This window comes from Ptychodera flava, chromosome 2 (assembly GCF_041260155.1).
Source record: "Ptychodera flava strain L36383 chromosome 2, AS_Pfla_20210202, whole genome shotgun sequence".
Classification (NCBI taxonomy): domain Eukaryota; kingdom Metazoa; phylum Hemichordata; class Enteropneusta; family Ptychoderidae; genus Ptychodera; species Ptychodera flava.
Window position 1 is genome coordinate 6690734 of NC_091929.1, and position 72089 is coordinate 6762822.

The following is a 72089-nucleotide window of genomic DNA, read 5'->3' on the forward strand; positions in this document are numbered from 1 at the left end:
CTTAGAATTCAACGAGAGAGAAAATAAGACCAGATCTTCCGGAAAGTGAACGAACAACCAAAAGCTTTCGCTATTCCTGATGACCCCTCTCGCTGTTCCGTGTATGCGTATAAACAGTATGTGCTCCGTCGACCGCTAAGTCATCAAGCAAACAACGCGCCCTTAATTTTTGGCGATAAATTAGGGACTGGTCAGTTTCTTCGGCCTGGTGGGCGGTGGATTATTTTTTGCCGACGTCAAAAAGTGGCTGACCCCCCCATTCCAAATTTTGAAAACAGGGTACCCCCCTATTCCAAATTTCGAAAACAGGGTGACCCCCCCGGCGCGCGACATAGGTAAAACAAAAGGTGGACATAAATTATATATATATATATATATATATATATATATATATATATATATATATATATATATATATATATATATATATATATATATATATATATATATTACATTTTATATATATTTATATTTTAAATAGTCATTCTATGTTTTAATGAAATTGTTGACATGTCAGTTGTAAGATAGGAATTTCAAAGTGTCAATCTTAAAGTTTGAATACAGTATATTTTGAATGAGCTGTATTTTGAATGAGCTGTGAATGTATTTCACACTTTCTATGCTTAACCAGATGTCCTGAACTGTTGTACAGAAATGGATGTCAATCATTAATATCAAAGAGGAAAAAGCAGTGAATGAAAAATTTGATGGGTGTTAAGACTTGCCAACCATCCAATAAATCTCCTGAGGAGCCATAGAGAGCTTTTTAAACCAAACCTGATGTGTACAGTATCTGAGAGGACCTTTTCTTGTAACATTGAAACCATAAAAGCACAGCCAATAATGGCAAAACTGCCCTTTTTAACCGTTATTTTTTTTTAAAAAAAGCATCTTTCTACAGAAAACCAGTGACACAAAGGAAAATAATTGCATCAATGAAAAGGAATGATATCTTGTCATTTCTCTATCTCTAATATAAGTCACTGTAATATATATTTTGAAATATTTGTGCAAGTTGCTTTCTCATAGTGAATTCTCATAGAGAGAACAGAAAAGTATCAGGAATTTGTCATCCTTTGTCATCCGGTTGTTTGCTCTCCTCCGGCTGCTCCTGGGTCTGTAGTAGATTGGGTGGCAGTCGTAGTTTGGTGCGCTACACTGGCTGACTGAGCGACACGGGTTTGGGATTGTTGGCCAGTGGGTGGACGTTGGCCGGCATGCGCTGTGACGAAGGCTTGAGGAGCGGTGGTAGGAGCTTGAGTCGCCATACGTGCCACCGTTGGTCAATTGCAAAGGAGGGAGGAAATGCGGCTGTGTTGCTTCCTACTTATACCTACTATTTGCATGTTGTGCATTGATATCGCTGCGTGATGCGGCTTTGAATAACAACGGCTCCATGATTGGTAGCCTTCACACCCGACTCACATTATGAATGAAAGTAATCTGCATATCACCAGGAGTAACCGACCGTTCACACCTAGCTATGCGCAAACAGGAAAGAAGGTAATCCGGCCCACAAAAGTTATACTCCATGGAATACCTCTGCTATCCTACGAAATAAATTTGTCACATTTCATCTAACGTAGAGTTCGGAGACTGTTCATGTGATAAATATATAATCCCATGAAATTTTTCTTTGTTTGACGTCATAGTACACTCGTGTTTTTCGCGGAGCCGCACAACTTCTCTCCTTCGGTTCAATTTGTGCGGCTCCGCGAAAAACACGAGCGTACGATGACGTCAAACAAAGAAAAAAATCATGAGTTTATATATAATTGTAGTATGCGGGTCACGGCTAGGCCGCTCACGCGTTCCATGATGCAGTAAAGTAGTATATCGAAGTAAGAGAATTCTATACAAAGTTATTTTTCTGTATGCTCATAGTTTTATACAGCTGAGGCATTGCAGAGAACTCTTAGAATGACGTATTGTTTAGATCTTGAGGTCTCTTGATTATTTTGTTTTTTGGTTTTTTAACTACCATAAAACCCATGAAGTCATCTCTTATTTAACTTTTATTTATTATTAGTGAGGTAATTTATTGTTTCTACATGTACGATCAGAGGTGCGTGTATTATTCCTGTCAGTTGTCACATGCCCTTTTTAAAATATGTCTCGAATTAAGAAGACTTTATCTCGTTGATTGTACTTCGTATATCTATAATCTTTGGTAGGTTCTGCGTTTTCAGGCTAACAGGCTAAGACTAAAATACTTTTCAAATTATTTCATGGCATTTTATTTCATTGTGTTTATCTTGTAGTTGTCCAGGCAACTGGTTTTTCGATGAAAGCGAAGGTTTCTGTTATTGTTTTTCAAATGATGGAAATACTCAAGAAATGGCAAAACAGCAGTGTGCGTCTTTCAACGCGAGTCTTCTGATGATCAAAACACAAAGTAAGTTTCAAAGCTCACAGGCAATTTTATCGGATTTGCCCGCTAACGATAAATGGTGGATTGGACTAGAACGCGTAAGTACAAGAATATTGAAATTCAAAGCTAAGCTACATCAACTGCATTCCCCCCAGTTACAGTTTTTACTGGGTAACAAATACATAAATCGTTCATTTGATAATTTTTGTTGGCCATGAAATGAATTCAACAAAACATTACTGAAAGACCGGATATGTCACTTTCTCGAAGTCGTTCACGCCGAATGCTAAGATGAAGGCTTATTGATGTCACAGGATGTCGCCGTCTTTAAAGTAAGCTGAAGATTCACCCAATTCTCGAATCATGTCCTATTTGCATAAAGCCGATATTGCGTTCCATCCGGAACAAAATGTGTTGCCATCAGTAGGTTTGCTGCCCGACATACTTTGCCGCTATTAGCAGTTCAAGTAAAGTTCCTGTTGAAGTTAAGTGACCATGATGATCATCTGTGGGTAACTTCTATTTTATATTAATTCTAGGTCGGGAATTTCTCATCAAACAATACGTTTGCATGGATTGATGGTACTGTATTGGGGAACACAACATATTGGCACATCAATCAACCTGACAATAGTGACGGTGAAGAGAAATGTGTAAACATTGCGAAACAAACAAGGCGTTGGAATGATAACCCATGTAATAAGAAATTTGAAGCCATTTGTGAAATTGCAGCAGGTATGGATTTATTGATTGTCAACCATAGACATTTCTGTGCACGGTTCCCTGCAGTGTTTAAATCATGTTTGTATATAGAAATATAGAGCATGTCAAATTAGAAGGATGAGCCATCCGTAATTGAAAAGCATAATTTGTAATTATGCCATAATTTGAATATCTTTAGAAGGAGAATTGGGGAGATGAATTTAAACATAAATTTTTTTGCGAGGCCATGGCGTAAATGCTGATTCTCACTCATTTCACAAAAGAATAAAACTACATCACCTATTGAAGCGTTCGATGAAACTAGATGTTTTTGGTTTATGCTACAGTCGGTGTGAACATCAAATTCAGATGTTCGAAAGATGACGGTTTTTGTCCTTTAACCACGAAATGAAACAAGTGTTTAGGGTATTTAGGCATCATGAACAGGTGGATAATTTCCTGAAACTTTTGATATTATCTGACAATTTTTGTAAACATGATATTGTACATTTATACTTTTGTGACATATGGGTGATAATTTTTGATAGAATCACTTACGCTGAAATATCAGATTCATTGAAACAAATTTACCATACATCGACTTCTTTTTTGATTGACAAGTATGCATGTATGTGGCTGCTTGTAGAGAACCGTACAAACCAAGGCAATATTTCACCATCCATCCTTATTTTCTGTTTTCATTGTTTTTAAGGGGACAGACATTAATCTGAAGCCGTAATATTATCATTACCTCCCGTGGCAGTGTCCTGTATTTTCAATAGTAATTTTGCTTCATTATAGAGAGAAAGATCAGAGTCGAAGCTCGCATTGTTGCATACCCTGCGTAAGGTAGTTCTGAGTCGGTGAACAGTTAATATAGTTAGTCATGAACTGATTATTGGTTCAACGTAAACACTGAAATCTTATATTGTTCTTAATTCAATATTCAGCGCCTGGTGTGTGTCCGAAGACGTCTACTGCACAACCGCTATCTACTTCATTAGGTACAACAAGGCAGACATCAATGAAATCAACAACACAAAGTAAGTGTCTTATCAAAGGATCGATACACGATGTATGTTGAGAGTACTTAGACGCTTGAATCACAGAACAGAGCCGCCCAAGTGATCACTGACACATCAAATTTACTTACATTTCCAACTCAAAAGTAATGGTAATAACACTGGTATAGTGACATTTTCAGTTAAAATAATTTCACTCATTGTTGACATGATACTAGGTCTTTTGGCCAGAGGTCCATATATCTTTCTTTCATGGATTTGACTTTGTTTGTACCGTCTATTTACTGTCTGTTCTGTGCTGTTTTGTGTCTATGTTTACAACTATTGTCTTACAAATTTTGACCTAGTGTTATTGGATTATGGATTGGTATGATTGCGATTATGCACAAGGCATTGCTTGACGTACCTTTCTGGCGCAGACAAACAAACCCCTGTGTATGTATGTATGTGTGTATGTATGTATGTGTGTGTGTATGTATGTATGTATGTAATGTATGTATGTATGTATGTATGTGTGTATGTGTGTGTATGGGGTGTATATATGTATGTATGTAAACTATGTATTTTTGTATGTAAGATCTGTGTATGCAAAATGTGTATGTGTATATAAACTTACGTTTATTTGTGTATACAATTACGCACTGAGTAGTATGCAAGGAAAATTATTGAAAAAATGACATCTTTCTTCTCTGTGGGACACTTTCGTAACGTAATAGTGTAACGCCCCTCCCTGTAGAGATTATATCTTGAAGCGTCCCTCACGTGGCCAAGGCGTGTGAAGGTCATTGACTCAGATCGTACGAGAAGCAGATAAGAGATAGTGTGATAGTTTAATTAATTATTGGTTAAGATTTCATTGAGAACAATCGAGAATGGGGTATTCCACGGTGTGATCTTATTTAATCTTAAGAAACAATCAAAGACTGGCGGGAAAATTACCACGTGATAACTTTTGTAATTATGTAAGTTTGAAGATGTATTTAACTTTGTAGAGAGTTTAGACGGAGACTTGAGATCAGACCGCTGACGGTGAACGACACGGTCGCCATCTTGCAATAAAGTACAAGGTTGTGTTACATCTACATCGTTGTGTGTCAGCTTCAGTCGCTGAAAGCATTACGATCCAGACTGCTACCTCAACTCGTAATATCCCTAACTACGAGCGCAACAATAGCAGGCTCAACATATCTTCATTTTGAATATGAAGTCCTTTTTTTATATATCATAGGTGGAGCAAAAAAGCTATCCAATTGGTCTGGAAGTGGAAATAACAGTGCTATATTCACGATATGGCACGGTTTGATCATGCACGAGCTTTCAGCTAGAGAAACGCCATAATTTCAAAAAACTCTTACGATACAACAGCAATAAACTGCCCCATCGACGGATATGCCACTCGATGTAGACCAATTTACTCCAAATGTGAACTAACATCACCCATGTATATATGTCGTGAATTGGTCAAAATATCGTCCTATGCCCGTCGCAGGGTTTGGTTTATCGAAAGTATATCACAGAATGATCCGTTGTCATTACCCGTTATCAACTGTCCCTTTGTCATTTCCAGCATGTATTATTTTAGATGTATCAAACGTGATGTGTCCGACTCGGTTCAATTTCTAATCATGAAATTACTCAGTTTAGTAATAATGAGAGTACAAAACATAACAATGAAGAAGAAAGCTTACAAAGTTTACTTTTAAAATTCATGTAGTGACCACTTTATCACATTGTTGTAATAATCCGGAATAAGCGGTAAAAATCGATTAAAGTAGACTTCCCTTGGCTCACGACGAATCCAGACAAATGTTGGTTGCGCGACTGTGTCGCTTGATATCGTATGGAAGGCTTTCATTACGGACTTTTTACAATTTGGAGGGTTTAAGGACGTAAACAAGAGTAAAAGACAACATCAGTGTCGTCCTCAGAAGCCTGGTTTAGGGTAAATGACCCGCCTGTTTTCCATTTTGTCCTGACTACTTTTAACGTAGTTGGATTATTTTTATAGACCCATTAATTTCTGGATCGCACTGCCAGCTGTTAGACGGCACACGCACGATTATCAGTTTCGCGACCCCTTTCCCCACTTGGAACTGCACAAACATAAAACAGTTTCTGAACACCAACTTGTGGCTTTTATAAGTCCGAACGTTTACTTGTTAAATAGTTTGATTGGCTGATGGACGCGCCTATGGTGTTGCCTTTCTTATTGGTAGCGTGATCGGTTTGATTATTATGAAGGTCATCTTAGGTCGTTTTTAACGATAGCGTCAAAAAGAAATGTGGCGTCGGCCACTGGCACCTTGTCGAAGGAATATTAGTTCGCGAAGAGAACCCGTTCAAAATTATACTTAATTCCAACAATACATTTAGTTTATGTACAAAAATTTTTTTAATTTTGCTGAATTTGTGAGAGAAAGCACCGAAAAGATGTGATTTTGATCGGCGATTCGAAGTTCACGAGACTGGCAAGCTGGTTTTCCGCCGCCGCGCAGGCTGCCAACGTCACTACCTGTATGATAATCTTCTTAACAAATCAAGTTATTCTTAGAGCAATACCGACGCATTTTTGTATTTAATAAATGAGCTAGAACTGAATTTATTTTAGAACCAATTGTTTATTTGAATGGGTATTTTATTTTCATTGATTATTTTTACGTACTAGAATCCACGGTCATAGGCATGTGTGTTGCTGATCGTTATAATTGCACAGTCACAGGCAGTTGTTTTTCCAATCGTTTTACGCTGTTCTCTCTGACAGCCTCGTCTACCTACTGATACGCTATACGTGTCTGCCTTTATACGCACTGTTAAAATTAAGGATATGTCACGATATTGCATTTTATTGGGTGTCATTTTTAGATAATAATGTTCATCGATAGAGTATGTTACTAAATGACCACGTCAAAAGATCGATGTCGAATAAAAATCTAAATTCTTTAAAACGTTTTTCATCCGACAAAATCGATATTCTTAGACTAGTTTAATTTGGTTGAGGATTCTTAAAAAATGACGATGTAATTACATATTTTAGCTTCCAACATTGCCGTGATTGAAACTGGAAAACTTCTTTTTCTTCTAGTTGTCTGAAATAGACATTTTTAAATTGGTACATGTGTTAACACTACAGTGAATAATACAAACAAAACACAATCATGTTTGTTTGTGAGCCACGTCTTAGACACACAACAAAAGTACTGCTTCAGTTTGAGCTAAATGTTCAATGAATTAGTCGAATAACGTGATTGAAACTAAATTGGGATGATTGGATTGGCACAATGTCACACAAATTTTAGAAATTTGTCCAATGTTACACCATATTTGCCAACTTTAGAATTATATTCAGTATTTACAATGCTGTTGAAATGTTATGAGTAAGAATCAGTGCATGATAGTATCTAATACAATATTGTTCAAAATATATGAGCAATATTCACATTTGAATGAAAGTGTGTGAACTTGTCTGTAGTTTCTTCATTACTGAAATACTAGTACTTATCTCAGTTTGTCACTTTGCCTTGACCGAAATGAAGGTTTTCGAATAATTTTCAGCTAGGTCAGTCAGGGTCATTTAAATTGTGCCCTGACTCAATTTAGTGTTTATGAAGAACTAAATTCACGAAAAAAGTCAGGGATATTTTAAAAGTGACCTGACTTAAAAGTCGTCATACACTTTATCTCGTTTCTTATAGCATTTACACAAAAATAAACGTTTTGTTTTCATCAAAATGAATCCAATGAAAGAGGTATTCAATAATCCATGTGTTTTCGTTGTTTTGTTCGATAAGAACAATATTTCAAAATTTACACTTTTTTATTATTTTGTAAAATTTCAGCTATAAAATTTCGGTTTCGGTACACTTTCCTAATAATTATCCAATTTTCCCAAATTAGTTCCAATCGTGTTAAATGTCACTTTAGATTCCACCAGAGAACAGCATTTCCACTGCAAAATTTCATTTTTCGCCGTGCGAGAGGAGGGGGACACCCACTCTCGCCCCCCCCCCCCCCCCCGTTCGCTACACTCGCTCGCCGCTCGGTCGCTTCGCTCCCTCGCAGTCCACACGTCTACTTGCTTAAATTACCTGGCTACTTTTAGATATAAGGACAACATTGAACATAGGTTATGATGAGTGTCTTCCGGTCTAAAAACACTCGAGCGCTTCCATGGTTCACGCTGAATTAATCAAAGTACAAATAGATGATAGTGACAAACGCCCCCTCAACAATTTATCATTATAAATGGTTTGTTGATTGGTGGTAATGTTGAATTAAATGTTAAATGTTTCATTAGGGTAATTGCATGATGTACTTGCGGTTCTGCCAGTCTGTTGACGCATCGTCGACAGACCGCAGCCTACAAGCAGACGACCTGCTAATCGCCATGGAGATAAATGTTTTATCGTGAAATGTTTCAGTAATAATACTCACACATTTCCATTTTGTTATTCTTTTGTTTAGTTTTGCTATGCGTTTTATGCATTGGCAAATATGATGAATGCGGAGTTCACAAAGGTCAGACCGAATTCGACATTCGAAAACACAGCCTATTTTGTCCATACAATCATAGTCTATATGATAGGCTTACAAGACGACATAAAACCGATGAAACCGTCAATATTTATCGGAAACATATCTACCAGTTTCAGTATCTGTACAACATATTGGACCAACCGCAACTTTCCAATGTGTGTTATTAATTTGATCATAGCCCATACAAACAAATTTCGTGGCTATGCTTTACTCATTATTGAAATGCACACACATGGGGATATATTGGCAGTTTCTATACAAGTTAGTGTTGTGTCTAGGCCTCTCTTTTTGATCTAGCATATCTTTGATTTTAGCACGGCCACTGCATTCACTACAGAGTAACCAAGAGATAAGCACCTTAATTGACTATTGTAATTGCTGATATATCTTGGGTGTCCTCCTATGTGTTGTTGTACCATGTAGCTAACGATGTGCTGCGTTTCACACCTCTACTTTTCAAGTTTTACTATTACTAATGCTCAGTGTTTCAACCCTATGCTAGCCGACATTGCAAAACTGCACAATATAAAACTCATCCTTATGCTAAACGATATTGCGAGAGCGGATTAATGTTTATTTGATAAAGTCATATTGCTTGTAGATATCTTACAATTGTATCCTATTCATATCAAAGAAATATGGTATACATGCATCCGCAGGTGTTGCGTCTAATAGCACCGACCGTTGACGGTTTTCCACATCGTCCAGTCTACACAGATTTTAGGTCAGTCAACTCCATACGCTGTAGAAAAGGTGGATGACAAAGGCGTAAAATGTAGTCACCAGTGTATAAACTTGAACGGAAAGCGTTCACAATAATGTTAATATCAAAGCATCCATGATTAAAAACCAAAAAACCCAACCTACAGTCAAAACCCGCCTGTTAATACAAGAAAATTTCGTTTGTTGTTGACTGAACTATGTTATAGTTTATCTTTCCACTAGCGTCCCATACGCCATGCACACGTTTAAATGCAATGCAATTTACATCTACTGACAAATACTTCTAGCGTGTATTTGTTTAAACTATGAATTTCCTCCATGTAGAAGGGCACAATACTTTTTTTACACACGTCTATAAAATATCGATTTCAGATTAGAAAACACAAATTCAATTTTTAGCATGAGTGTGCAAAAAATGGTCTGTTTATCAACACATGGTGCTCTAGTTTTGAGTCATTTCTTATTCCTATCATGTATGGAAACGACAATGAAACCTCATATTCGAATTTCTGGATGCATTGTGCGGTCGCGTGTTCGTGCAGTAGGAAGGCTAGGCTTTGGTAAGGCAGTCAACGAACCCCTAAAACGTGACAGGATATAATATAGCAATATCAGGATACATGAAAAGATACTTGGTATGACATAACACTTGCCACTCTTTAAGCTCAATATCAATCTTTTATGACATGATTACTCATCAAAATATCCGACTGACGATAAAAAAGCTGCGACATCAAATCGAGTTGGCTACCTGATAAATTGTAATATGTGCTTTTTGTATTTTCAGAAACACTTGCAGATATTTGTGAAGTTTTGCTTTGAAAATGATTCTGTATTATATACAAAATAAAATGAATTAAATAAATTGCGTTGATGTGCAATTATTGCAGCTATTTACAATGGATTAACAATAATTCATCTATGACACTTCAAAACAATAAAAAAAATCTCAAGTTCTTGTAAAAATTATTTAGACAATTTTTTTTATAGGACAGAACGTGATGGATTTCCAGGTATTTGGAACAGGCAGTAAACCTGGTCCATTTTATATCACATAATACTGACTTTCTTATTTTCTCCCGAAACATGTTGATATGGTTAATATTCAGTTTATTAATATCACATATATAGAGACTGCATTCTGTATATTTCAATTGAAATTCAGCTAGGACTTTTTTGTTAAGTATAGCAATGCTTACTTTAACCATATCCAGGTTAATTTGGCAAACAATACATGGCATTCCAACATTTTCAATGGGGCTAAAGAGGAAATTGCTGCTGAAATGGGGTAATAGAAGAGGTCCAAATTACAAGCATTTGCCCTATGATATTTGAAGAGTATATTCCAGGTTCCTCTCTTTGTCTCAAAAATGTATTTCAAGAATTAAAAAGAAAGCCTGTTGTTTTTGAGACATTTTGTTGGGTGGGGAAATGAGTAGAAAATATTGAAGATCTATGTTGTCCAAATTTCTTTCACTTTCTATTTGCACTATCAATACACATTAGACAGAGAAAATCCAAATATTGGCTAAATATAAATTACAAGGCCAAAACCTACTCATGGTAAATATCAGTGCTGTAAGGGAAAGTCCATCACAAACACATAAACATTTTAGGACGTATTTCAAATTTAGTTATCTTTTTTCTGTCCCTTTAGTCTCAACTACCGCCGACTACAGCACAAGCAAAGAAACAACTGTGTCACAATCATCGTCTACAGCGATGGAAACTGCCTCAACTAGCACGGCCGAGGTGGAACATATAAATACATGTAAGGAGATAGGATTGAACTATGGGATACACAATCACATTTCAACATTTACAAACATGCGGATTTTAATTTTTTTTGTTCAAAGTATATAAGATCTATGTTTTCCATATTTCTTTCACGTTTTTTTGAGTTACCAAATGAATACAAATTCAATAGAAAGAGAAAAGTCAAAATCTTGGCTCACTTCAAATTACTTGGCCGACACCTATTAAGAGTATATATCAGTGCTTGTCTAAGAATGGCTTTTGTTGTAAATGAATTACCCAATCATACCCCTTAGACGATGTCATATTGTATAGGTAGATCTCTGGAAATTGTTTGAAGTAGATCAAGATGTAAAATGATGCAGGTTGCCTCTTCTGCTTTGCCATTGTATAATATACCACTTAGCATTTAAGCAGGGAAAAGTTGGACAATTGAATTTTTCAGCTTGCATATTTCCTTCTTGTCGATAACGCCTCAGATTACAGCATTTATAGTACATGAAGATCAGCAGAGCCGCCCTTACCCTTTAGATATATAGAAATATCGAGTGTTAAATATAGCAGGAACGGCTCTCTGACAGTCAATCCCCTAGTTAGTTAAACACTGATCAGTTACAATAGGCGCCATTACATTCTGTTAGAGCCTTTATTACAATTTTGATACAATGGTGCTGCCAGCGAAATATTATCATAAAAACTGAAACATTTTAAGTTTTATTTCAAAATTAATGACATTTCTGTCCCTTTAGTCTCGACTACCGGTGCCTTCAGCACAAGCAAAGAAACAACTGTGCCACAGTCATTGTCCACAGCGATGGAAATTGCCTCAAGTAGCACGGCCGACGTGGAACATTTAAACACATGTAAGGAGATAAGACAATGAACTATTGGATACACAATCACGTTTTGATGTTAACAGACTTACCGATTTGATAATCTTTTGTTCAAAGTATTAAAGGTCCATGTTTTCCATAGTTTTTACACAAGTCTTTCTATTTGCTTTATCAATACAAATTTCGTAGAAAAACAAAAATCAAAATTTAGGCTCAATTCAAATTACTGGGCCGAATCCCTAATAATAGTAGATATCAGTGCATGTCTAAAAATGGCTTTTATTGTTAATAAATTCAATCACCCCTAAGATGTCGTCATATTGTGCTACAATTAGAAATTGTTTCATGTAGAGAGACATCTAAAAAGTTTCAAGTTGCTTCTTCTACTTTGCTATCGTATAATAGACCACAATATATTTATAGAGGGAAAAGCAAGACAATTGACTTTTTCACGTTTCCATAATTCGGTCTTTAAAATAACATATCAAATTGCAGCGCTAATATTTCTACAACCCGAAAGTCTGTAGACGCGTCCTTACCCTTTAGATATATAGAAATATTGTGTGTTATAGTCAATCCCCTGGTTATTTAGCCACTGGTCACTTACAATATGTGCTATATAATTGCACTCTGTTATAGCCAGCAATCTATTATTAAAATTTGGATACAATGGTGCTATCGGGGAAAGTCCATCACAAACACATAACATGTTCAGGTGTATTTCAAAATTAATGACATTTCTGTCCCTTTAGTCTCGACTACCGGTGGCTACAGCACAAGCAAAGAAACAACTATGCCACAATCACTGTCTACAGCGATGGAAATTGCCTCAACTAGCACGGCCGAGGTGGAACATATAAATACATGTTAGGAGATAAGACAATGAACTATTGGATATACAATCACGTTTTGATGTTAACAGACATACCGACTTGATAATCTTTTATTAAAGTATTAAAGGTTCATGTTTTCCATAGTTTTTACACTAGTCTTTCTATATTTAAGTTATCAATACAAATTTTATAGAAAAACAAAAATCAAAATTTTGGTTCAATTCAAATTGCTGGGCTGAATCCCTTATAGTAGTAGATATCAGTGCATGTCTAAAATTGCTTTTATAGTTAATAAATTCAATCACCCCCTAAGATGACGTTACATTGTGCTAAAATTAGAAATTGTTTCATGTAGAGAGATATCTTAAAAGTTGCAAGTTGCTTCTTTCACTTTGCCATTGTTTAACAGACCATATGGAACCTTTAGAGGGAAAAGTAAGACGATTGACTTTTCACGTTTCTATATTTTGTTCTTGAAAAGAACATCTCACAATCCCAAGGTCTGTAGAGGCGTCCTTACCCTTCGAATATACAGAAATATTGAGTGTTATATATAAAATGAACTGTTCTGGTACGGCAGTCAATCCCCTGGTTATTTAGCCACTGATCACTTACAATATGTACCATTGCACCCTGTTACAGCCAGCAATCTATTATTAAAGTTTGGATACAATGGTGCTGTCGGGGAAAGTCCGTCACAAACACATAATATGTTCAGGTGTATTTAAAAAATTAATGACTTATTTCTGTCCCTTTAGTCTCGACTACCCGTGGTTACAGCACAAGCAAAGAGACAACTGTGCCACAGTCATTGTCTACAGCGATAGGAACTGCCTCAACTTCAACGACCGAAGTGGAACATATAAATACATGTAAGGAGATAAGGCAATGAACTATTGGAAACACAATCACATTTCAAAGTTTACAGATATACCGATTTGAAAATCTGTTCTTTAAAGAATTAGGGATCCATTTTATTCATATTCTTTCACTTTCTGGCGTTATCAATACAAATTTAATAGAAAGGAAATATCAATATCGAATATTATATAACACTACATTTGCTGCGAATAACTGCGTTGTTCTGTTACCGGCTACATGTTGTGATACCCTGTCCCGAGAGTGTCCCATTACAAATGATTTGTTTATCCCATTCCTTATTATAGCCTGCAAGAAACGAATCGGTACACGTAATATTATAATGAAACCAGGAAGCAAACTTTTAACAGTTGGCCGTGAAGGTCTAAGGTCAAGTTCCAGTAACCCAATGGTGACATGCAACGATAGTGGAGAGTGGTCTGCTCCCTTCCCGCGATTCATAAGTGAGTGAGGACATGGCTAACTTCACTAATTAGTGTTTCTTTAAAGAACAGTCCGATGTAATCGTTTCATCTATTAGAAACACCGTACGTGAATGTGTGCAAGCGTTTTACATTCAAGCCACGATATTATTACAGCAATAAAACAAGCTTTAGCTTAGTTGATCTTATCTATGTTCAAAGTGTTCATGTTCTTCGTTTACATGGTGAGAAAACCATCATTCCTCAAAAAATGCTGCTACAAATTATACTGTGCGTATGCCAAACTATCTGTAAGTCAACAGAGAAGTCAGAATCACTTGAGAAATTAGACATTTGGTTAGATGAGAAAGGAAGAGACACGACTTGTCCATGCAACTTGCACTGAGAACTGTATTTAGTAGCCTTGATTGAAAAATACATAAAAATATTCAAACATTCAAATTTCATTACTGTATAAGGTCACCTACTTGATTAATACCAGGTTATTAACTACAGCTGTATGCGATAGTCCTTCAGACTCTGTATAGCCCTCTACGTCATACAAAACAAGCAGTTTGTATTGACTACACTGAGGGTAGAAAGGAGCGTTCACTGTGGACTATTGACTGGAAATAACTTTCTTACGCTTTGCACAGCAAATTGGCTGTAGCCTAAAAATCTAAAGCCCCTTGCCATTGACTCTTTGTTGGAGACATCTCAAAAAAGCCTAATAGGCTCTGGTTTGAATCCGGTACATGAAGTGTGTTTGGACGTGGCTACATCGGAAATGATCAGCTTTGGTGGGTGTGGCCTGCATATTCGCAGAATGATAGCATCATATATATCTCCGGAATCTTGTTACAGTGTTAATAAAGGAGCTATTTGGAAAATTTAAAGACCAGGAAGAAATTTTACGACAATGCCACTGCCCATTTGCATATCTAATTATGAAATTTTCAAATATGGGATACTCATTTTGATTGACGAGACCGAAGTTGGTGAAACTTGCCGTGAATGATGAATATACTTTAATATAATGTATTTAACAAACTTTCTCAATCAGATGCATAAAAACAAGACAGAGTTTGATGAAATTTGCTGTGGATATTGATGATGTAACAGAAATGGAAAACATTTAGCATTTTCATGTCAGCTGATCAGTAATCTGCACCTTTAACAATCGTTGAACTTTCAACTGAAAAAGACTGTGCAAATTTGAGAGAAGTTACTATGTTAATTTGTGAGACAATGATATTCAAGTAGTGAAAGACATTTGCATTTTTACATCAGTTGTTTGGCAATTTTAATATTTAATGAATTTGCCAGATTATAGACAATAAACTGGAAGGTATTAAGGTTGGGTGTTTAAACTTGCCAAGTGTGTGATTTTACAATTGCATAAACTAGGAGACACTCTTTAAAATATTTTATAAACGACATTAAGTAATTTTGGCATATTTCCTGAACTTTCACTGATATTTAACCCGAAGGACTTGGCCAAAGTTTTAGAGAGTGCACGTTAATTGACGATAAAATTTATTTAAGGTTGTGGTGAAATACATTTTGCATTGTCGCGAAAACTAATCAGTAATTTATAATATAATATTTATTATATAATATTTAATGCAACTTAACTATTGTCATCTATTCCGATCACTTTAAAACGGACAGGAATTTGATATGATCAAACTGGGATGCTTCCCCTTAAATTAAAATAAACTTTGCATCACGTCACTGATAACAAATTAACGTAAATTGTGTCTTCAATGTGGCTAATTTACTAGAACAATAGAGGGGAGCAAAATGATATGAAAAGGACATTACATGTCATCGACACGCCACACGTCGCCGAAATTGCAATGACAAGTGTATTTCTTACTAAAATTAACTAGACCGATGTCATCTTTGGAGCCGTGACTAGCAGATCTCGTTTTCGTTCGTTCGCTGAAACTCCAATATCAGAAAGACATGTAAACGTACTTAACACAGTACAATGCAGCACATACAATGTTACCAAACAATAAACGATGAGACAAAAATAACAAAAATTTTTTAAAGGGACAAAGTCGGCTATTTTACATTGAGTTTTGTTAGGTACTAGATACTGCTGATATTGTTCGACATGTTGAAAGTTACTGAATGAATGGGTGACCATGCATATATTCGACCCCGGTGCTAGAGACGTTAAACGAAACCATTGCGAAAATGAATTAATGGTCATAACCATTAATTCATTTTCGCGATGGTTTCATTTAAGAGGCACTGTCTGTAAAAACCTGCAAAAGGTGGCCAAGGTCAAATTTTCAATTAGGACGAAACATATCACATATGATAGGGCATAATTTAACTAAGAAGGAATAAATTTTAATTTTTGTTTAAACGGACCCATTTTGATGTTGCAGGCCATGTCACGTGATATGGTGAGGACCTAATATTTCCTTACGATTTCCCCTTTAAAAAGTTGAAAATTCTGTAAAAATGCAACATATTCACTATATTGTAGATTATTAACTAACAAAAAGTGACGGTATCAGTATATATATTTGTCATGAGTAAGGTCCCCTCAGTACGTCCGTAACCTTATATTGACCTTTAACCCTTCTCTGCCGTAGAGGGCGCTCTAACGCCGGAGAAGTGAAATCTGAGCAAATTTCAGCATTGAAAACTTCTAATTTTGTAAATTAAAAATGGTAACCCTTGTGCGAGATCCCGTAGTGATATGTACATCGTGTTACGTAACATGACTAATGTTTTGTGAATCACGTTTAAAACTTGCGGGCAAACAGTTATTTATTATGTTATGCTGTCATGAAAAGTGATGAAATATTGCTACTTTCTTATTTTGGTTTTTGCTAAAGCCTGTCTTAATCATTTATCAACAGGTTCGTTTTTTATACCATTGACAAAAAATAAACCCAAAAAACATATTTTCAAATTTACAAACAACAACAATAACAACAACAACACAAGTAGCAACTTCGTGACACGTTTTATTTGTACCATACGAATACACATACTATGGATGTAAGGGTGACGAATTCATAAATTAATTTCTTTGTTATTATCTTCATCATCGGTTTATTGCTAACAGTTTACTTTCGAAAAAATGGAATATGACATTTAACACACACTAAAAACAAATAGTTTGAACAATTTCTTGACGTTTTTTAGTGAAGACATAAAAAGTAAATAATACAAAGGTTTCTGTCACTATGGGGTCAAAGGTTAATGACATTACGTAACCATAGCTGCAACATGCAGTCCAACGTAAACAATAGACCCACTTGCCGCAATCCGGAAGCAGCCGCCGGTGTACTCCGAGAAAATTGGTGAGTATTGGCATTTTTATCCATGATATTATCAACGAAAATAAATTCGACACACCAAACAGTTTTGTTTCTTTAGTTAAATTACAAACATCGGAAGTGAAATTCAGTGATAAAATCCAGGCAACCTGCATCGGTCGAAACAGCGGGAATTTCAAATTGGTGATACCATGGTGATAGTGATCCCGGTGTGTTGACTTGACGTTTATTTATCAAAATATGAGTCAATGTCAGTCAATGTCATATTTCAGCTTGGTGACTTGATGAATCCCAGCAATGTACTGCTATCTTGAATTGCTGTGACATTATCAGCGATCACTTTACCTGGAAACATAGAGGCAGTAGGGGAAACCCTGGCTAGCAATGCCCTGAGTGTCGAATGATTAGACCTACCGTCGCATCACATTATCAAATGCTGCGTATGAGAGCTTAGCCGTTCATGATTCTAAATAGGCGAGTATGTACAAGTGTCTGAGAGAGGTACAAACAAATAATCATTAGGAACGTAATTTTGTTTTATTCTCAATTCACAATAATTTCAGATCTACCTGTTGTCGTGAAATGGATATCTCTGTCACAGCTGTGGGTTGTGATGTCGGCATTGCTGCCGGAAAAGCAAGTGAATGCTATGGATCTCTAACAGCCCTTGAATTGTGTACTCGAGATATCACTGCGCATCTCAAATTTCCCAATGCGCTTTCAGAACGACTTTAAATATAATTGTTTTGGTTGTGCTGTCATATGCATGTTTTCAGGTCATTATAGAATGAACCCATCGTGAACGAATCACTTTTATCAAAGTCGATATTTTTTTTTGCATTATATCATCATTTTGTGTCTTTTCCAATGCTGAAAATTGGCACGTTTTAAACCGTTGACTATTTTTGCCATTTCCAGATTTAAACTTTTGTTGACACTTTCAGAATAAATTATAGGGGATATTTGAAATAAAATAAGGCTAAAAAATTAGGGGGTCACAACGTGAATTTTTAAGGTAGAAGAAGTCAAAGATAGACTATATGAATGTTTTTATATTTACTTATTTTTTATATATTCACATTAAAGGATAACCCATTTACAGACACCTTTTTGGTGAAAGTTCCCAACAGGGCCGTAATCTTCCATGGGGTCCTAAAAACACTAAATACAATAAAAAATACAAATAGTAGTACAGCAAAATAAACACAGGAGTAGTTAAAGTAATTAAGAAACAAACAAAGTGACCGTATTCAGAAAAAAATTATGAGTCAATGTTATCTTTTATAAAAAGTTTCAATTGTATTTTAAAGATACTGAAACTATAGGGCTACATCGAAGATTTTCTGGGAGGGAATTCCAAATTCTGGATGCATGCATTGCAAAAGTTCTCTGACCTGATTCCGTTCGAGGAAGAAGGAGGTTACGCGAGATTGCTGCGCGTGTGGGATAATCATGAACATTCATTAAAGGCACATAAACATGTCTGCAATGTACGTCGGAACAGAGTTCTCAAAATATTTAAAGAATACGATACAAGTGAAATAGAAAATACGTTGCTTAACGGAAAGAACATCAGCGGCTTTAAAAAGATCATTACTCGGCGTATCAAAATCTGCGTTGAGTAGAATCCTCAATGCTCTTTTCTGCATTTTATACACCCAGTCCATGTTTTTCTTACTGGTATTTCCCAAAACCACCCTACAATAGTCAAGAGTTGATTGAATTAAACCATAATATAGAATTTTTCTAAGGTGAAAAGGAATTAGTTTATGTAAGAGTCTTAGTAGACCTATTCTCTGACTCAGTGTGGTGCACATATTGTCAATATGCTTATTCCAAGAAATCACATCATCAATAGTCACACCAAGGATCCTCTCAAAATTAACACAGGAAATACTTATATCATTTATGACAACATCAATTTTGTCGTAACGACGGTCAACATTGTGTAGCTTATGCCGCGACCCAACTAACATAGCCTTGGTTTTGTTTGCATTAATTAACATACCGTTGCTAGTTATCCAATTGTAACAGCAATAGCGTCATTTTGAAGTAGATTGTTGACTTGGGAAATCGTAAAGCCAGATGACAGAAGAGTCTGGTCATCGGCGTACATGTCTAAATGAGAGTTAGAAGTTACAGATAATGGCAAATCATTGATAAAGATGGTAAAGAGCAAAGGGCCAATTATCGACCCTTGCGGTACTCCAACCGATACTTTCTGTCTTTCAGAAGTCTTACCCATATGACACACAATCTGTGAACGTTCAGAAAGGTACGATTTAAACCAATTTAGGTTTTTATCATTCAGTCCATTCAGATAAAGTTTCAACAGAGATCAAACGCCTTAGAAAGGTCGAGAAAAAAGAACTCCAGAAAGATGACCATTGTCAATATTTTGTAATAATTCGTCGCACATACGTAAAAGGGCCGTTTGACAGGAATGGTGCTTTCTGAAACCAGACTGTGTCGTATGCAGCAGACTCTTATCGGTCAGAAATTTATACAAATTACAATGAATGTGATTCTCTAAAATCTTAGATATTGCTGGGAAAATTGAAATTGGCCTACAATTTGACATTTCATTTACATTACCAGTGCCCTTATAAATCGGAACAATTCTTGCACACTTGAAAATTTCAGGAAAGGTTTCATTATCGATACTAAGATTTAACACTTTGGTGAGATAAAAAGAAATAACTGGAGCACCCATACGTAATAACTTAGCATTAACTTTATCGACACCTGTGGATTTCGCCTGTGATAGTGCCCTTGTAACAAACTCTGAGTCAGAAGACAAGTGCGGAATGTTAAAAACTGCATCATCAAGTTTTCCACGAAGATGATCTTCTAGCAGTGAGATATCGGTGTCTTTGTTGACGGTAACATTTAAAGTATTTGAAATATTAGAAAAGAAAGAATTGAAAGCGTTCACAATAACAGAAGGGTCAGAAACAAGAATACCATTAACTAAAATCGGAGTAGTATTTTCTTTTGAAGGTTTGACAATGCTGTTAAAAATATGCCAGAGAGATTTTGCATTCGAAACTTTCTGTCTAATCTCTAAAATACTCATGTTTTGACTTTTAAATCATATGGACAACTTTATTCCTTGATTGCCTATAAAGAGGTAGTTTGCTAGCATCCGATTTTGCTTGGTTAAGAAAAGCATCTTTCTCATGTATGGCATTCAAAATATCGTCGTTCATCCATGGCGGTTGTCTAACACGTCGAAAACGTTTTTCAATAAATGGAGCGTGAATGTCACAAATTTTGTTAAAAATGGTAACCCAAATCCTCATTACAATATTTACATCAGTCGCAGAATCAACTAAACACCACGGCGCATGATGAAGGTCACGGAGAAAAAGACTATAGTTAATGTTGGTAAACGAATGAAATTTGACCGTGAGATGAGAAGTTACATGTGGATAATGCGAGTTTCTTTTACGTACCATTACAACAGGATAATGATAAGAAATTCCAATTTCAGGCACAAAAACGCTAGCAACATTTTCTCGATTGGAAGTAAAGATATGATCAATACATGTCTTAGAAATTGGTCTTGTAGGAAGCGAAATAAGTTGAACTAAGGACAAGTTACTCAGCGAATTGTAAATATAGTTACTCTGGCCGCTCTCCGTGAATAAATCAATGTTGAAGTCACCCAATAAGTAAAGTTCTTTACCAGTATAGAAACCCTTTTCCAAATTCGATTCAATACAAATATCAATGCTATGAGAGGTACCAGGTGGTCTATAAACACAAGCAACTAAAAAATTATTACTGTTTTGGAGGCTTGATCTCAAGCCACGAGATTTCCAAGACATCAGATTCCAGGTCAGACCTTCTCGTGTAACAAACATTACAACGAATATAAGCCAAAAGACCACCGCCCTTTTTTCCGTTCTTATCTTTTCTTTCAATTTGAAAACCGGCAATTTTAAAATCATTGACAGAGTTCGTATTACTTAAAAAAGTTTCAGCAAGAAACAATACTTCCAATGAAAACGTTTTGTCAACAGAAAGATAATGAGTAATCTGATCAATTTTGTTTGTTAAGTATAGAACATTCCAATATCCAATCTCTAGACCATTCTAAAAGCTTGTCCGAGAAGCGTGTGTGTTCACAGAGTCCACGGCTTGAGCTTCCTCGCCGAGACTCTAACGTTGCCGAAAGTTCACACAGTGTTGTGCTTTGTGACCCGAAAGACCACAAGCCCAGCAGTTGATACGGATTGCAGACTGCAGACTCTCTCAATATGACCAGATTCGCCACACAGATAGCAGTATACCGCCCTTCTAGATTTCGCTTGATCGCTATATCGTTGAGAATTCGAGTGTCGACGGTTGTAGACATTGTTGTGCTTACTGCTACCAGATGTAAAGCGCCTTCCCGTAGACGGAGATTTCGTTGTGAAGCAGCAGCTGGAGAGATTTGCATTTGTGAGGAGCTTATCCACATCCAGAATACGTTAGGTGCACACCATCACGCAGTAACAGAGACGTGACATGTCAACTGAACCATCCCAAAATCGAAAATTAGCATCATTATCAATAAATGCAGCGGCAAGGTCTCCATTTTCAGACCAGAAAGTCAGGATTTGACTGGTCAATCCTCGGACAGATGCTGAGAATAGTAGTTTTCTCAAGCACAATCTTCTTTGTTTCATTTAAAAGTAGTTCATAGTCAGCAGTCAAGTTTTCAACAGTGAGGTCTTGTGAACTGCAGTCATTTCCACCTACTTCTAAAAATAACCTCCTTGAAAGGATCGTTGCCAGAGTATTTCGTGGCGATGAAGTGACGCATTCTATTTATGGTAGCACCTGGCAGACACTTGACAATAGTGGCAGTTGAATTCCTTTAAAAATTGCGTAATAACGAATCACCGATGAACAGTATTTATATTTTTCTGGCGGCCAGCTGCAGACTGGTCCTCATAGGCTGTTGAGGAATTTGTACGCGATCGAATTGATGGAGATTGGGCAGAGTGTCCGTTATCTGCGCTGTAATTAGAAATGGAGTCATTGTTCACATCGGTATTCGTATTGCATGGCGTATTGAGTTCCTGTCGCATGGACTCGCAGTTAGATTCAAGTTCATGATATTTATTTCGAAGTTGTTCATTTTCAGTCGTTTTCATAGAGAGCTGTGTTATTAAATCAGAGTTTACGGCCTGAAGTGAAGGAAGTTCAACTCTGAACTTGGCCTGTTCGTTCAACATTTCAGTTAGTTTCAATTCAGTGGACTCAACAATTTTGTGATAGTTCTACATTCAGGACACGGCCAGAAGTACCGCTGCGTTTCATCCTCAGTAGCATTCAAACAGCGAAGATGAAACCAAATAAAGCACAGACTACATCTTACCATTACACCCATACGACTGCGGTCGAATCTACAGAATTCCGTACACAATGGTGGATCGGTATCTTTCTCCTGAACACGATTGCTGCGTTTTTTCCCTTTGTTATTTTTCCATTGGTTTCATCATTTACGTTCACAGACGATGAAGATCGCAGCCGAAGTCTAGACGTAGTTTCGTGTTCATGGTTATCCAGTCTTTCTTTAGCGATAATAGCGTCTAGCCTTTCCTTAGCATTATTGTTCAAAGCATTTCCGATAGAGTGGCATTTGGATTTGATTTTGTCCATAGGAAGTTGGGGTAACAGAGATTGCATCTCACCTTCAAGTCTCTACACATAAGGCCATTTGCTGAACTTTTTAAGTTGATCTAAGTCAGCGTTTAATGATGCCCGCTAGTTCGGTTGCTATGGTAATAAATGATGATATGGTATGGGAATATCATGGGTGTACATAACAAACAATAATGTCTTATTATAAACCGCATCATAAACAACCGAGCGAAAGTAAAGGCTACTATTCAAATGCCAACTTACTCTTAAAAGTTCCACTGTTAGTGCGTTATTTCACACTATAGGGCGTATTCTGCTCCTATGCACTCACTGTCTGTATGATAAAACACTTCAAAATGCAGCCATAACTTCTTTATATGATTTAGTCTCCTGTAATTGGACTGGTTGAATCATATTTGCAAGTGATAGATGGTGGCGATAGAAATGTGTACACAAACATCGAAAGAAAGGGTTGTTTTGGCATACCGGGATTGAGCTGTGACATACTGCGCATGCGCAGAACTATGCGCAAAATTCAAAAATAACAGAAGCGCAGTATACTTTAAGACTTAATGCACATCGGATTCTACCAAAACGTGTTATAATTTTGTATGTGTTCGATAACATAAGGTTGTATATTTGTGAACAATAAAATACTCCTGTTCGCCAAATAATCGTTTCCCCGTAGATCCCCAATAAAATGAAGCATTAATCTGTTGGTTTAACAGTGACCTTTGACCTTTGCCCTTAACTGAAATTAAGTGCCATATAGAATAAATAACACAATATTTATATTATTTTTTGTGACGTGTGTAATATTTATTAATATTAACAACTATGCATGCAGCAGAATAATCGGTATAATAAAATTTAACTAATAATTGTTGCAAGAATTTACGAAAACAATAATTTCAATCATCTATACTACTCTGATCGATATCAATGGAAACAGAAATAAAGGCAGTACAAGGAAATTTAACAACTAAAATGTACGTATTTTAAGAATAATAACATATGAGCACTATCCATTCCGACAGGGACACAAGGGATTGTGCTAGAATCAGTGAAAATCATTGAAAAGGACGAGAAAACGCCATTTTTAGAAGTGTTGCCATGGCAACAAACTTTGCCAAATTAATTTCATTTTTAATATTTTTGATAGAACTAAAAATGATGTTTCATAGTATACAAGATATGTTTATTCAATTTAGTTTTTCTCCACTAAACAGTTTTTTAAAAAACGGGAAGGCTTAGCAAATATATCTAATTTTCCATAATTTTAAAATAAAATTAAAGCAAAAACACAATGAGTGCCCGCACGTTTTTAATTGGATTATTAGACATCGGTCATGGGTTAAAGTAAATATTATATCAACTTATTACGGTCCCGCTTCCTTTTTGAGTTAAACACGTTTGAATTTGAGAAGTTTTCTCTCCTTCCACAAATCCGAAAAACATTGCCACTTGAGGGCGCTATCACGAACTTAAGATGGGGTCAAAGGTCAAATAATAGCCATTGTTTTAATTGACTTGACCATTCGCGTAACTATTTTACTGTACTTGTACAATTGGCAAATTAGACAAGACAAGTAATGATTGGTGAAATATTGGTATATTTGTTATATAGAAATATTGTTTTTGACCGTTTGATGTAAAATTTGCGCCATTGACGTCTTATTTTTCAAATGCTGTTACTATGGTAACAGAAGGTAGCACAACAAAATTATTATACTGGTACTTTAGTTAGGTCACGGCCTCTCTTTTGGTATATAATTTATATGTTTTTGAAATTTACCCTTGGCCACCTCATATAGGCGCTCTGCAGGTTTTTACAGACAGTGCCTCTTAATTTGTCTACAACCGGGGTCGAATATATGCATGGTCACCCATTCATTCAGTAACTTTCAACATATCAAACAATATAAGCAGTATCTCGTATCAAACAAAATTTATGAAAAATGGCCGACTTTGTCCCTTTAAATATAGTGTCATACGTTTACTGTAACAAATTTGAACGTGGGGCACCTGTGGTAAACCGTAATTTAAGCACGATCGCTTAATAGTAATTTGTTACCTAGTTTCCGGAGATCTCATCAGTTTGTTTTTATTTGTGAATATATGCCGGGTGTTATTTCTTTGAATCCGATCGATATATTAAACAACATCCGTAATTTTTGATTCTGTTATAGAAATTTGGTTATAAAAAGGTATATATACTTCTAATCACATGCAAGTGTCAAATAATTATTATTTGCATTTTACAAATTCTTGCAGATATAAATGAATGCGATGAGGAAAAGGACGTATGTTCTCCCAGAACAACAAATCAAAAATGTATTGACACCATAGGAGGCTATAAATGTGTCTGTCAAGAAGGATTTGTTTTCTTGGAAAACAATTTGTGTGTACCTTTGTCTCTGATGGAGAAGAAATGTGATATTGATGGTAAGTACATTAAGGATGGATTTATCAATACAACGACGTCCTATAATTCGTAAGAGTGTACAATCGAATGTGGATCCCAAACGGAATATATTTTAAATATACTTATTATACTAGGTCCGTAATTGGCCTGATTAAAACTATTACTGTACTTTTAAGCAGGATGCATATTTCAGCTTTTGGCCATACAAGTTCTGACGTGGGCACTATACGGTCAAGGCCCCGAGAACCGTATAGTGCCCACGTCTATGAATATTCAGCGTGAACGAGGGCGATAGAACTACAAAGACTGCTTCGGATAAGGCTGGCAGGAACGCAAACAAATTATATCCACTGAGTCCCGAATTCTACACTTGGCTCTTCTAAGTATTTCTCTGCATTCCCACCTGGCCAGTCCACAACGACTGGATTTTCGGTAGTTGAGAACGGCGACACCAAACGATGTGAGCTGAAACAAATACTAACAAACTATTAAAAGTGCATTTTATGTTGTAAAATACCAAAGTCACCATATTTGGTCGAAAATGAAAGGAAATGCGCTGCGACACACGATAATTTTGAGTATTTAAGCCCCACAGTCCCTCAAACCACGGCCATACATGAACGCGCTCGCTTATGTCCGTAAGCTCCGAGTGCTACGCTTGCGATCGTGTCGATCGGTACGACGGTATGACATGTATCAATGGTCCAGTTCAAGTGACTTTAATGACTACAAAACTGATGTTTTCTCCGTTGTTATGGACAAGGGTCCGGCATTCACAGACACAGATTATTTCGGCTAATGGGACATAACAAAAAAACAAAAACTGACCAACTACGCCTGTTTGTAAGCACTAGCATTCCCGGGGACAAGGATTCGCTCAGCCCGTATCCGGGCTAGTACCTCGATCCCTGCATGCTTTGTACTAAGCTGGCAGTTAACAGTTTTTATCTTTTATCTAATGTAAGCCTAGTATATCCATGTGAGATATATATGTGGTCAAATATTGATATACTGTTGTTTAATTTTGATATGCTGACTTATTCACAGACAAACTGAAAAAATGCTCACATGCCGGCTAGCCCTTGTAACGCCGGGAACACACGGGGGCTGTACGCAACTTACGGCTAACATTGCCGGCTAACTTCAAGAATCATGGCTCAATTTTTTTCTTTCTCCTCCAATAAACCCGAGACAATTTTACTGACAGTATTACGCTATAATAACCAGTCTTGTTATGAGGAACTGTGTATACACTAAAGTTTTCGATTTCATAAACCAGAATTCAGATCTCTCTGTTCAAGTGACGAAGTTTCTCTTAAAACTCAACCAACAAGACTCAAATTATGATGATCGTTCTTTCTCATATGTCGCCGTAGCAGCAGCCATAGCTAGCTCTCGTACGTTGCGACGGAAAAACTTTTTTTTTCCGTTGCACGACTCGGGATTTCCCTTTGCAATCCATATTCGTCCGAGAAAAACAAGAGATACGACTACTCAGATGAAAGCTGCTGCTTCCTTATGAAATAGACTTTCTAGTCATATTCCTTCAGCATCAAAGACCTGCTTCTTTGAGAAAGCATAGTCATGCAACACTGTGTAAAGCGCCAGTGAAAATTTTCCTTATGCTTTGTCTAGAAAACTTAGAAAATAGCGTTTAGGACCCGATAAACAAAATGTTACACTTGGTGGCGGTGTTCGTGATAAGTGGAACGGCGTTTCTGTCCTATCACTGGCCATGCTTGGATTAGGCGTCAAATGTAAAATTCATTGTTATCAGTCAATACATATTGACACACACACCCACTAACTCATTAAGCTGGCAAACGCTCTCGCAGAAATTTGTATGGCAAAAAGCTGTCATGCAGAATACGGATACATATTGGCATTTTTCGGAATAAGAACTTTTCAAGAAATGTTCTTGACTGATGAGAACAAACACATTTCATTTCTACCTGTTTGAAGAGATCATAAATAGAACGTATTTTTTCTGCACTGCAGCCTTCAGCAGCTGGTTATTTAATCAAAAAATAAAAAAATAACAAATTACTGACATGACATGGCTGTTACTTTAAACCTCATTTTCGTGAAGTAACCACATCAATAATACTCAATAGCCTTGCAGACACCGACGCACTGCTCTGCTCAAGCTGACCCGCTGACAAACATTCGTTGGGAATCAACACCAGCCAACTGTAGTTCAGGCTGGGTAAATTGTCCAGATGGATATGTAGGTAATTACATTTAATGAATATACATGTTACTATCTGCATCGACATTGGCAATGTGGCAAACTATTTATCCATGGCGACCAAAAGACCTTACTTTTAAGTGAAATCTCGATGCTAGTAGAGGAGCCTACAAGCTACAAATATCTTCTGTCCGTCTGGCTGTCTGTCTCCTATTAGTATAAGCATCTACTCCGTCTTTGTATCGTAGGGTTGACTATATTTTACCCATCCAAATGTCAATCTTGGTGACCTTGCTAGTTCTGGTCCCGAAATACGATTTTGAATTTTAATCTACTTATCCCCATAACAGGGAAAATGGTGCGATTCTGCAATGAAAGAGGTGAATGGTGGGATCCATATACAACTGAATGTAAACCAGAAAATATTCTCGATATGATCAAAAATGTAAGATCAGCATAAATTACAAAGATTTTTATTAGGCTGTTTATAAGCTATTGATATATTTAGCATTATTTACAAAGTTTTGGGTTCTTTCCGACATTTTTTTATTTCTATCCTCAAATCGTACAGCGTTCATGACTTGTTGACTTGTTGACTGTCAAGTCTGAGGTCTTCACCATGAATGATATTGCCTTACGTAATTTAACGAATAGTGTAAACCAAAAATTCATTGTTTATCGTCCAATCTTTTGGAATTGGTTTTTATATGGATTTGAACAATCTTTTCAGAGGACAAAATAATCGGATTTACGTTGCTGAAAGTACAACTCAAAATATATTCCAATAACCTTCATGCTGCGAGGTGATTGTAATGGGATATATGTAATGCAATGGTCAAATAATTTGCCAAGCGACCATTTTAGAACGTGCATTGTAAATGCCATTAAATACGGGAAAGGTTAGAAACACTCAAAACTCAACTCAAACTCACAGCTTATTATGGTGTCGTAACAAGCATTCTCTTCTCAAAAGGAATTCAATTTACTGACTAGCTTTGGCAGTTACATTGTTCTGAAATAAAATTATTACTGTCAAGGCGATCTGTTATGCGCGCACTGTAAGAGATATATGGTCTTCAGTCAGCTGATGCCTTAACACGTATCTTCGACTGTAGCGATATCTACTATTCATAACACCGTCTGAAAATGTAAATACAGGATTGCTAGAAGTGAATGTATGTTAGAAAATTTAATCATTCTAACTTCAAAAGCTATCGTGACAACACATCCTTATTGGATAATTTATTGCATTATTCCAGCTTCCTGACCTCAGCGTACCATCAAAAACGGCACAATTGCTCACCGACATCACTCTATCAATGGATACGGCATATGCGGGTGACGTGCTGCTGGCTAGCGCCCTGATATCGGACATCATAGATGGCGATCCTCTAGCCTCACAGGATAGAGAAGATGACAAAATGGCTTATCTACAGGTAATATGTCATCTTGACCGAATGTTTTGACTTTAAAAAAATAACATACGTCAAGCAAACTAACATTGATTTGTGCTTGAGTGATACTGTATTGCATCCAACATAACACTTGTAAACTTGACTTACGTATTACTTTTCTGGTCTAGCGATGGATCATCTGCCAAATATTTAGCATTTTACGACTTCATGGAAAACGCATTGTTTTTAGTACAATTAAATCGTTTCATTACAGCATTTTGTAAAGGTATTACATTCGCTTGCCATATAACGCTTTATTTTATTACATCAAATATGTTTTATGCTTTATGCTTTTCTGATTTTATGCCCCATGACTTTCTGTTAAACACTTACTATCATTAGCTGCTAAAATGCATTCCCCTTTGAAAACTGATCCATTGCTACATGCTTCATTTTCAGTCAATTGTTAACCTTGTGAGTGCTTTACTTGATGCTAAGACAGAACCAAGCTGGACCCAGATTCATGAAGTAAGAAACAACTTTTACATTGATACTCTTTTAAAGCACTGTGACTTGTTATCAACCATACGCATAAAGTTCGATTTTTGAGTGATATATGTTGCTGTTGTTGTGGCTAACAAATTACACACTGCACATATAAGTAAAACGTTTAATCTTTCTCGTGTCCTGATATTGTCATTTTACGAGCCCCAGCAATAAATCAGTGTAACCATCGATACGTTTCACATTGACAACTGCCAATGCCATTTCCGCTCTTCTCTCTTCCCTTTCCAACAGCTTTGTCCAATACCAATCGTGCTCGCCATTCAAAACATTCGGCAATAAGGTCAAGGTACTTTACATTATTGATGATCGATAATGCATCACGATTCAAGCCTACTTTGCTAAAACGATACCATACCCGCTGTCGGCATTACATAAGTTTCGACTTTAATTGAATACAAGGACTAATTTGCCTTTTTCTCGTTCAGACCCGTGCCATTCATTTAGGTGCAATAGCTTTGTTTGACAAGCTGGATAGATTTGGAAAGACTGTACATCTTTACGTCGGTAAGGTCAACAAGGATATCAAACTACACAGCAAAAATATAGGTAAACAATACACTCAATACATTCCCTCGTCTATTTTTTTATTTTTTTTTGTTTCAGTTTTGCTGAATTGTTATCAGTAATGTAATGTAAAAAGTTCTAATGACAATTTGTTTTTCTTTCACTGTCGTTGTACCAGACAGAGTTACCCTTTTTCATATCTTCCATCGATGAAATCAAAAATTTTCCGTCGTGGAGCAGCAAAAACAATATGATCTGCTCACGTTGTTAAGAGGTGTTAATAGTCCTATTTCAAAACGAATATGCCCTAGACACATGTATCGGCCACGGCTATTGGTGTTTTCTTTCGTCTAATGTCCGCTTACAGCGCAGTGATTGGCTTAACCCTTTCTGTTAGGTCTCATTGCTATTCAAAGCCGCATCACGCAGCGATATCAATGCGCAACATGCAAATTAGTAGGTATAAGTAGGAAGCAACACAGCCGCATGTCCTCCCTCCTTTGCAATTGACCTACGGTGGCACGTCATGGCGACTCAAGCTCCTACCACCGCTACTCAAGCCTTTGTCACAGCGCATGCCGGCCAACGTCCACCCACTGGCCAACAATCCCAAACCCGTGTCGCTCAGTCAGCCAGTGTAGCGCACCAAACCATGACTGCCACCCAATCTGCTACAGACCCAGGAGCAGCCGGAGGAGAGCAACCAACCATACAAAATGCTGGGCAGGTGAGTAGCGACTTCGCTGTGTGTACTTTCTGTGCGGTGTCTAGTTTTTTTTTTCTATCTTGCTCGTTTACATGTCGTTATCTATGTCGCCTGTCACCGTGTACTTTTGCTGCTCCTTACGGCCACCTGTTGAGCTTCCCTTTGTCTCGTGTCATAGTTCCGCCTTGTGGTATGGACGGTTTAAGCTTTGTTCGTAGCTAAACCTGAACCCACACCTGGCTCAGTGTCGTCTTGACTTTCTGGCCCAGTGTGGCAGTCCGTTCTTTGTATGTCTTTTTGTACTTGCCCGCGCCAAATTCTGCTTCCGTTGCGACCACGTCAGAGTCGGGAATTGAGGGTAACAGCCCTTCACTTTGGCTTTTTCACAAATTGTTTGCACATCCCTCTGGCAATACTTTTTCTCTCACTGTAAACACTCAAAAGTTTGGTCACCGGGTTTCCTTCCCGGCAGCTGAATGCTCTCGTTTGATTTGCCGTAGTATCTTTCTTGCAAAGGCTTGCCCAGCACCATCCCCATTACCATTTTTTTTCTTCACTGGCACGCCTTAAAAAAAGAAAACAAACAAACTTGTGCGGTCGACCGCCGTTTACCTTTTTTCACTACAAAATAACTTTTTGGGAGGGGGTAGCCATATTCGCAAAATTTCTCCATTTTTTCATTTATGTGTTTTCCCATGCTTTCCTGTCGCGCGTACATCCGTCAGGTTCAGGCCCAGGTAGGCAAGTGCCTACGAGGGTGGCCAGTAATCCGGCCAGGCAGTCGGACCCGCAGAGGGGTTCGCTGCGAGTGTTGCCGATAAACTGTATGTGTATTGTTGATGGCCCAGGTAGGCGAGTGCCTGCAAGGGTGGCCAATAGACTGTGCCAAGCAGCCTTACCCGCTAAGGGGCTCGCTGCGTGGGAAACCTCTGACAAGCCGAACCTGCTAGTCACAGAGGTTCGTTTCCTTTTTGATCTGGTGGCCGAGCAGGGCCTTACAACAATAATTCACAGCGTCTCTTACGGAGGCTTCCAAAATATATATATATAAAAAAATAAACCAACAAACAAACAAACAAAAAACAAAAAACAAGCAGTTATTTACTTTTTCGGGCTTTTAAAAAAAAGACAATAAAAAAAAAAAAAAAAATTTACATATGCTACGTGACAACACATGTTTATGTTCCGCTCCATAGTTTCCTTTTTCGGCTACTTATCTCAAAATCTCACGACCAAAGGATAGACCACTGTGGTGGTTCGGCAAAGTGCCCAATGGTGTTTAACGTTGGGATAAAAGGGCGTGCCTGTTGCCTTGACTGTTTGCGTTTTCGTTTTACAGGTTGATGAGTTGGAAACACTCAGGCAACAACTCAAGAAACTGCAGGACAAAGCCGAAACGGCCTCTGTAGACGATGCCTTCGCTAAGGTGATGGAGATGGCCCAGGAGCCTTCCCTGACGACCCGACCACAGCTGATTAGCGCCCTCAGAGCATTGGTCGACAGAGCTACGGTAGCAGCACACCCGAAGCTATCCCGCTACCGAGCGGTTCTCGAGTCCAACGACTTTGGGAAGGACGCCGGCCGCTTACTAGTCTGGCTACTTGGTAACAAAAAGGAAGAGGAGATTGCAGCCAAAGTCACAAAATTCATGCGTAATGTGCAGGGAACCCCTCGCCAGTTCCGCTCCTCCAACCAGAGATACGAGCCCTACGCCCGCCAGAAGAGAAACGCAGATTCGTTTGCATGTTTTGTATGTGGAAAAACTGGTCATATGGCCAGAGCCTGCCCTAACAAGAAGACATAATTTGCCTACCTAAGGCATGACATTTTGATGATCTTTGCAATATTCCATCAACTGCCCTGACAGTGTTAATGTATACATGCATTCATATCCCACAAGTACATTTACCCCACGCATTCAACTGACAAGCGCACACACGTTACACCCATCCCCAGTCATACCAGTAAACACCGATACATACATACTCACCATCATTAGCACAGATGCATAGGAATGCTGTCAAGGCTATGATGTGTACCTTCGTATATTTACCAATCGCCATTAAAACTTTAAAAAAAATTACATGTATGTGTCCTAGCACTATATAGAGCGTTACCTCGTCTTTGCTATGTGTGTGTGTGTGTGTGTGGTCCACCTGCGTCGGTATATATGTAGGAATACAGCCTTAGTTTCTTTCTCCATCCGATTTCATGTAAACCCAACCCGCCCGACCCCCAAAAGCAGGGAGGGTCCACGTGACCCTTTGCATTTTATGCAGCCCAGCATTTGCAGGGTCGTGTCTAGGGGGCTCCCTCAAGACCTCGTTTCCTTTGGTTTTCCTTGTGTAAAAGCTGGTTTCCCTCTCCTTCACCAAATTTATCCGCCTCCCGTTCCCTTCATTTCAGCCGATACCACAACCATGGGAATCCTACACTGCTGGAAACCGGCCTCCCCGTAGAACTGACTACACATGGGTAACTCTTGAGGGCGCCCCCGGGCAGGACCAACATCTCCCTGACGTACGAACCGTGGCAGCGGGGCTCCAAAAAGCTTCCCCACGCCTGTTGTTATTCCGGAACCCAAACGAATTTGTAGCCGGCGAAATACACAAACACCAGACGGCATGGTCCGACATAGCCACGTGCGCAAGTAACCACAACCAAATTATGGACTGGGTCAATAATGGAGCAAGTGTCTCCAGCTACTTCACACATTTCAAAGGGACTTTTCAGGGCACTTTCTATGATTCCCAAAGCCACCTCCAAAGGTCTTTTCAAACAACCCACTGTGTAAAAATTACGTAGATTTCATTTCTCAAACTATCCGCGATAGGATAAGAACTGGTGCTATTTCTGTGTATGGTTCGGTAGGGATTGATCCACCGCCACATATCGTTATGCCAATCACTATAGAGCCCAAAAAGCCTCGCATGTGCATAGACATGCGGTTTTTAAACCTGTGGATTGCGGACAAGCCATTTAGATTAGACAAGTTGGTCGAAGTGTCTCTATACTTAGATAGATATGATTATCATTGCAAATGCGATGACAAGAGCGGCTACGACCATGTCTTAATTAAAAACGAAGATCGAATTTATTTTGGTTTTCAATGGGCTGGGATATGGTACGTCAATAATACACTCCCGTTTGGGTGGAAATCCTCTGCATATGTTTATCACACATTGGGCTATACAATCACCAGTTATGCCCGAATGCTTGGCGTACCCTGTTTGCAATACATCGACGACAGGCACGTTGGGCCATTGCGGGTCGCCGCCCTCTCAACTGCTTCCCAAATAAATAGCTGGTCAAATCGGGAGCTGTCCGAGGCAGCCGCATACATTCTATTGCATTTATGCGTCTCCACTGGCTACTTCATAGCCTTAGATAAAAGCATCCTCTTACCGGTCAGATCGCTTGTTCTCTTAGGGATGACAGTCGACACGACCTTGCAGGCCTTTATCATTCCCGATAGTAAGAAAGCGCGATTTGTCGAATTAGTGGAGTCCGCCTTAGCTAAACATGCTATCTTGATCACGACGCTGCAGAAAGTTATGGGAAAGTGCATCTCATTCTCCCTCGCAATTCCATGTGCTCGGATTTACATCAGACAAACCCTTACGGAAAATTGAGATCTACATCTAGTCCACATTAGATCTACAGTAGACTTTATTTTAATTGGGCAGTAGATGAACTGCTTCATCTACTTTTGTGCATACTAATGAGGTCATAGTTCAGAGAGTAGATGAAATGTAGACAAAATGTGGATGAAAAATTAGACGAAATTTAGATCTCAGGTAGATGAAATGTAGACAAGATGTAGATCTATTGCTTCATCCACTTTTGTTCATATTAATCATCAGGTCATAGTTTAGAGAGTAGATAAAATGTAGATGAAAGGCAGACAAGATGTAGATGGAATAAATTACGTATAAGATGTAGCTTAGACAAAGAACAAGAAATTATAGTGAGGCATGGAGATCTTGCAAAAGTGTTGAAAATGAAAATGTAAGTATGTTAACATGTCAATCAATTTTTAGACTTTAAAAATTGACCGATGGCCATGGTGTAGCACAGGCTAGGGCTGCAGTTCATGATGAGTATCACAATATTGCATATCACAACAACATCCTCTTGATGTAATTTGGTGGCAACTTCACTGAGCACCATGGTATCAATGGACCTTTGCATAACATGAGATATCTCACGCTGGAAAAATCAATCATTCAATGACCGATCATGAGTGGTATTCAGGTCGAAATAGAGAGTAGAACATTGTGCATGCTTAGGCCTACTCAAATTTTTCAAAATCTTTCTCAACTGTACATACATCATTACATGATTAACAGAACAAACTGCATACAAAGCATTTCAGTACATTCAACGACGCTTTATTAAAAAAATTAGAACTGAAATATTCTACATGTTACACAATCAAAATTCATATGGTCGTGGTATTAAAACAGGCGATCAACAAACCTTGCCTACCTCACGGGCGGGCCTACCTTGTTTACAAGTTGCATTACAATTACCGCAGTACCAGTACAGCTGTATACTGGCAGTGTAGAGGCACTGCCATCGTCAAGTTATCGATGCCAACCTACGGAACACTTTCTATGCATATCAGAATTGATGTCACATTGTTTCCAAGGTGTACAGATGACGAAAATGTGCTTGAAAAATAAGATTTGTTGAAGTACAAATGGTGAGCAGGCTGGCTTCTCTCCCCGATATGCATTGATATGTTGAACCGTTGAAAACATGGCGCCTTCTGATTGCGCATGCGCATAAGCTCAACTCTCACAGTTGACCCAGTGACCCGGAAATCGAAGCCAGTTACAAGGTCATTTGCTCTAAAAGAGCAAGAGGTGGAGGCTGCAGGCTGAAAGGTGGAGGGGAGATCAGTCCATTCGCGAACTCTCCATGAAAATGCAAGAAAATACGTCGCTCAGGTGAAGAAATTACTTAAAGCAGTACTGGTAATTTTTAAAGCTGACTCGTGTTATGCATGTGTACTGAAATGCCATTGCCAAAATAACACTGTACTGTACTAGTCTTATCTGTTACATGGCAATGATAACAATGTCAATACAATTATTTGTAAGTTGACTGAGAGATAGGGCCGTGGCTGCTGATTTTCACACGATTCAGAAGTGACTTAATGATACTCAGAAAGTTTTATACGAGGATAGTTTTGATTTTATTTTTTACAATTAAAAGCAGCTGGGATATCAAACAGGTTCGTTTGATTGTTTGTTGGATATGAAGCCGAGGAAATAAAGTTATCAGTTAACAAATAGCTCACTTGCATATTTATGAAGTTTTGTAATTAGTCACATAACTCAAAAAAAAAATTATGAATTAGATCAGGGTCCGGCCCGTGGTTAGATGTTACTGTATTGACCCATCTGAAGAAAGTATCAATGAAAACATTTATTTTTTTATTCTTTTTATTGTGATTCACTTTAAAGTCACTTTTTCAAAAATTAATTACTGATTAATCTTTACATTTTTAACTTTACAACAAAATTTTAGTCTGATCCCTGTGATATTTTGCATTTGTGTTCCTCGAGTTAAACAAGAGTGCCTTAGGATGACAAGAAAATTAATTCACTAATTTCTTCTGTCTATTGTTGTACAGTATATATTCAAATGTAAGGTAAAATGTCTTGTCTTTTACTGATGCCTTCTCGCATGGAGCCTGCAGTTTGCCAATCATAGACTTTGAAGGGATTGCATTGTTGGACATAGTATACAGCAAGAAATAGTACATTAGATTAAATGTAGACAAGATGGTGATTTTTGAAGTAGAAGTAGATGAGTCTTTGTTTGCCTAAGTGAATTTTGTAGATGAAACTCCCTTAGATTGGATGGTAGATCAGTGTAGATCAAGCGTAGACGAAGTTAGTGTGAAATGTAGACATAGTCATGTCTGGTGTGGACAATATCAGTAGACAAAGCTTCATGTAGACAAACTGCTGTGGCTGTTCATCTACAAAACCCTGATGTAGATCTACATAAAGTCTACTGCAGACGGTCCGTAGATCTACTCTCATCTACTGTGGACATAGTTTTTCCGTAAGGGAATGGCCAACGCTCTGTCTAAAGCCCAGACGTCAGCACAAAACCTTGTCCGCGTCAATAATCCCCTTAGGGAGGAGCTAAAATGGTGGATAAAGATCGTTCAAACTGCATCCCACTTCAAATGGTTAGAGGAGAGACACACCACCCTGCAACTGTATACAGATTCGAGTTCACATAAGTGGGGGCAGTATTCAAACCGAATTCAACAAAATCGCTTACATTTAGCGACAGCTGGGAAGACGAATGGAGAAAAAAAATCAATTAATGAAAAAGAAACTGAAGCCCTTGCTAGAGCTCTGATTGCTGTTGGACCACAAGTTACAAACACCCGACTCAACGTCTTTTCCGATTCGGCCGTTCTTGTACACGCCTGGAGTGCAGGTTTCCCAGGATCGAAATCTATCAGCCTCAACGATTTGCTTAAGAAAATATTTAGTTTCTGTATCGAGCACAAAACCCAATTAAACATCGCTCATGTTCGCTCCCAACAAAACATAGCCGACAGAGCGTCAAGGGAACTATCTATGATGAACGCGAAGCTGTCCGACCAAACGTGGAATAAATTAGAAAGAGAATTCGGGCCCCACACTCTTGACGGTATGGCTACATACTCAAATGCAAGGCTAAAGGACTTTATTTCACCCTTCCCTCAGCATAACAGTGCAGGTGTAGATTTCTTCCATCACCATTTCTCCCGCGATGATAACATTTACCTGTACCCGCCGTTCTCGCTTACGCATCCAGTCGTAAAACACATTGTCAACAACTCCCTCAACGCAACAGTCGTTATACACAAAGACGACAGTTACCCCGCTTTCTGGCCAATGGTAGCACATTTGGCAGTACGAATACTTAAGTTGGCCGATCGTGGAGATTCAGGCGTTATATTAGCGCCCTCTACAGACGGTTATAAACCATGCAGTACTCCGTGTGAACTCTTTGCAGCAAAATTCGTGGCACCGGCAACCTCAAGCGGAGATGAATGTGATGAATTAAAACAGTGAAACTGCTGTTTGAAAAAATTAACAACCATTCACAAGCTATATAACATTTAGTCCATGTTTATCCACTTTTAAACGCATATTGCTCTTCTATCACCACAGGCATGTTGGATGTGCGGAAGTTACAATCAGGATCCCCCGATCTGCAAGTTATGTGATTCCAAAATGCCTCAACCGCCGCAGCTGAGTCCCGCAGCCACTAAAGCTCACTGTGTTGATCTAGCGACAATAGATCGGCGCATGGAAGAAGTGCTGGGCAAACGCTCCCCATATGATGTGCAAAAGGATCGTTTGGTCCAACAATTTGAAACATTTTTAGCGAGTTTGAGTGAACCCAAAACCGTGTGGACGGCTACATCCCAAGACATCGTCAGATTTTTGATTTATAAAGACAAGGACGCTAAGACAAGAGTACACGAAATAACATGTCCTTATCTAGTCCAGTCTGGGTCTCACCAACCATGTCACTGCCCCAAGAGAATCCGGGTCACCACAGCCAAAAATATGATCTCTAAATTAAGCACCTTTTACAAAGCTGTGGCGTCACAAGTTGGTTTCCCCCGACCAAACCCCGTCGATTCAGTATTAGTTCATAGATATCTAAAAAAGTCAGCCGAAGAACAAGCGAGGTCCATGATAACCCCAAAGCAGGCAACCCCATTATTTCTGAATAAAATGAGACGGGTCTTTGAGTATATAATCGAGCAGATAAAAGTATGCAGGCGCCCATCACAAATCTATGTGTTAGCAAGGGACTTGGCCTTCTTTAAAGTTCTCGCATTTTCAGGGGATAGGGCACACGACCTTGGCCACGTCAAGACCCAAGAAATAATGCGTTTCCGAGACAATTCTGGCTTTTTGTTTAACCATACGTTAGGTAAGACGCTGAGGGGGTCATCTACAAATATGTTTGCAATCAAAAGGTGTGCGGATGCTCTCATGTGCCCAGTCACTACAGTGGAGGCATACTTCGATTTGAGTATGGCTATCGAGGTTAATCTAATAACGGGATATTTATTTCGGCCCACCAACGCCCAGGGCACCGTCGAGCAAAAACCCGTATCGTCCCAATTAGTATATCATCGCCTTAAGACATACCTGTAAGAGACTGGAAAAGATTCCGGCGAAACCCCACATGGGTGTAGGAGTGCCTGTGCAATCTCTTTGTCTATGGCTGGCTCGGACATCCAATCCTTGATGAGCCATGTAGGTGGCGAGCAGAGGACACGGCGCTCTACTACATGCAACTGGCAAAAGTTACAAAAGTTGGGCACCAGCAGATAATCTAGCGAAAATGGTTGATGCGCCAGATTATAATAATATAGAGGCATATCACTCAATGAATAACCTGGTTGGTTTCACTAGAGCGTTTGGAAATGATAATATTTGAAATATGCCGATTTGATTGTAAGATGAAGTTCACGTATGACTTTAATAATCTTGCTTTCTATTTGGAGGGACGTATTACACTACATAGGCAGTCGACGGATTGTATGATTTCTCAGGCTGTACGTGGAAACCAATTCTGAAGAACAATTCTAAGGAAGCGAATAAATGCATATGTAAAAGCATCTCTTTGTCTCCTGACTGTGTTATGTGTGGTGATAATGGTGTCTTTAAGGCATGGGAGGATAAGCTAGTTCGTAAAGGCAAAGTTCATATAGTCCTCTCTATAAATACATATATATTGTACATACGTATATGCATATACGATAGGGTAAAGTGCTTGACGACAGGTTAGCCACCCAACACTTTTACCCAAACCTAACAATAGGCATATCCTTGAGCGGAGTGATAAGGCTTTAAATATTAAGTTATTCAAAGCCGCATCACGCAGCGATATCAATGCGCAACATGCAAATTAGTAGGTATAAGTAGGAAGCAACACAGCCGCATGTTCTCCCTCCTTTGCAATTGACCAACTTAAGGTTACGTATGGCCATACTATATGCGGGACTAGGGTGTGTTTGTGCCGGCTAACCAGTAAACTGGCCCTTACCCACCCACCCTCCCAACATGTACGACTGGCTTGTGCTTCGCTGAGGATACGCCACCCAACACTTTTACCCAAACCTAACAATAGGCATATCCTTGAGCGGAGTGATAAGGCTTTAAATATTAAGTTATGTAATGTTCATCTCATGGCAATATGATTGGTTGCATTGTGTCCTTGTGTTAGCCTCGTTCTGTAGTGTTCGCTGCCTCGTAATTGAGTGCCCCATGTCCTTGATATTTTTGTTGTAACCAGTAATTTAAAGCGTATGCACCTGGCACGCGGTTCGATCGCAATGTACAAAGACAAAGACAGAGGCCGAGTTCGTCTGACAAACATTCGCTTTTTCAAAACAATTCGAGTCTATTTGGATCCGAATACTTGTCAGTAGCGATTAAGTCTCTTCTATTGGAAATTTGTTCTGAACACAAACATTCTGAACAATATCGAATATCGACTGTTCACAAAGACGGTTTGTGAACCGTGTATCACTTATACAATATGACGGACCTACCATGCCAACAGCCTACCCTGAATTATACCATTCCAACTCGTGCTTGCAAATCTGGCTGTCTTATTGGTCAGACACGAAAATCACACTGACACCCGTTGTATTATTCGTGATGTATTCGTGATGGAGCATCATAGATGGTACGCTGCCAGCTAGCATTGCTGAAGTATCGGGCGGCCGGAGCCTTTTACATTCATTTACTTTTTGTTGGGAGAGCAACAATTAGTGTAAATTAGGAATATAGTACACAAGTTTTTCATATTCTCATCTCGATATTTCAATCCATTTTTTTGAAACCGATGTGAGCGAAGTCAAATGAAATATATGTAAATCTGTCACATACACACCTCTCATCCAAAGTAATGATATTTACAACATTGCTATTGAACGTGCCAATTTTTTTATGATAAACGGATGACAAGTTTCTTCGCCAAATATGCAAAGTTAAACAATGATCAGCGGCGCTTAGAGTTACAGTGAAAATGCTGTCTGGAAGATGTAAGTTTTTAAGTGTCTTTTGAATGTGTTGACATTAGGAGGGGTTTTTATGTCCAGGGGTAAAAAGTTTCAAAGGACAGGAGCTGCTGCAGAGAAGGAGCGGCGACCATAGGTAGTCAAGGTGTCATTAAATTCCTAAGTTATTATGGAGCTTGTCCATTCAGGGCTTCGTAAGTTGTCAGCAAACGTTTGTATAAAAAGCGATGACGTACTGAAGCAAGTGAAGTTGCATAAGTAGCCGCTGTAATTGTGTATCAGGCAAGCCGTATAGTAGAGTATGGCAGTAGTCAAGCTTTGAAGATATAACGGCGTGGACGAGGGTGGCACAGGAATCTCTGGACAAGTCCTTCTGATACAACCAATTTTGAGAAGAAGGAAGTGAATAGCACTGCAAGTGGCACCAATATGTTGTTGAAATGTATGGTTGTCATCAAATATTACACCGATGTTCCTCGCAAATGAAGTGGTTTCAATAACACTGGAACAGATGTTGATGTCAGTGAAAGTCGCTGGCGAATGGTCAAATTTAGATCGAATTAAAATGGACTCCGTTTTAGAGTCGTATAACTTCAGCTTATTTTGTGTCATCCAGCTCATAGTGTAATTGATAGTTTCTTAAACGGAAAATACGGCAGACGTGGTATTGGATTTCTTGAAAGACAGGTACAACTGATTGTCATCAGTAAATTGATGGAACTGGAGTTTTTTGCGGTAGATGAGCTGTGCGAGTGGTGATATGTAGATTAGAAACAAGGGACGTCCAAGAACAGAGTCCTGAGGTACTCCATATATCAGCATTTGAGGCAGTGATCTTCGTCCACTTAATTTAACTGAGATCTAAGGAAAAGGGTCCAGCCAATGACTGGAATGTAAGCGGACCTTATAGGTCCATAAACACAAATCATTGTGACCATTACATGTCTCGGACCTTACTTATGAAACATGGAGACTCAACCCAAAAACTGCTCTCCTTGTCTTTAAATTTGTGCAGCACTCGTCTAATTTCACACTGTTGTTCTGTTAGAGTGAGAGTCTCCGCAATGACAATTTTCTTGTTGACGTCTGAGTTTATAAAGGTTTAATATTAACATGTTAGTTACATTGTTACGGATCATTGTGAAAGACCAACATCACCTACAAGGAACATCATTTAACAGATATTCTTGTCAATGATAAAGTAACTAAATATTTATCTTCGAAAGGGTTTGAAGCATATCAAGTCAAGTCTCCAACAAGTGACCTAGTGTTCCCGAGCAAGGTGAAGTCTGCAGGAAAGAAGAGCCTCCAGGAAAGTTCTTGGTACACAGTCGATGAAAAAGGGAGTACTGTCGTAGTACCTAAGGAGAATTTTGTACTTCAAAATTCGGGTAGGTCATATCAAAGTTTATATAATATATAAACTTAATGCTTGAATTAAAGCTCTGTTAACTGTAACTCTTGAAAATATCTTCCGTTTCTCTCCTAGTTTTCTCTGAATTCTACCCTCTGAAGGGATATGGGCTTTATTTAATTAGGAAACCATTCCTTTTGAAACATTTGACGAGCAAATTTAAATTTTAAGGGTAATTTTGATTTCACGCTATTTTCAAACATTGGTAATATTACAAAAGAAACAGAAAATACAATGTCACAGTTGAAAATATTCCCATATGCATTACATAAGACTACTCTGTGTAGTTTATGTGATGATTTCAGTGCAGTTATGAATAGTATCAACGGTTTTGCTTTTTGGCATAGCACTGCGGTTTAATGTTTCGGCAAACATTTAATCGCAGTGTAATATTTATCTTGTTCAAATTTGCACATAGAGTCCTAGCTGTTAATAGTAATTGTATACACACACCCTAATTAGTACATTTTTACAATTGTGTTAATTTTAATTTGAAAGTAAACAATAAAAATAGCGCTCAAAGATACAGCCGGTGAGGCTTTAATGTAAAACTCTTATGACAAGATACTTTCTGTATAGATATTGTCTTGCAACCGATAACTCGAAATCCTCTGGTCTTAGAAGATAATGCTTGGAAAGATAATACTTTGTTTGTATGTAGTGATGCATTTTATGCCTTGTGAAAGATAATTCGTTGCTTGTACAACTTTCGACAGACAAAACTACAGTTATCGTTTTCGCGTACAAGAACCCAGCTAACATCCTCCCTCCTGGCGTAAAAAGTGGGTAAGTTATCCATGCTTATCTGAGCTAATGTGTATTTAAATCATTCCTGTGGTTTCCGTTGGAATAAACATAATAACAATTTATTGCTAAGGTAACCCTCGTTTCATATCGTATTGCATATTTCGTCTCCAAACTTTCATCGGTTACAGGGCTTTGTAAGGACAAATTTGGCACCAAATACATCTAAATCCACACAATTGGTCTTGTCAGAAAGTATTCGTCCAGAGATTTCTTTGTCCACGCAGTTATATCTTCAAAGCTTGACTATTGCAATGCCGTACTATATGGCTTTCCTGATTCTCAGTTACAGCGGTTACATCGTGCCCAAAACACCAGCTATGATTTTTAGATAGACGAAGAAATCGGACCACATTAATCCTATACTTATGCATCTTCACTTGCTTCCAGTACATTATTGCATTGTATACAGACTTTTGCTGATTACCTTCAAAGCCCTGAATGGTCAAACTCCACAATATCTCAAAAATTCAATAACACCTTGTGCCTTATCACGTGTTTTTCGCTCATCTCATAAATGTCTTCATCACACACCTAAATGGAATCTGACTACCTATTGTTGCCGCTTCTTCTCTGCAGCAGCTCCTGTCCTTTGAAACTCTTTACCCCTGGACATAAAAACCTCTCTGATGTCAACATGTTCAAAGAACGCTTAAAACTTTATCTTCCTGAGAGCATTTTCACTGTAATTCTTAGAGCCATTGAGCATTGTTTAACTGTACAAATTTGTTAGATAGATAAATAGATTGCATTCCGTCATACAGGAAGAATAAGAAACGAAGTCTTAACATCATAACCAAGAAATCGTGACATTTACACACAGCTGAGGAAAATTTAACATTAGCTAATTACTTATATCTCATATGTTCAGAACCAACAGACATTGGGTGCGTACAATAACTGGGACGAAGAAAATTGAGAGAGTTAACAGTCCTGTGATTGCGGTCAATATCTACAATGGTGAAGAAAGCAAGCATGGAAAGACGCTCAAAGCACCTCTGACCTTTATGTTGTACCACAAAGAGGTAAAACTGTCACATATCTTCCTAATGTTGTCTCATCGTTTTTCGTTTTCTGTCGAGTCATTTTATGCGACTTCAGGTAGTAATTTCTTTGAAATGTGATATTTGTAAACTAATGGTATAAAACAAACAAACAAACAAACGAAACGCAATATGCTCTTTACTTAACTGTCTGTATGTCGGTCATAACTGATAAAGTTCAGAGAATCAAAATAAACGACCTAATCATTTTGTATGTTAGGTTTGCAATGACAAGTCATTTACCCATCAATTGAGCCGAAACAATTTGTCCCCAGAAGCATTCCTGTCATCGAAATATACTATTATACAGAAAATCAAATATCAAAGCACATTTAGTGTTTTTGGCCATAGTTTTCATTTAACGTATAACAGTGAAATACTTTACATTTAATATTCCATGTCGCCTAATTCCAATAATGTAGACCAAATATTGCGCTCAGAGTTCAAAGAAATATTTGTAGAACAAGATGAGTTATGGATTAGGAGTTACAGATGTCAAAATTTGATGCTGTACAGATATGTGATGATGGAGGTGAATGTGAGAATCATCGGTCGTCGTATGATATAAATCTGGCGTCGGCCCTCTATGGTTCACAAAATAATTGTTTATTGCTGGGACAAAGAGTTCTGCCAGGATTTCTTTTTGAGATAGGCTTTTAAATGTATGGTGTATTGAAAGCATGTAGCAATATATAAGTGACTAATAGAAGTGTAAACAGTATTAGCTAGAGGAGACTGATAGCCTTAGTGTAGCTGTAGGAGTATATGGTATTGCAAGCATACGGGTAAAGAGACAGGGGGCAGTATTTTGCGTTTTCCGTAACATTTGAAGTTGTGCTGTCGGCTAGCCTTATAGAAGATCATTGCTGTAGTCCAAGTATAACGACAAAGGTGTTATGGAGATGTTTTCATAGATAGCTTCTGTCAAATTTGTCCAACGTGTCTGATGAAGAAATAAATACTGTGGCAAGTTTTGACAACAGTGCTTTGGAAGTTAGAGCGGATCGTCAAATATGACTCCAAGTTTCTAGGTGCCATGACTCGCCAAATGGCTATTGAATGAGTGCTTATACTGCTGACAGGTGCTGAGGAACAATAGTTAGTGTGACAATCATTAAGTTATAGCTTGATGAGTCCATACAATTGTGCAGCTGCTGTAGAAGTGTTGTCTCTGTTGAATTCTAGACACACAGTTGATTGTCATCGGCATAATGATGAAATTTAAGATTATGTCAACTAATAATTTGGCCAAGTAGAATTATGTACAGTGAGAAAAGCAGTGGTCCTAGAACTGATCTTTGAGGTATACACTGCAGTATAGACAGATGTCAGATAAGAAATTGCAATTAACATTAACTCATTACTGTATGTTTTTGACATATGAAGATAGTAAATGCAAGATATCGTATGTCCAAGATTGATAGGTTTGCATGGTCTGTATTGCATGGACTGTAGTGTAAAAGGCAGCGGATAGGTCTAACACAGAAATGATGACAAGCATTTCCTTCATCAGGTGACTCTAGAATGTCATTAAATGCTTTAAGTTCTGATGTTTCTGTGCAAGAAATGTGTGTGCACGCGGGCCGCAGAGGTTCGAAAAGCAAAGATTTCTAGACACTGATTTTGTCTAGCGGCAACCGCTGTTTGAAGTAATTTTTGGGTGAAAGGAAGATTCAAAATGCATAAATAGTTTTTGTGAACATTGGCAGCAAGTGTAGGTTTCTTCAGAAGGGGTGTTGTAATAGCAGATTTAATAGAATATGGAACAATTCCATGCTGAAGCAAGATATTGGTGATTGTCTTGAGTAGTGTTTTCTTAGTAAGAGTGTTGGAATGGGATCGAGGCATCAGGATTTAGATGGCACTTTCCTGATAGTATGATTGACTTTGTCTTTTGTAGGAGGCCGGACAGATGAGTTGGTCGCTGATATCACAGTTTGTATTCAGTTGAAAATAAGCATGATTTGAATTTTTCAGAGTCTGTTATGAAAATGGGCTACATTTATACCTAACTTTTTTGTACACTTTTGGCCAGACGTGATTTTGTTTTCAAAATGATATAGTTAAAGAGCAAATGACATGCATTTACGATAACCAATTTTGGCAGTAATTAAAATTCAGTAACATAAATAATATATACCGTAATTTATTTTTTTCAGGATGGCTACAAAGCCAAATGTATGTCTATGATCTATGGGAACCAAATGAAGTAAGTAATAATCGCTTTATCACACAAGAACGTGTCATTGATATGTGAGAGCGTTCAAGCGAATGTACAATGTTACAGATTATTTGATCGATTGAAAATTAAATGTTGGAAAGTCACTGGAGCAATATCGTTTGTACTTTAGTTTTGGGGAAGCATTTATTTTCTGAAAACAATTGTTAGATAATGTGCGTTATCGTTGAATGGAAACGTGCTGTTTGTCCTGTGACCTTCATGCTCGATAACAGAACAAGCAATTGGATTACCCCGGTCGTTTACCTTTTTAACACATGTAGCATATGGAACAATGACAATTGCCGAAAAATGGACTACAATGCGACAAGGGATTTCACAGAATGTCGATGTGATGGTGTAGGTAGTGTAGCGATCATAACCACTATGGGGGAAATGCCAACGGTAAGAAATATTTATCTTTGCCAGTGTTGTTGCCATGGCAAAATCATTATGCCTACATGGATCTGATGAATTATAGTGAATGCAATGCAAGTTGCACCAATACCTCTGTTTTGACATAACAATTCTGTATTAATTTTAATTGTCTTACACCTCTTCACATTTTCTTTCTCGATGACAGCCATTTCCAGAGTACGCTTTAAACTCAATTATTTTGATAGCAAACAGTCTGGCGGCGTTCTTAACAGCATTTACGTTTGCGATGCTCTGCCTACGAAGGTAAGGGTTTTCCAAAAATATTTTTACATGGAACGAGCAAATTTAGGAAGGAATTAGGAATGAAGGTGTACACAGCAAACAATTTCTGAAATTAGGGTTGAGTAGTTTATTGAGGCAGGAGCGGGGTGCACCCCTTGAGTTTGTCCGTGAAGTTGACGTACAAAACCGTAGGAATCGCTTTGTGTCAGAGAAATGATAATCATGGTCGAAGCCTTGAAAATTTTGCCTCCTTTTTCACATTCAAACATTCGAACATGTATTCTTATACGCAACATTTCAGTGTAAAAATGGCAGAAATTTGATATCACTCCTTCCATGAATTTAATATTGAGGTACGCTTGAATTGAAAGAGAGTGATAAATGAGTTAATTTGATTAATAACTTTAACCGATTATTTCTCATTTTTTTAAATATTTGTTTTTGTCCTAAGCAATTCAAATGTCTATCATTAATTTAACCCTACTCGAAACACATGTCCGATCTTTCCCCAGACTAAATTAAGTGTCCATTGTATTTTAAGCTTTTCTAAAAAAGTTATAGTTGTTAAAAGAGGTGTTCTGTAAAAATACACATAGGCCACTGAAAGCAAAGACGAGTCTATTATATTATGTGGATGGATATCTCTTATTTAGGAAAAGAAATCTATCTATTCGGTAGTCGACACTGGAGATAGGGTATCTAGACTGGCAAACCTAGCTATTCAAAATCTGTTGAGAGAGTTTTTCGTTTTATTTTGTGGTTTGCCGTTCGTAGTTTACGTTCATGCTTGTTTTCCCACTCTTCAAAGTATCAGTCGCTGTGTATTGAAAACGAATAATAATCTATCTATTCTTCCCATAATATTTGCTAATTTTTAACATTTTCTTGATTATCTGTAGAATTACAACGGATCACTACTTTGTATGTGCAAGTCTCACCTTGTCATTATCGATGTATTTTGTCACGGTGGTCGTAGCTTTGAATATGGACAGAGACACGGTATTTGACATTCTATTCCCTATAACACTCTGGTTTTATTGTTATTGTTGGGATGAAGAATTACAGGCAGAAAGACATAATTCACAAGCCAAGCCATAGCTGTCATCAATTGCACCTATGAACCACTTTAAAAACTCGATGAAAATTTAAAACCAAGAAAGCCAGAAATGTTACAATCCCCCTGTCATCAGTCTTTTCAAGTTTAAACCATCTTTCTGCTGACCAGGGGCTTTCGCGACTATACTTTAACAGATCTGATCTCATCACTATGGCTTATTGTGATTGACACACATCATATTTCTCATTGTACCTTCTCTTACTTTTCTGCTAGCTGTATCTGTCGTTTTTCCTTTAATCAAATTCCATAAACGTTACTTCCTTTATTTCCAGAAAAGCTGTGCTGCGTCTGCTCGAGTCTATCATTACGTGCTTGCTAGTAGCAATGCCTGGGTTTTCAACTTTTGTCTGCAACATTTTCTCAAGCTGCGATTTTGCACACGCAAGAATATTTGCGCAAGGTAAGTATCAGCCTTGCAATGCTCACGACAATTTTCCTGAAAAATATTTCAGCGTTAACATAATTTTTCGAAGTTTTTTAGAAAAACGTATGTGCAGGAATTGATCGTCTTTTGAACTATTTAAGCACAGCATCGGTCTAGTAAAATATTACAGATGAGACGTCACGAAATTTGATAATTATGTAATTGGCAAATTACCATGCTATATTGCTAGCCATATTGTAAATTAACTTGATAATTAGCGAACCACATCTTGAACTTAATAGTTGTATCAGTTTTCGTTCCGGTCAATTGCATTATATCGGGCATGTGGGGGCGCATTATCATAAAGGCTACCTGGGTGAGAATAGTTTCGGTGTTTCTGCAAACTAGACTTGTCTTACTTTCTGCCTTTCTGAGAAACCAGTCACCAACAACACATACTCACCGTTTAAGGAAAATCGATAAGCATGAGAAAAGGAGGATTTCATTGATTCAAAAAGTAGTAACACTACGATAATTATATCTCGAAAACTACTGTTTTCAGTACTGTAGAATACGATATTATACTATGTATTATTATTTTGTTTGTTGTCTCTGAAGCCCTTGTAATAACAACAGCAAAATATTCTCATTTTGGTATTCGAATACGTTTTATAGCACTATGTCCTCTAACACATGCATGTGTCTGCACTTGATTGTAATGAAAGAATTAACAGTTATCAATCTAGTAAAGGGGCTCTCTAAAACCAGGTGAATATAGGCTCGCAATGCATCCGGTTATTTCGTCCTATTTCTAATTGTCTGGGCACTTCGGCAATGAACCGTTCGAAATCGTAACAAATTCATGTCGATATTTTTGATTACATATATGTTGTTATTTCTCCTGTGATAGGATTTGCTATATTCTTCTTGGATGGGTAATTCCACTACTACTCGTGTTGGGCTGTTCCTTGCTCTGGCCAGCAGCTATGGCATAGAACACACGTAAGCTATTTTATGATATGTTACTTAACGATACACAATTTTCCATACTGTTCTTCCTTATTGTTGTAACAAGTCACCGTTTAATATCTGGAGAATATTTCATTCTGAATGGCCATTTTTCAATATTCAGTCACAAAACTTGCAACATTACATAGTGAAACTACAAATAAGACAAGCCTTTATATTTGATTCACCGATCGACTTTGACTTTTCAGAAGTGTGCGGCCAAGTAAAACCGCTACACCCTTTCATTCATAACACGTTTGGAACTAAATTAGGAGAATTGGATATTCTAATTGTTTACATTAATCAAAAGTGTTAGAAGCCCTATGGCTGAAAGTTGCGATATTACAAATTAGCCATACAAGATGTGTATTGCAAAAACGTAAAGCAGATGAGCTTACATTTCAGATTAAACGAACTTCACTACACTATCCAATCATCCCAAATTAGTTCCAATCGTGGTTCATAAACTTTTTACAAGTATGTGAAAATTATAGGCTGTCTCTATGCACACATTTATTACTTTCCCTCCATGCACGAGGGACTCTGCTTTTATTTTGCATCAAGTGTGCATTTCATTCAGTGACAGGTTCTTTAATATTTCAGTTGTAGAGTGCCACAGAAGATCGAAATTTATACAAGCACCGTTGCTTTTACAGCATTGTTGATATTGGTATGTTATTTATTTATGTCTTTAATTATTTGTTTGTTTCTTTGTCGACTTCCTAACAACCTATGAAACCATCAAATAAAACTTCCAACAGTATCACAGAACTCGGTATTAATAAATCTTTGAATGCGAACTGAATATTTTTACCATGGAAACCGAAAAATAGATGATAGCTGTTAGTTGTAGCGAGAATGACGTGTTAAGGAAATAGTTTCAACACAACACGGTGTCGTACAATGCTATGTTCTCGAAAACTACAGTCGTTTGAACTTGCTGTACAGTTAAATCTTGCAACAGATGTTGAAATTGCTACTTTTACGTTAAACGTTGGTAAATTATTGTGTGTCAACAGGCCAGCTGGATCATGACCACTTATATTTACTTCAAGTTTGACTTCTTAGTGTTCACGTATGGTTCTGGACAGTGGTACATTTTATGGTGAGTAACTACTGGCTTACATCGTCATTCTTGGCAGTTTAAATAATGTTAGGAGACAACGAATGTCAACGTTGTACAAAAATGTATAAAACGTGTGCACAGCGCTTACATGAAATTTGCATATTTAATTCACAGGGACGAATTCTTTCGTATTTGCCTTCTCGTTGCAACATATTCTGTAACAACTATAATTGGTTTATTGGATATAACACAGAATCTTTACAGTGGATATACTTTTGCTATGGCTTGCTTCGTAACAGTAAGTATATTAATGTTTTCAAACTAGTTAGATTGATGACAGGCTTAACAGCTGTTTCATATGTCGATGAGATATTCCCGAACACATCACTGTGGATATTTGTCTATGTGTATTTCCTGTCATGTTAGTTGAAGTAGGCTTACAAATGTAAATATTCTGAGACAAAGCGTATTGTAAGAGGATATGAAATGAACATGTCGAATCTTGTCTTGTCATTTTCTTTTGGGTTTATAATAATAATAATAATAATAATAATAATAATAATATTTATTTCTTTAAAGCTCACTACACATACGTCTCAGTGCGCTTTACACATTTAAAATTGATAAAATACCAGCAAAGCATGACAAACTTAAAATGTAAAAACAATTAAATTATGCTAAAAACGTACATGGTTAAAAATGATGAAAAAATTTCTGCAGAGTAAAAACAGTCAAAATACAAAAAAAAAAACATTATTAAAATTCTACAGAGTAAGTAGCAGAAAACGTTAAAAAAGTTTATAGCAGTAATACAAAAGAAGATTTTAAATTCTCGTGAGGTACAATTTGCGCACTGAAATATCTTCGCCGTCCGGAATTTAAATCATTTAAAATACCTGTCATATTTGTTGTATTATTTTCCTAAGAATAAAAATTCGAGCCAAACTTAACAGATTGTCAAGACAGAAATAGATTTCGTTGAACGTCACTCGAATTTGAAAAAAACCCCACGAGATATAGAATCAGAATTTCCGACAGAATTCAAAATTACAGGTTAAAAGGCCTCTAACACGTCAGCCAAACTAACAAATAGAAAGGAAATTTACTATGTAAGGACTTAACAATGGACGAGCGATAACAATAAATAATTGAACGATACAATGATTCTCCTGTTTTCTACTTACTGTAAATCTAATCATCCCAGATTTATATTAAGTGAGCTTCATATTACTGAAATGAGTTAATTTAAGAACGCTTACGACTTCTTCCTATTAAAATTTTACTTTTAAGTTTAAGAACTAATATTCAGCTCTGTGTACCTTTGTACAAAATATTTTCTTTACAGAATATAGCACATTTGACTGTTTTGAGATTCTCTTTAACTGGCATTAGTATAAACTGATGCAATTGATTTTTAAAGCATATTTTTCGTAATAGAAAAAACACTACTCTTTTGATGGTCTTAATTATTGTATCTTTCTTCACAGGGATCCGCTTGCTATCTCGGATTCTTTGCGACGAATAAAGTCGTAAGTATTGTCCATATATATAAATTAACTGTACCTATTATTACAGTAGTACAAACAAAGGAGTATTGGCGTATCTCTCATAAAAATGGCTTCTTTTATGAGTCTTTCGTGAGCTGTCATACCAGTAAGTGTTTTCCAGGCTCAGAGGAAGTAAAATTTCGTTCAAAAACATCTTTGTTTTATTTCGCATTACGCATTAAGACGTTTTACCATTATTTATTCCCCTATTAACAATCTAGTTTAAAATGAGAATATCATGTCCGGTGTAATCATACAACACAATTTGAAATCCCAGTATTTGGGTCTATTTCAATGAAATGTACAACTTATCTACCTTAGACTCGAAAATATACAGCTCTTTTACATTGATGTCTAGTATCACATTCCATTTCGTAATTTTTTTTCTAAATATGCAATCGCAAATCGTGCTTTCAACGTGGCAATTAAGTGTTTTCTGGTCAATCATCAACATATATACATGCATTAATCTCAGGATAAATACTGAAATGAAGAGGTTTGTTAAAATGACCAAATATATGCACTTGAACTAAATACATGATATTTACTACAGGATACACTAGCGATTAAGCCGCTGGTCAACTGCAAAGCATTCGTAAACATGGCCCTGCAAGCTCCTCTGCTGTAAAACAGCAATGACGCCAATACTTTCTATTTAACGACTAGAACGCTAAATCCAAATTCAATCTCATAAGTATGTGTTCGCTTCATCAGGTTTTGCGGTCAATCCGATCCCGTTTCTATGGTAATGGCGATGACGATCCTGATGAAATATCGTTTAGTACATATAGTAGCGACGAAGACGATGGCTATGGTTCGTGCGTTGTCATCAAAGGAGTGCGTCAGAAGAGTGATAAAGTTACCCATGGTGAACCAACTGTCTCCATAGAACTGCAGGATCTATCAATGGCGAGTACATCTGGTATTGTGACGCATGACGTTCACGAAAAGATAAAGGGTGAACCATCTTTACAGCAGCTGGAAAATGTTGACAATGGCGACGAGGATGATAGTGACGGCGCCATTGAATACACATTCCCCTTCACAATCAAAAAGTAACTGTTGTAACACAAACAACTTGCACTAGCAACAAGAACAATAACAATACCAATAAAACATAATAATAGTTACGACAAAAGTTTTCTTATCTTAATAGTCCTTATCGTTATACAATATATGTTTTAAACTTAAAATATAAAGTTCATTTAGAAAATCACAAAGCAGGAAAACTTCATATTTTCGCATTATATTTAGATTTGGTAAACAATCAGAATAAAATCAGCTGATTTTTATGGTATATGTTATAAGGAAATCTGACATGATATGACACATGAGGGGATGTGACACATTAGGAGAATGATGAGGAATCAGAATAATCATTTCGATAATTATTCATAACACCTTCAAGGAAATCAAGGACAGTTGCCAACGATATTTTATAGAAATACATTGACGATCGACAGACGAAGGATACACTTCCTGCAACGTCACACGGCTGAACGGTTTTTTTTTTGTGTGAAATGAATCATATGTTGCCCATTGAGGCGTGGTGTAACATTGTTTTAATTGCTGTTGTTGAGATTAATCTAAAATGTTTATGTAACGTTGATTTGTAGTAGGGATTTTTTCTAATTTTATTTAAATTTTAGCTCGTTACTCTGTTGTCTTTCATTCATAGTAGTATAAGACAAACTGAACATCGTTCAGTTGAATAAACCTTAACGTGCCCTATGTCTCTTAGTTATGTCTTGATACTGCAAAGATGTCCACTTTTCCTTGTAGATTTATTTAAAAATATAATTGCTTAGAGTTTAGGGGAATATGATTATGCTTTTTTCTATTCATTTTCTCTTTGGTATTGTAAAATTTACATCTTGCATACGTCGCAAGTGTCATAGACGATATGATTTAGCTATAGCCTTTCATTTGTGTATACAATTATTCGATTATTGTAATACTTGAAATTCAGAGCCACATTCCGCAAGCAGATGATCTAGCAATGAGTTCTTTTAATAGATGATTTTTTGTGAAGATCAAAGCTTGTTGTCTGTTAGGTAATGTTTCTAAATGCGAGGGATAAGTCACGCCTTAATACTTGTTTGCGCTGTCAAGGATATGCATTTGGCAGGATGTTGTCTATCAGATTTAGGAATTGATACCTTGGATAATCATGAGATTTTCTATGGTAAATAGTTATTTGAAATCATTATTCCGAGGCTGTGGGAGATACATCGCCAGTTATATCAGGAAATACGTGAAAATGTGTATAAAATATTTTAAGAGAAATGATCCGATGAAAGTAGTATTAACATTCGGAATGATTTGTTTTTGCTTCTTTTGTAATTTCTTTTTCTGCAAAGTACAATGATATTACATTTAATAAAATGATACAAAAGATGTTAATAGACACAACGAGTATATTGATCTTGTATGTCAGAGAAGCACAGCCGTTTATTCTCACAAATCCGACTCTTAACGATGCAAAGTGAAAGAGTTTTTATCTATCTTCGATTTTATGCCAGGTGCTGCCTATAAAATATATCATATTTCATGCATGGATATTCAGTGTTACAAAGATAATTAATACCATATAAAGAGTGCTGTATCTTAGTAGTTAGAAAATACGTACTGGGTAGGATTTGTGCTAGATGATATCATTCATTTCAGTAATCCTTGTCAAAGTAGTCATGCGGCCTTGATATTAAGACCGGAAGTGCGCTCTTTTCAAAAGCTAGGCAGTGCGCTGTACTGTGTAGACTGTCATATGGGAAAAAACAGGCAGATCACATGTACTTCTTCTTTCGGAAGTACGTCTTCTGTGTGCACTCTGTATTTATGCCTCGTTTGCTTTCAGATCAGTGGGCGGTATCAAGAAAATCAGAAAAAATGACCCTGTGTGAAATGCATTATTGTTTTCGAAACGCACCGTATACATAAGGTGCGGGGGAAGGCGCGGTTGTCAGCCAATGTAAACACTATCCTAAGCAGAGCGATTGTTGACATCAAAGAAAATTGTCACAATGTCCTTCGTAAAATGATGCAGCTATGTTGACGTAATAAGTCTTGATATTGTGCATGGAATTCCAAACAGTGAAATCGCAGCGCAGGTAAACAAGTGAATCGCACAGTTGTACAGGCTTAGTTCCGATAGCCCCCTCCTAATAAAGTTTTAAAGTACATGATTTTTCCTAAGCGAGTGTAATACTTGTTGGAGAAGTGGGAAACCTGAAAGTGAAATTCGACACATATGGTTAATTTCACATTGTCGTTCAAAGCGATGCAAAGTTACGTCGCGTCATAAGAGAAAATTTACAGAGTACAGCAGAAATCGCAAAAGAGCTTATAATTCACAAAGCAAAGCCAAAACAAAAACAAAAAAATCAATGCTATTTGTGTGCCTGAATTCTCGATAAATATGGAATACGGATCAGTCGGCCCTGTGGATTTATAGCTATCTTATGCCGGAAATCTTTTTGCAACCATGTTTAGCGCCAGTCAAAACTTAAGGTACTAGACTCTTTGCGCTTGAAATAAGTCTCATAGAAATCGCTTGTTCTTTAAGTTGTGCGAATAAACCTACCTACCAACCACTCCAACAGATGTGAATGTATGATTCGAGAGTGTAAAACGATAGTTCTTGGCGACCTAAGTGTTAAACTTAGGAACCTAGTTTAAACTGGATTTTTTTGTCGCTGACATCAAATTAAAGACGATGAAGTACTGAGTAAAAGTGTTGTGAAAAACTCAGTAAAAGGGTAGACGAGACCTATTTTTAGGCAAGGGCAATTAATGTAGCACTGGTTTGCTAGATAATTAGTGAGAAAATAGTGATGTCAAAATACAGTATGATACGGTGTCATGCTACCCTTTTCTACCAAGTGTTCCGGTAGAAATGCAAGTGTTAACTCTTATATATTTTCACTATTTATGTTAAAAGCTTTGACAAAATTAAAACACAAAAAGATTATGCCAAAGCATTTGACTCATAATATGTGTGTTACCCGAAATTTCTTGACTATGTGATGTAAGTATATCGGTTGATACTTGATCGTGCCATATTCCAAAATATAAGTATGTGATCAATATTATAGAGCAGAAACCATGAGGATTTTACCCCTCCATTCCTTGAAAAATTCAAGAAACTTGCTGCGAAGGAGATCGACTTTGTGAGGTTGAAGGTATTTCGCTGTTCATTGCGCGAGAGAGCCGCGAAAGTATCGGGTTATCATCCGAACAACGCCAAAACTTCAAGATTGCGTCAGGTCAGGCCTTTCAAGAGAACTGAGAATGGTCAAAGGAAATGTGATAGCTTTTAGTTTGTCTCCAAAACACTTCTGTATATCATATTTGTTGTGCGCCTTAGAACTTCTTATCACCGTATTCTTGGATTGTACAGCAATTGCGTCCATTAACAATACACAAAGGGAACAATCATTTCTAATATGAGCCATAGACAACCATGTATAATGAAAGGACACTCTCAGTTTATATTCAAAAATCAAATTTCTTATGCACATACGCCATTCCGATCATCATATTCAAGCCATATATATTCATATCTATTGCCACACAAAGATAAATACACAGATGTATCTTGGTTGTATTGGGAGGGAGAAGTTTTCCATGCTTTGCGCCAAAGACCGTCATGTGTTAATGAATGACACAATTAGATGGAACTCATTATTGAATTTTTGTACAAAAATACGCCAATAATCACCGTACCCTAGTCAAGCAAATTTATCTTTAAAATTAAAAAGTGTGTGTCGTTAATAGATAGATAGATAGATAGATAGATAGATAGATAGATAGATAGATAGATAGATAGATAGATAGAGAGATAGATAGATAGATAGATGGATGGACGGAGGGAGGGAGGGAGGGAGGGAGGGAGGGAGTGAGTAATACTTATTACAATATTTCTGTCTATAATTTTGATCTTGTCCGAGTAACACCTTGACAATAAGTCTGTGGACAAAAAAATGTTTATTTTTAAATTTCTGTGGAGAAAAGTCAAGCGACGGGGACAAGTCCAAGAAACGCCCTTAGTGTTAGTTAATACTTCTATTTAGTTCTTTGTATCATATTTTCACATAATTAAATTCGTGATAATGAGTTTTGCTGTAGAGGTGGGAAGAAGACTCAGCAAATAATGATTAATTGCGTTTCTCATGGATCTGACTTTTTCATCGTTAGAAGAGTGGTGATGCCATTTTCCATGACCTAACTCGTTAAATCGTGGTATCCTAATTTTCTAGGTTTACCACAGGTTCTCCAGCGGTTGTTGTAGGATAGAATCCGCAACAACAAATGACTCTTTTTAGGGCCCCAAGAATGTCCAAAAACACAGTATCCAATAATATCACATTTACATCTTCGTTGATAGAATGTTATCGATTTAGGTGTGGCCTAATCACTTATTTGAGGTTTATACCTGATAACTTTCGTTGTAATCGTCAAAAGAGTCTATTTGAATACGCTTTTAATCCACCGGGGAATTCAAATCTGAATTAAGAAGAAAGGGAGAACACTGCATAATAACGCTATAGTACATAGAAACTCACACTAATATGTTGCCTGTATTATAGAATAATACACGTGAATTCACATGAGTGCACATGAAAATAGGCTTGCTGAATACAAGTAAATGAATTCTCGACTGCATTCATCTGTATACACACTGTTCAGCTAAAATGCAGGCAATAATCCATGCTGATACAGTAAGTATTATTGGGTTTTCTTGCAATGGAATATAAAAAAAAACGAAATGGGAATGTCAACAATACTAGTTATCATAGGGATTGTCCAAACCTGGTTGTGTAAGCCTTGTGGGGCTCATATACATAACAAACGTAGAAGCAGTTGCGACGTAGGCCTCGCGTGTAGAGCATCATCTAACGGTTCAAGATCTACATAGACATTTCTCTGTTTTAGATGGCGTAGATTAAGCGTGAATCGACACAATCAAATGTTTCAAAGCAACAACACCCTTGGGCCGTGCTTTCTCTGTAAATAGCTCTTCCACCCGCCGCAGCGGATAGATAGATAGATAGATGGATAGATGGATAGATGGATAGATAGATAGATGGATGGATGGATAGATTGATAGATAAGATAGAAAGATTAGATCAATAAACATATAGATAGATGCACTGTGTCATTAATTGCTTATGAGATAAGTTGGCTCTGGTTTTGAACAATTTCCCGAGAAAATATATTACGTAGCAGCAAGTGTAGGTTGCCCGAGTTCTATACAACACATACAGGTAACGTTTAACCTCTTTGCTAGAGGTACATTGTAATGAAACGTGAACCAACCTGTTTGTTTTCCCTTTAGATTTCAGTGTATCTCCGTTTCCGGTCTATATGAAAGGCGACTTGCAATTCCTTCTCCACAGATTTGACCAAGTTAATCGATTCCCATACTTAATGCACAATTCATTAACCAAGATCAACCTAGGCTCAAGATAATAAACATACAGGCCTGAAACAAAACATTGGCTGATTAGCGTGAAAAATTTAGTGTATGATTAGAAATTGTTGCCTTTGGCCTTTTGTCGGCAGCGAGAGGTGTAGCTTAAATTAGTATTCATCAGCCAGGTAAAAATGCCGAATGTGCAGAAAATATGAAGCGGTAAACTATATTATATAAAATAACAGTGGTGGAAACACAGGCCACATATATCTTAATTCATGCGTGCAAACCCTCTCGTACGGTTAGTCACACGACTGGAACTTATATGGGATAACTGGATCGTCATATGTTTTCAAAAAATTCTCAAAAATGCTATGTGCCCAGTAGCTGAATGTTCCCACACTATAAATTATACATAAAGACAAGTGTACAAAATACGGCAAAATACAGAATTAGTTTATACGGACGATTAATGGAGGGAGGTGTATAATAATAGGGTTATACACAAAATACGGCCCTGTATGGACGAGGGCTCAGTAAGTGACGTATTAGACGAGCCGAAGGCCAGTCCAATACGTCACTCACTAAGCCTCGCTGAATGTTTTCAATTTAATTAGTTTTTAAAATAAAAATCAATATTAGACTCAGTTTTGTGCTTAGCGGTTTTAAACCTTATACTACGAATACATTTTGGTCGAAGTTTTTATTATGTCTATAACTCACCGTAAAATAGTTGTTTACATCCGATAATCGCTAGGTCAAAGGTCAAACATGCGCGTCGCGCGTCTCCCGTATACGGGAGAAAGTTATTGGACACCCAAACTCCCATAGGTTACGGCAGTAGGTGTATAAAAATAGTTGTTATATGGGATGTCCAAGACTTAACCGTGTAGACTTAGTAGGGCTAATCGATATGAACAAAAAGTAGAAGTAGTTAGGAGCTACGCCTCGTGTGTAGAACATCATCAAACGGTTCAAGTCTTCATAAACATTTTTTTGACAGATGGCGTAGATTAAACTTGAATCTGATCAATGAAATATTCGAATAAAAATGTTGGGTCGTCCTTTTGGAAACAAAATCTTCCAACTGCATTATCAATTTTCTCGTCTTGGCAACCGTTATTTTTAAGAATGCCCCATAAGGTTAATGTATTTCTCCATGGGCAACACTGAATAATTACTTTATCTTTTATAATGATTCGTTTGCGTTTTACAAGCTAGGGTAATATTTCTCGACAAACATTTCAGTGCATTTAATGAATACTAGCATTCTGTCTGTACGATTGGAATTTTCTGACTTTACAATCCCATTTATGATACTTATTGTTGACATTACATCGGGCTCAAGAGAGGATAGGGAGGATGAACTCACGTACATACCGGTAGCACGTTTAAAATATGTCGAATGCGAAGAAATATTAGGCAGTTAATGTCTTGAGTTACTGAGAGTTACCATGACTACAATGCTAATCAGTATCAGTATCAGATTACTTTACATAAGACTACATGAGACAGCGACACGTGGGTAGTTAGTCGACAGCCAAATGAGTTGTGTATATACCTTTGTAGAGCTAGTATTAATGTATTGAAAACGACATCGAGCCTCGTCGTATTTCATGACATGGTGGCAGCGGTAAACTACTGAACACAAAGAGAAAAGGAAGACAAAAATGGCAGCACAATCAAACATCAAGTCTCCTGAAAACTTCAGCTTCAAGCCCCCAGAGTGGCCAGAATGGAAGCAGCGCTTTGCAAGATACCGACTCATAACAAAGCTCAACAAAGAAGACGGAGAAATCCAGGTAAATTCTCTTATCTATCATATGGGAGCTGAGGCAGAGAAAATGCTCATGCGATTCAAATTCGATGCAGAAGCAGATGCAAACGACTATGAGAAAGTCTTGAAGAAATTTGATGAGCACTTTGTTCCCAGAAACAATGTCGTCCATGAAAGGGCACGTTTCCGCCGTCGCGTACAAAAGGCAGGGGAAACTGTGGAGGCATATGTGAGAGATCTTTACCATATAGTCAACAAATGTGAGTACGGTGACAGGGATGAGCACATCAGAGATCAGTTAATCTTTGGCATTCAGGATAAAGAACTGTCACGGAAACTACAGTGTAAACCCAACATAACGGTAGAAAAAGCTGTAGACATGGCAATGTATTCTGAAACAGTGACCCACCAAGTAGCAGCACAATTAAGGAAAAGCCCAGGCTTTAGATGAAGTTGCACAGAAAGGCAAAGGCAAATTTCGGTCTGGTAAAAAACCCCATAGAAGTAAAAGGGAGGAAAATTCCAGAGGTGCCTGCACTAGGTGTGGCCGTAAACATGAGAAGGTGATTGCCCAGCCAAAGGAAAGCAGTGTAATAAATGCAAAAAGACGGGACACTTTACAGCTGTCTGCAGAAGTAAAGGTGTCAAAGAGGTCACTACCGCCGAAAGTGGTGATGAAGTTGGGTCAGTAAAACATTCACTTTTTCTCGGAGAAGTTTCCAGCGCGGGAAAAAGACTGGGTGACTGGCAGGTAAATTTGAAGATTAACGCAAAAGTAATTAACTTCAAGATTGATACCGGAACCCGACATCACGGTTATCTCTGAGAAAGCACATAAAGGCATTCCGAAGTGCGCAATTTTGAAACCCCCGAATACCAATCTTATCAGCCCAGGAGGTAAGCTGAACTGCAAGGATGTTTCATTGCCGATATAAAGCACAAGCGGAAAATATATCATACCAAGGTCTACGTCATTGAGGAAGACCATGTAAAGAATCTACTAGGACGAGAAGTCGCTTGTGAGATGGGTCTAGAAATCCGAGCTGAGGAAGTTGTCAAGCCTGATAGTCCAAAACAAACAAACCAAAGCGTGTTTGGAGACATAGGCATATTCAATTGCAAGCCAGTAAAGATACAGCTGAAAGATGGAGCGAAGCCATACAGTGTCAACACAACAAGGCGAATTCCATTTCCAGTCCTTCCAAAGTAAAGGAGGAATTGCAGAGAATGATAGAGGGCGGAATCATCGAAGAGGTCACTGAACCTACAGAGTGGTGTGCCCCGATGGTGGTAGTCGCAAAATCGTCAGGGAAAGTTCGTATATGCGTGGATCTGAGGAAACTCAATGAAGAAGTGAAGAGAGAAAGGTATGTGCTTCCAACTTTAGAAGACATATCCCCAAAACTAGCAGGGTCCAAAGTTTTCTCGAAATTAGATGCTTCTAGTGGATTCTGGCAAATTCCATTAGATCCAGCAAGTTCAAGGTTAACTACATTCATCACACCATTTGGTCGATTCTGTTTTAAAAGACTGCCATTCGGAATCACCTCCGCACCAGAAATATTCCAGCGTTTGATGACAGACTGGTTACGTGACAATGAGAAAGCAGAAGCGATTATGGATGATATAATTATACATGGCGAGACAATGCAGGACCATGACATCCACTTCGACAATACGCTGCAAGTCATTGAAAAGTCAGGACTGAAACTAAACCAGAGTAAATGTGAGATAAGAAAAACAAGTATTAAGTTCTTTGGAGGAATAATCAGCGCCGATGGGGTCAGCGCAGATCCAGAAAAAGTAAAGGCAATTCAGGAGTTGAAACCGCCAACAAACAAACACGAGTTGAAACAACTACTCGGTATGGTAAACTATCTGGGAAAATTCCTACCAAATTTGTCAACAGTGATACAGCCAATAAGTGAATTGCTGAAGACAGATGTAGCATGGGTCTGGAGCGTAAAGCAAGCTGGAAGCATTCCAGAAAATGAAGCAATTGGTATCAACTACACCAATACTTGCATTCTACGACCCAAGCAAACCAACAATAGTGAGTGCAGATGCCAGCAGCTACGGACTAGGTGCAGTCTTGCTGCAACAACATGATGATGTCAAAAGGCCTGTTGCATATGCTTCACGTACACTAACGAAAGCAGAACAGCGGTACGCACAAATCGAAAAGGAGTGTTTAGCAGGTGTTTGGGCTTGTGAGAAATTCTCCCGATACATCACTGGTCTAGAGTCATTCATACTACAGACTGACCACAAACCACTTGTACCACTGATCAACAGCCAAGACATCGACAAAGCACCACTAAGATGTCCACGCTTACTACTAAGGTTGATGCGATTCAATGCAAAGTCAGTATACGTACCTGGAAAAGAATTAGTAGTGGCAGACACACTGTCAAGAAATCCGATTCAGTGTATAGAAAAACCTGATACGGAAGGTGAAATACAAGCACATGTTGATAACCTGGAAGCAATGGAACCAGGAACACCAGACAAGATGGAAGAAATCAGACAAGCAACGATGGATGATGAACAACTGAGGTTAGTACTAGAATATACCAGTCTAGGATGGCCAAAACGAGCAAAAGAAGTGCCAGACGAAATTCAACAATACTACTCAGTGAGAAACCAGCTTTCATTGAATGATGGCAAACTCATCTATCAAGACAGAATTGTCATACCAACCACAATGAGAGAGGAAGTCCTGGAGAAAATCCACGAGGGACATCAAGGTGTGACAAAATGCCGTGAACGAGCAATCCATGCAGTATGGTGGCCAGGCATCACCAGTGATATCAAGAGAAAGATAGCTAATTGCAAATTCTGCATGGAAAATAAACCAACACAGCGAAAGGAGCCGATGATGGCAACGCCATTGCCAGAGAGACCATGGCAGAAAATAGCTGTCGATCTATGCGATCTTAACAATAAGAAATATATGGTCGTCATGGACTACTACAGCAGATACTTAGAAATCGTACATATGACAAGTACAACTGTTTGCCAGATGGGGAATTCCAGAAGAAATATTCTCCGACAATGGTGCGCAGTTTTCATCAGCAGATTTCCAAGAGTTCGGCAGAAAGTATGGATTTCGATGCACCACATCTAGTCCACATTACCCACAATCCAACGGGGAGGCAGAAAGTGGAGTACGCATCGCGAAGAAAATCCTAAGGCAAGACAACGTATTTCTTGCAGTAATGAGCTACCGAGCAACTCCAATAGCAGCAACTGGCATGAGTCCATGTCAACTGATGATGGGACGCCAAATTCGTACCACATTGCCTACAATAGCAGCAAAACTAGAGCCAAGACAACCTGACTTGGAAGTAGTCAGAGCTGCAGATAAAAAGGAGACAACCTGACTTGGAAGTTGTCAGAGCTGCAGATAAAAAGGTAAAAAATGCATACGAGCGAGCATTCAACAAAAGACACGGAGCCAAAAGTTTGCCAGAGCTGTTACCTGGAGACAACGTCCAAGTTAAGTTGGATGGAGAAAAGGGATGGAAAACTCCAGCCAGGGTACTGCAAGCGGGTACAGCACCACGCTCATACATTGTGCAAACACCAAGTGGTACTCTGAGAAGAAACCGAAGACACCTATTATTTGTGTCAAGGCCAGACAAAACAGAGGGGAAGACCCTGGATCTATCAATGTTTGACAACGATGAGTCAGCAGATCCAATTACACCAACCTCAGTGGAGAAGTCAACGCCCACTGTGGAACAACAACAACCACCGGTTGAAAATATCTCACCGCCTATGCCAGAAGCTCAGGGAAAACAAACAGATGTAATCAGAACCCGGAGTGGAAGAGCAGTTAAGAAGCCTGTGAGATACTACGATGAATACTGTTAAGTAGATAGCAACCAGATTGCCTTGTGCGGGGCTGAATAATCCCCAAGCAACTATTCAACTTAAGGTAGTATACCATAAAGTCTAGGTAGGCGAACCTATTTAGTTGAATATGAATTTTGCACAAATAGGACGACAATCGACAGTAGAAAATTATTGACAATAAGACAAAGACAGAACAATGTACTGACCATTATATTTGGATGACGAATACTGTTTAAAAAGAACTCAAAAGAAAGGGCGATGTCTCGAGTTACTTAGAGTTACTATGACTACAATGCTAATCAGTATCAATATCAGATTACTTTAAATAAGACTACATGAGACAGCGACACGTTGGTAGTTAGTCGACAGTCAATTGAGTTGTGTATATACCTTTGTAGAGCTAGTAATAAATGTATTGAAAACGACATCGAGCCTCGTCGTATTTCATGACAGTTAACTATACATAAAATATAAATTGTGACAAAAACAGGCAACATATGATTAAATTTACCATGCACACCCCAGCGTTCCATCGATCATGAAAAAAGGACCGCAAAATGTCGCTCCTGTCCGAATATAATGAATGTAAACGTTTTCACATCGGTTGCTCAATGAAAGATAAGAAAAGCAAACAATCATACAGATAATATCGGGTAATAACATCGTCACAAAACTGATAACAATATTTCTGTCTATAATTTTGATAGTGTCTAAGTTACGATTTTACTTGCTTCAAATCAGGGGGTATACAATTGTCAACACTTAGTCTGCTTATGTTTCTTCCTTCAATATACTATCTCATTAATGGTAGGCTGTTGCGTAGATCAAGAGATAATCACAATAGCTCATGGATCCGACGTTTTCAACTTTGATGCCATTTTTCATGAATTCTCTCGTAAGATCATGTACCCCAATCTGCAGGCATACCACACGTTGGCCAGAGTTAGGTGTAGGATAGAAGCCATTAAGCCAAATGACAATTTTAGGGCCAGTAGAATTTCCAAGAAACAGAGTATCCAATACTATCACATTTTCGTCTTCACTGTAACAATATGTTATCGATTTAGATGTAGTCTGATCACTTATTTTTATCAAAAGAAATTCTGCAGGGATAGGTAGGTAAAATATATTCGGTTGATAAGTGATATTTTTCTATGTAATCGGCCAAATGCTATCGATGGACCTTGTTTGGATATGGTTTTACTTCATATGGGAGTTATATCAAAGGGAAATGTTAAAAACGAAATTGGAATGTCTACAATAGTAGCTGTTATAGGGACTGTCCAAGACTTCATCGTGTAGCCTGTGTAAGGTTAAGCTATAAAGCAAACGTTGAAGAATTTAGGAGGTAGGCCTTGCGTGTAAAACATCATTAAACGGTTAAAGATGTACATAAAAAATTCTATTTTGATAGATGGCGTAGATTAAACTGAATAGAAACAATGAAATGTTTCAAACAAACAACCCCTCAGGTCGTACTTTCTGTGAAACAAAATCATCCTTCCGCATCTTCAACATTCTCGTCTTGCCAGCTGTTATTGTAAAGATTGCCCCATCTGTTTAATCTACTTCTCCATATACAACACTGAATAATTAGTTTAACCTTTTGTGATGACCAATTTGCGTTTTACAAGCCTGTGTAATTTTCTCGACAAACACTTCAGTGCAATTAATACATATTAGCATAATTATGATACTACGATTGGACTTTTATTGGCTTTCCAATCTAATTTATGGGGCTTAGTTTGGCTATTACATCGGGTACAATACAGCAATGCGAGGATGACCTAAAGAGCAAAGAAGCAGCACGTGTGGATGAGCAAAGGAAATATGTTGACAAAATATGTCTGAGTAATATAAGACTGTGTTAAAAATCTGTACAATATATTTTTGAGAAAGGTTGATAGATAATAGATATATAGATAGATGGATAGATAGATAGGTAGGTAGGTAGGTAGGTAGATAGATAGATAGATAGATAGATAGATAGATAGATAGATAGATAGATAGATAGATAGATAGATAGATAGATAGATAGATAGATAGATAGATAGATAGATAGATAGATAGATAGATAGATAGATAGATAGATAGATAGATAGATAGATAGATAGATAGATCTAGAAAATTTGTATAGCGGCAAATATCTAAAGTTAAACAATGCTCAGTGAATGAAAAAGAATGAAAATTCTCTTTTGAATATGTAATTTTTCAACTGTCAATAGAAAATTTTGACATAAGTTGATGTTTTTATATCTGGGGTAAGGAGTTCTAAAGGACAGGAGCTGTTGCAGTTGTGCCCAGAAGATATTAGACGAACGAAGAGCACGTGATAATGCACAAGGTGTTATTAAATTCCTGAGATACTATGGAGCTTGTCCATTCAGGGATTAGTAAGTTATCAGTAAGCAAACTCGAGTGTCATCTTCACACTTGTTCACTGAAATATGCAGGCACAGAATTAGATGCCATAGCATGTAATTCTCAGGAAATATAACCATCACTTTAATTTCAGGTCCTTGATGAAATGGTAAGATAAAACTTGCATATGTTGACGGAGAACATCATGTAAGCTCATGTCAAAAGTGAAGAACAGATGGTTGCTGGAAACGGAAAAAAATGTTTAATCTTTGAGTGCGATCTTGCGTGCGTCCGTGTGCGTCCGTGTATGTTTCCATCCTTCTGTCTGTGCGTGCGTGCGTACCTACCTATATGCCTACCTGCCTACCACCTACCTATCGAAGGGTTTTACGGCGCATGTAATCTTGTTGCAGTATGGTACTGAATTCGTTGCAAACGTTTTAACGATTTTACTTGCGATTAACGTCTATTTCAAATACTCATTACACCTGCAAGGGGTTTTGGCTATGGAATCTATATAACACGATCGTGACAAAATGGAACGCATTTCATTTTTGGACAGAAAATGCAAGCCCGGGAAAAATACTGGTGCAGCCCCCGGGAACAGTCACTTACTCTGTTGTTAACACGCCAGTGGAGTTTCACGTACACAACCACAGATGGCTTTGTTTTGATTGTAAAATGTTACTGCACATGATCTTACTTTCAGATCACACTTAACATCAACACTTCGATCAGGAAATCGTCTCAAAAATCCTTTAAATTGGCGAATCTGATCCATATATACCATCCCTGGCCTTTGACAATGGCACCCGATAACGAAGGTGTCAATGACCGACTTGATCCTATAACCGATAGTCGGCAAGCCGTAAAGTGTTATCGAAGACTTATCTTGGCTATGAAAACGCACACTGTTATGGACATATTTGTATACAAAATATACATCCTTCAGTGACTGTGATTAATTAAAGGGGTGATCATGCCAAAAAACATCTCTGACATACTCTTCAGAGTTTAAACAAAACTTTAACGTTTAAAATATAAATTAGAGCCATTAAAGTTGTTTTGACATGCCAAATTTAGCGAGTATTGTATTGTTGTCAATATGTTCACTTTCGATCACTAGATAATGATATATTTGTGCCCAATCACCCAAGATGCGATGGTTCTTTACACTAGGGTAGCTGTACTGATAATATCACTGCTGATGTTTCGATCGTCGTACGAGCAGGATACCAGAGATCAACTTAAGTAGAGGCTTGTGGATGACAGATAAGAATCTGTATTTCTTTGATGAAGATGCTTACAAAAGAACCCGCTGATGATAAAAGCTGCAATAATGCCAAACCTAATATCTAACTATATTCTTTCTCGATTTAATTATAATTGCATATTAGATTTAACCCATTATAATTCTAAAAACTATCAGCGCGCAATAATTTACATATCTGAATAAGTGACGAATAACGTTCAGTAAGCTTCTCTTCAGGAAAAACTAAAAATTAATTTACCGCTAGCGAAAACATTATATTCTTCGAAGTCTACCCTTGTACTTCCAACTTGTTTGTGCTTACATCAGTTTGATGGGTTTGTCAATGTTTCGACAATTAAGCATATTTCTTGATTGTATGAAGATTAGATAGGCCTTAAGCGCTGAGTTGACCTTTGTGTTGTTTGCCACCGTTTCAATTTAACATTGCTTAAGTACAATTTATAAGTCGGTTTACGTAAAATGTATTGAACTTTGACCAGTTTTAACGACAGTATCTGAAGAGAAATAAGGCTGATAATAATAAAGCTGATTACAGTGTGGGTGGACAATATCTCTAAGTCACACACTATAGAATGAATCGTGAGTTCGAAGAACTTATGCGCTTCAGTGTCTACATTAGTTTTAATTAGTATTGTCGGTCGATTGAACAAGCAAATGCCGTCAGCACATAACCACCTCATTGACCTTTCACTATAATTTAAATGACTCATTTCGCTTTCAAATATCATTTCTTATGCTTACAGATGCCGTGAAACAAATGTAGCGAATTCGCTTCCAGAAGTCTCGCTACGGGATGGCTGTATCTCCGCTATGGCGCGTTCTGTATCTTGGCCTGAGTTTTAGCCTTGTACTGGCGAACGCATCGGGTAAGTGAAGTTTTGACGATTCTTGAGACATTTCAAGATCTTATTACATATCTTATGTTAAATGGCGTTCATAAAGCGTGAATCGAAACGATTTCCTTCTGGCATGAGTCAGAGAGGTTTGTATAGTAAAGGCACTGTTTTGCAGAAAGGTCACGGTCAGGGAAATGGAGCATATATTTATTTTGTCGGTTTTTAAATGACTCTACTACTGGGGATTAAGCAGAGCGGTTTTGATTGTTGATGTCTACGCTAGGTCAATATGTGATGTACGTTGTGAGTTTCGTTTTCAAGGTAGATTTGATAGAATTTAAACACATTTAAAAATCTTTCTAACAATTTAAAAATGCCGACTGTGCAGAAAATATGACGCGGTCAACTATATTATATAAAATAAAAGTGGTGGAAACACAGGCCACATATAATTTAATTCATGCGTGCAAACCCCCTCGTACGGTTAGTCACACTACTGGAACTAATACGCGATAACTGGATCGTCATATGTTTTCAAAAAAAAAAAAATTCAAAAATGCTATGTGCCCTGTAGCTGAATGTTCCCGCACTATAAATTACACATAAAGACAAGTGTATAACTTAAACAGAAAAGCAGATGAGCTTACGACGAGCTTACATTTGCAGAATAAACCAACATTACTTCAGCATTCAATTATTCCAAATTAGGTCTAATCATGTTTGATGAGTTCTGCGCCATCGATCGTGAAAGAGAGAGCGAAAAATGTCACTGCTGACCTAACACACATAAGAGCCTAGATCATATTTAGTCCGGCCTATGTCAAAATTATGATAAATTGAAACTTCGTTTTGTATCAGTTGCACAAGGGAAGATAAGAAAAACAGAGAATTATCAACACAGAGTAAATTGAAAGAACAAACGCAAGCAGATTATCTCGTTAATGGTAGGCTGTTGCGCAGAGCTTGGTATGATTGCGATGCTCCAATAAATGGTGCTGCGACCAGGACAAGACTCAGAAACGCCCTAAGTGTAACTTAATACTTCCCTTTAGTTCCTTGTATCATATTTCTCATAGAATTAAAATTCCTGATAATGAGTTTTGCTATAGAGGTGGAAAGGAGAGTCAGCAAAAATATGATCAATTTCCTTTCTCATAGATCCGACTTTTTCGCTGTAATAAGAGTAGCGATGCCATTTTCCATGAATTCTCTCGTCCGGTCGTGTACCCCAAATTGCCAGGCATAACACACCGTGGCCAGCGTTTGCCATGGAATATAAGTCACAAGACCAAATGATTCATTTTAGGGCCGCAAAACATAGTGTCCAATAATATCACATTTTCTTCTTTACGGTAGGAATATTTTATCGATTTAGATGAAGTCTGATCACTTAATTTTATACCAAAGAAATTCTTCTGGAAAAGGTTAGTAAAAATACTAAGGTTGATACCTCATAACTTTCGATGTAATCGGCCAGTTGCTATCGAGCATGTTTGAATTCGCTTTTGCTCCATCACTAAATTAATATCTAAAAAGAATAAAAGGGAAATTAAAAGAAAACCGAAATGGACATGTCAACAATAGTTGTTGGAATATGGGGATGTCCAAGACTTAACCGTGTAGACTTAGTAGGGCTAATCGATATGAACAAAAAGTAGAAGTAGTTAGGAGCTACGCCTCGTGTGTAGAACATCATCAAACGGTTCAAGTCTTCATAAACATTTTTTTGACAGATGGCATAGATTAAACTTGAATCTGATCAATGAAATATTCGAATAAAAAATTGTTGGGTCGTCCTTTTTGAAACAAAATCTTCCAACTGCACTATCAATTTTCTCGTCTTGGCAACCGTTGTTGCGTAGATCAAGAGATAATCACAATAGCTCATGGATCCGACGTTTTCAACTTTGATGCCATTTTATGAATTCTCTCGTACGATGATGTACCCCAATCTGCAGGCATACCACACGTTGGCCAGAGTTAGGTGTACGATAGCAGCCATTAAGCCAAATGAAAATTTTAGGGCCAGTAGAATCTCCAATACTATCACATTTTCGTCTTCACTGTAACAATATGTTATCGATTTAGATGTAGTCTGATCACTTATTTTTATCAAAAGAAATTCTTCATGGATAGATAGGTAAAATGTATTAGGTTAATTAGTGATATTTTTCGATATAATCGGCCGATTGCTATCGATGGAGCTTGTTTTGATATGCTTTTACTTTATAAAGGAATTACATCAGGGAAGAAAAGGGTAATGTAAAAAAACAAAATCGGAATACCAGCAGTTGTAGTTGTTATAGGGAATGCCGAGACTTTATCGTGTCGCATTTGTAAGGTTTATCTGTATAACAAACGTTGAAGAAGTTACGAGGTAGTCCTTGCGTGTAAAATATCATTAAACGGTTCAAGATGTACATAAACATTTCTCTTTTGATAGATGGCGTAGATTAAACTGAATCGAAACACTGAAATGTTCCAAACTAACAACGCCTAGGGTCGTACTTTCTTTGAACAAAATATTCCTTCCGCATCATCAACATTCTCGTCTTGGCAGTCTCTAATGTGAAGATTGCCCCATCTGGTTAATGTAGTTCTCCATATACAACAATAAATAATAAGTTTGATCTTTTATGAAGACTAATTTGCTTTTTACACGCCAAGGTAATTGCATCATCAATATTGTCGTCTTGGCAACCGTTATTGTTAAGATGGCCCTATAAGGTTAACTATTTCTCCATGGAAAACACTGAATAATTGATTTGATCTTTTATAATGATTCATTTGCGTTTTACAAGCCTAGATAATTTTCTCGACAAACCTTTCAGTGCAATTAATGCATATACGCATTCTGTTTCTACGATTGTACTTTATTTGGCTGTTCAATCTAATTTATGGGACTTACTTTGGCTCTTACATCGGGCTCAATAAATCATTGGGAGGATGATCTCAAGTGGATAGCAGCAGCACGTGTGGATGAGTTGAAAGAGAAATATGTTGACAAAATATATTTGAGAAATATAAGACTGTGTTAATAATTTCTACGATATATTTTAGAAAAAGGTTGAATTTATAGATAACCCATAAGAAAAAATGGGTTAATATAAAGATACATTATTGATATAATCAGATGGATGGATGGATGGATAGATGGATAGATATATAGATAGATAGATATTAAGATAGATAGATAGATTGATGGATGAATTGATGGATGGATGGATGGATGGATAGATTGGCAGAGAAAGAGAGAGACAGACAGAGAGAGAGACACAGAGAGAGAGGATTAGTATAGCGAATATCTAAAGTTTATCAATGCTCAGTGGCGTTTAGAGTTACATTGAAAATGCTCTCTTGAAGATGTAAGATTTTAAGCGTCTTTAGAAAATTTTGACATAGGTGAAGTTTATATATCCAGGGGTAAGGAGTTCCAACGGAAAGGAGCTTCTGCAGAAAAGGAGCGGCGACCATAGGTAGTCAGATTCCATCT

At 37.6% G+C, this 72089-nt stretch overlaps 2 protein-coding genes and 1 long non-coding RNA gene across 3 annotated transcripts; all 3 read left to right on the forward strand.

The window, feature by feature from the left end:
• The first annotated feature begins 2966 nt into the window (after window positions 1-2966).
• LOC139152320 (uncharacterized) lies at window positions 2967-11096 on the forward strand. Its single transcript, XR_011556596.1, has 3 exons — window positions 2967-3106; window positions 4024-4116; window positions 11009-11096. It is a non-coding gene; the product is annotated as an uncharacterized lncRNA (long non-coding RNA).
• Window positions 11097-13535: 2439 nt separating this feature from the next.
• On the forward strand, window positions 13536-54485 carry LOC139152328 (latrophilin-like protein 1). The gene is made up of 22 exons (XM_070725474.1): window positions 13536-13644; window positions 13939-14094; window positions 25266-25436; window positions 27531-27647; window positions 27955-28049; window positions 28864-29040; window positions 29458-29526; window positions 29991-30111; window positions 42065-42229; window positions 42969-43038; window positions 43928-44081; window positions 46259-46308; window positions 46602-46722; window positions 46901-46998; window positions 47877-47976; window positions 48367-48494; window positions 49369-49460; window positions 50070-50136; window positions 50486-50571; window positions 50707-50830; window positions 52020-52061; window positions 52794-54485. The coding sequence occupies exons 2-17, from the start codon at window positions 13974-13976 to the stop codon at window positions 49451-49453; spliced, it is 1842 nt and encodes a 613-aa protein (XP_070581575.1). The 5' UTR covers window positions 13536-13644; window positions 13939-13973; the 3' UTR covers window positions 49454-49460; window positions 50070-50136; window positions 50486-50571; window positions 50707-50830; window positions 52020-52061; window positions 52794-54485.
• A 5676-nt stretch (window positions 54486-60161) lies between these two features.
• Window positions 60162-60719, forward strand: LOC139124065 (uncharacterized). Its single transcript, XM_070690195.1, has one exon. It carries the CDS (start codon window positions 60162-60164, stop codon window positions 60717-60719), a length of 558 nt encoding a protein of 185 aa, XP_070546296.1.
• The last annotated feature ends 11370 nt before the right edge of the window (window positions 60720-72089 follow it).

What these genes read in the sequence shown, in the direction of transcription:
- LOC139152328 (XM_070725474.1), top strand. Translation starts at nt 13,974, where the DNA reads ATGAAACCAGGAAGCAAACTTTTAACAGTTGGCCGTGAAGGTCTAAGG. An exon ending in TTGTCCAGATGGATATGTAG is followed by an intron (nt 27,648 to 27,954) that starts GTAATTACATTT and finishes TCCCCATAACAG; the next exon opens with GGAAAATGGTGCGATTCTGC. An exon ending in GCGATGCTCTGCCTACGAAG is followed by an intron (nt 46,999 to 47,876) that starts GTAAGGGTTTTC and finishes GATTATCTGTAG; the next exon opens with AATTACAACGGATCACTACT.
- LOC139124065 (XM_070690195.1), top strand. Translation starts at nt 60,162, where the DNA reads ATGGCAGCACAATCAAACATCAAGTCTCCTGAAAACTTCAGCTTCAAG.